Source organism: Camellia sinensis, chromosome 1 (assembly GCF_055761805.1).
Source record: "Camellia sinensis isolate YWXY chromosome 1, ASM5576180v1, whole genome shotgun sequence".
NCBI classification, from domain to species: Eukaryota; Viridiplantae; Streptophyta; class Magnoliopsida; order Ericales; family Theaceae; genus Camellia; species Camellia sinensis.
The window spans coordinates 313968-386056 of NC_138961.1; the positions used below are offsets into that span (position 1 = coordinate 313968).

The 72089-nt window shown below is 36.4% G+C and overlaps 1 protein-coding gene and 1 pseudogene across 5 annotated transcripts; both read left to right on the plus strand.

Moving 5' to 3' along the window:
- Positions 1-1971: 1971 nt before the first annotated feature.
- Positions 1972-16060, plus strand: LOC114318090 (geranylgeranyl transferase type-2 subunit beta 1-like; annotated as a pseudogene). Its single transcript, XR_014330246.1, has 4 exons — positions 1972-2274; positions 2360-2458; positions 2588-2662; positions 15836-16060. The product of XR_014330246.1 is annotated as a geranylgeranyl transferase type-2 subunit beta 1-like (transcript).
- Positions 16061-32258: 16198 nt separating this feature from the next.
- Positions 32259-55286, plus strand: SYN4 (sister chromatid cohesion 1 protein 4). 4 transcript variants are annotated; one of them, XM_028264913.2, is made up of 16 exons: positions 32259-32594; positions 32689-33119; positions 36356-36617; positions 37080-37177; positions 37300-37343; positions 41612-41670; positions 43081-43189; positions 43385-44480; positions 44573-45019; positions 45781-45922; positions 46453-46589; positions 47313-48433; positions 49363-49396; positions 49946-50054; positions 51589-51718; positions 54926-55286. In XM_028264913.2, the coding sequence occupies exons 2-16, from the start codon at positions 32996-32998 to the stop codon at positions 55022-55024; spliced, it is 4011 nt and encodes a 1336-aa protein (XP_028120714.2). In that variant the 5' UTR covers positions 32259-32594; positions 32689-32995; the 3' UTR covers positions 55025-55286. The 4 variants fall into 4 exon arrangements, with proteins under 4 accessions (XP_028120714.2, XP_028120717.2, XP_028120716.2 ...); XM_028264916.2 differs by having other exon boundaries at positions 32269-32594; positions 41630-41670; XM_028264915.2 differs by having other exon boundaries at positions 32289-32579.
- The last annotated feature ends 16803 nt before the right edge of the window (positions 55287-72089 follow it).

The following is a 72089-nucleotide window of genomic DNA, read 5'->3' on the forward strand; positions in this document are numbered from 1 at the left end:
GTAGCTTACAATGAAAACCTTGGAGGCACAAATAAGAAAATAATACGAGGAAATAACATCTAATAAAATAAGAAAGTCCTAAGGCACTAATTAAGGAGCCAAATTATAATCTAAATAAGGAAACAAATAATAGAATGATTCTAACATATATTCTAACAAGAACACCTTCTGTACTTGGTATTTTTATCCAAACTTGGGAGCCACAAAGGGACCTACAGTCTGGCAAATACTCTGCCGTACTAGATAACACAACTCTAGCAAAGACTGTAAGAAATTAGCCGCACTTATAATGTACTGATTTTGCTTCTAGATGATACTTTTTGCTATTCTTCAAATAGGCATTTTCCCAATAAGAATTTTGAGAGACAAAACTTGTTACTATGAACTACATTGGAAGCATGCAGCTGTAATTAAAACTAAAGTCTCCTGTGTAGGACTCTTAAAGGAAAGAGAATTCACAGGAAAAGATCCTTTGGGATAGGGGTGAGCAGCGGATATACCGATCCGCCAAAACCGACCGAACCGAACCGATCCGCCACATTTTGGACGGATGCATGATGATGAGCGGACGGTTGCGGATTGATTTTCTCCAATCCGCCAATTTGGCGGACGGATGGCGGATTTGAGATTTTTTGGCCGCAACCGAACCGCCAAACCGCCAAATCGCGAGCACCTGTAGTAATTTATAAGACTTTGTATTTTCAATTTGTTTAAATATTATGTTTGTGTTTTCAATTGAAAAAGAGTTTAAATATTTTGTTGAAAAAAAGTTTTCAACTTGAATATATTTTTGAATTGAAAAAAATAAACATATTATTCATCTATATTTTTTAGTTTTTAAATCTAACTATAAAAATAATAAATAAAAAATATGATATATGCTGGTTGGTTTTTGTTTTCAAAAACATATGTAGATGTAACAATATAGAGACATTCAATCTCTACTACTGCTCTGTTTATGGTTTTGGTGGTTTGAATTGTTATTATATTTTAAGAATCACAGATTGTAATACTTTATAGGGATGAATCATGCTGTAATTGTAATATGTGGATGAAGCATACAGTGATCGTGATATTCTAAAGTTTCAAACTTTCTTTCTTTGGATAAGGCATACAGTGATTGTAATACTTTTTTAAGTCATTGACTGTAATATTTTTTTTTTCTTTTTTTTTAAGGAAGTGCACAAGTTGAATTATGTTGAAAATTTATAAAATTTTAAACCGCCAAACCGATTCGCATCCATCCGCCAAACCGCCAATCCGCTCAATCCACATCCGCCGGATTGGCGGACGGATGCGGATTGATTTTCTTCAATCCGCCAATCTGGCGGACGGATGGCGGATTGGAGGTTTCGTGGCCGCAACCGACCCGCGCCCACCCCTACTTTGGGAGGCTAAATTAAGGAGCACCTTAGTACAGTAAATTGTCAAAAAGGCATTTCTTTCTTATCATAAGTAGAGGGGTAAGAGGAATAGTGGGTACCCATCGTAGTAGAGTTAGTGTCAGTGAGACATGCAAACATTCCTCACTGGAAGCCACCCTTCACATAAAAAAATTGCCTAGAGGATTTATGAGACCAATTTTTCCCTCTTGAAAAGCTACTGGTTTTGCAAGAACCACTCAAGCCGCATCGGCCAAAATCTGCAATGAAGCTAAAATAGAAAGCTCTTTTATTAGGAAAACCAGTTGGCAATCATACAAGAAATTATAAATTCTGAAAGAAGCCCACATAATCTGACTAGGGTTGGCCAACATGATATGATACTTCCCAGTGGGTTTGTTGAAACTTACGATTTGTGTGCATAGGCTTAGGCCGCCTTGTTAAGATTTGTAAAAGAGATTCTATATTTGAATTTTCATGTTTGTTACATGATCTAGCAATGATCTAAAAGGCAAATGGATTCAGATAAATTAAGTAAATATAAGGAACAAATGGACAGTAGACAAAAACGATTCCAATAAGACATGATCTATTGAGTGATTATGCAATCAGTCTCCTCAATAAAAGAGTAAACAACTCTGTAAGATGTTCATCAAGCTAATATCAATTGATATATCTTATGGTTTGTATAAATGTTTAAATCCTGAAATTAGACTAAAAAATTAATTACGCTGGTGGTATGGCCATTGTAACTGCAGTTTTCTGTTGTGTTGGTGCTCTTGCAATAACCAGTTCTCTACATCATATTGACTAGGGCCTCCTTGGGTGGTGGTTATGTGAGCAACAGGTTAAATCTGGAGGTCTAAATGGGCGTCCTGAGAAGCTCCCAGATGTAGGTTATTCTTCTTTGAACTGAAGACTTTTCTCTGAATATTTTTGTAATTTTTATTACTAAAGCTTCTACTACGTGACTTTAGGTATGCTACTCATGGTGGGTCCTTTCTAGCTTGGTCATGATTGACAGAGTACAATGGATTCACAAAGAAAAGCTTGTTAAATTTATCTTGGACTGTCAGGTTACTTGTGAATCTAATGTTCCCCCTCCACTCAGAAAAATTCCACGATGATGACGAGTTAATTTCTTCTTGTGTCACAAGTCCATATCATTTGTAGTTTTACCCTAGATAATATGTTGAAAAATGCAGGATAAGGAGAAGGGAGGTATTTCAGATAGGCCAGATGATGCTGTTGATGTCTTTCATACATTTTTGGAGTCGCTGGTATGTAACATTTGGGTTTCTTTCTTTTGATTTTTTTTTCCATTTTAATATTATATGTTTTGGGGGGTTGGGGGAGGGGGGAGGGTGTTCTTGTTCTCTTAAGTTTGTGGCACATGATGGAATTCTCCTGTAGTTATAATAGATATTAATGTCCAAAGTTTTAAAAGGCGTTATTGAGGCTCACCTTGAGATAAAATGATGTAGAACGCTATAGAGAAAGAGAAGAAGAGGACCACAACCCTAACACAATGCAAACTCTAGTATTTATAAATCAAAGAAAATCTAATCAAAATAGGAAATTGTATCCTATTATTATTTGGAAACTTAATTCTAATAAAATAAGAAACTAAATATTGCTAATAACTTAAGTAATTATAATTAAATATAGATATTAAAACATAACATGACAAAATAAATAAAATCTCCAAGTCAACTTAAAGCATGCACATTCTGCATCATTCTCTCCGACTAAGAAAAAGAATTTGACCTCAAGTTCGTTTTGAAATATTTGACTCTTCCATACCAGTGAATCAAATACTTGGGATATGCTAATTGCTTTGATCTTTGTTTTAGTCTAACATTCCATGCGATTAGGTTGTTGACAAGATCCACCAAACATGAATTGAATACATATAGGAAATCTTCAATAAAATCAATACCTTCGAACTTGAACAAGTAATGAATTGGTGGTGTATAAATGGGATCCAGCAAGTTTAGTGCAACTTGTGGTTCACTAAGCCCTTCTTTTGGTATACGCATTGTCTGCGTGGAAGTGGCTTCCTGGACTTCCGAATTTTCTTACAAAAGAATTTCACTTTCCGCAGACATTGGAATGGCTTGATCAATAATTTCCACATGAACTTCACAAGCACTTTGAGGAATGTCTGAATTATCTCCTAAAACATGGCCAACAATTTATTCAAAATTGCTTATATTCAACGCTTCTGCTCTGTCATTTGGTTATTCCGTTCTATCATTTGCTTATAACATTGAAGAGATTATTTCATTTTTATCCCATACTCTGTCACAATTTTCAATGACCCCCCAGACTACTATTTTCACGCGTACCCCCATACTATTTAAATTACTATCAATTTTTCCCTTGCCGTCAGATTTGAAACAGAAAACGTTAAAAAAATTACATTTTAGCCTCAAATTTCAAAATAAAGATGCAAACCCACCCTTTCCTACCAACAAACCACCACCAGCAACCACCACTTCAAGCCCTTCTATCTCTTTCATCATAACTCTGTTTCATCTCATTTTTACGTCGTTGGATTCAACTCACGGTCTAGTTTTCGTATCACATCTCACACATCTCGTTCTTTCTCTTTTTGCATGCTATCGGAGCTCCGAAAATTGATAAAAAAAATAAGACTTTTCTTCTTATTTTCAACTTTTCTTCGAGCAATCTTTCGGACTTAATATCTTTCTCGATTCTACTTCATTCTTTCACCATTCTCTTCACCTCACTTCCTACTTCGCCCTACACTACCTCGCTTTCTCACTTCTTCGTGTAATGAGCGGTTTTGGTATGCCAAAAGTTGTCTGAAAACTAATTTCGAAACGTTCATCTTTTTTTTTTCTCCTCCATCTTCCTCATTCTTCATTTTCTTCTTCACTTATAACATGATGTAAAGCATGGTTCTAGGGGTAGCCGACCACCCGAACCACCAACTTCATCAACTTCTCTAACATCAGCACCCGAACCACCAACTTCACCAACATCATCACCCCGAACAAAACACACCAAACGTGACTTTCAATGTACAACCCACCGAAGACTTGTCATCACAAAGATTTGTCGCAAATGAGGACCTAGTTTTTGTTGTGATTGTATTGTATGAAATTGGTATTATTGATTTAAAAGTGATATTGTAATTGAAAGTCATGTATTTGTATTCAAGCTTTGAGAAAACTAATTTCTCTCTCATCTATATATAGTTATATATATATATATTTTTTTTTTTTTTTACTGTAATTTTTTTTTTTCTAATTTTAAATGGTGGTTGGCTTGTTCATATATTTATTGACAGTAGTAGATAATTTCTAATAATAAATAATTTTTGGAGGTCTCTTGGTCCAGTTTCATGAGGTGGAACACATTCGGACTCAATCACTGGTTGTATAAGATTTGGAGCACATTTGGTATGTTGAAAATTGGAATGGAATGCCAATGCCTATTTTAGTTTTGTATTATCTTCTCATCACCACCCAAACCACCAACTTCACTACCACCATGAGCATCACCATCACCACCTCTCAACACCAAACCCACCTCTTTTACAAGCAAATTCCATTACTGCTACCTTTAAACTCCATGACCACCATGATCGCGAGCGTCGTCGCCATCGCCAGACCGCCGCCGCCACCACCACCACCACCACCACCACCACCACCATCACTAGCTCCATTACCACCTAGAACCATGTTTCACATCATGTTATAAGTGAAGAAGAAGAAGGAGAAAAAGAAAAAGAAGAATGAGGAAGATGGAGAAGAAAGAAACAAAAGATGAATGTTTTGAAATTTTCGAAATTAGTTTTCGGACAACTTTCGGCATACCAAAACTGCCCATTGCACGAAGAAGTGAGAAAGCGAAGTAATGTAGGGCGAAGTAGGAAGTGAGATGAGGAGAATCGTGAAAGAATGAAGTAGAACCGCCAAAAATCGAGAAAGATATGAAGTCCGAAAGATGGCTCGAAGAAAAGTCAAAAATGAGAAGAAAAGTCTTATTTTTTTTTTTATCAACTTTTGGAGCTCCAATAGCATGCAAAAAGGGAAAGAACGAGACATGTGAGATGTGATACGAAAACTAGACTGTGAGTTGAATCCAATGACGTAAAAATGAGGCGAAACGGAGTTATGACGAAGGAGATAGAAAGGCTTGAAGTGGTGGTTGGTGGTAGTGGTTTGCTGGTAGAAAATGGTGGGTTTGCATCTTTATTTTGAAATTTGGGGCTAAAATGTAATTTTTTTTAACGTTTTCCGTTTCAAATCTGACGGCAGGGGCAAAATTAATAATAATTTAAATAGTATGGGGGTACGCGTGAAAATAATAGTCTGGGGGGTCATTGAAAATCGTGTAAAAGTATAGGGGTAAAAATGAAATAATCTCAACATTGAATATAATTCGGAATTTTTCATCATGATGTTGAAGACAAAACAAAGGGGATAAATAAGGAAGCGGTTTGTTAAGTGCCGGTGGGTGTATTTGAAGAACAGTTGCTGAACTTAACTGGTTGCGAGTGAAACAGGTTTGGTTATTGATCTTTTGGGTTTGAGCCTAGTTTAAGTTGGTAGGTTATTGGGCTGGGTAATGGTTTGAAGCTAGGTTTGTGTTTAATTATGGGCTAAAGTATTGAGCTGGGTCTTTTTTGGCCCTTGTTTTTGGGGTTGGGTTGAGTCAGGGCTGGTTGGGCCTGATGGAGTAGTATGTGATTGGCTTAAATAAATAAATAAATAAGTAGGGTTGGGCTGAACTGGGTGTGTGGGCTGATTGGCTAAATGAATTGGCCAGTTTGGGTGTTTGGGGAACATAGCTGATTGTTTTGTTGGGTTTGGGCTGGTGTGTGTGGGTAGCAGTTTGGATTTGTGGGGTTTTTGGCTGCTGGCATTGTGCTTGAGTAATAAAGGGCTGGTTGGGTTAAAGTTGGATTTTAATAGTTTGGGTTCAGTTATAGTTAAAATTGGAGCATGAGAGTTAAAAGCGAGAGAATAGATTTGCTGGAATAGGAGACTCAAAACCTAATGAGGTTTCTTACCTTTTTAAACACATGTATTTATAATAATAAGGGAATAAGTACAATGACACTATTACCGTCAAGCACATAACTTAACACTCCCTCTCAAGTTGGTGCATAGATGTCTTTCATGTCCAACTTGCATATAATATGATAAAATACTTTACTCCCTAACCCTTTGGTAAACACATCACCTAACTGATCTTTAGATGTGACAAAAGACAAACAAATGATGCCATTATTCATTTTCTCCTTGATAAAATATCGATCAATCTCGATGTGCTTAATCCTATCATGCTGAACCAGATTATGAGTAATGTTATGGGACAATCACTCCACAATCCTAGGTCAACCAACAAAACTTGAAGCCACATCAACTCACAAATGCCATGTGCCAAGGCTCGATACTCTGCTTCTGCACCTGATTTGGCAACAACTAAATGCATCTTACTCCGCCAGGTCACCAAATTCCTTCCTACAAATGTACAATAGCATGTGGTAGACCTCATATCATCAATAGCACCAACCCAATCTGCATCGATGAAGGACTCTAACCTTAAATGACCATGATTGGAGAACAAGATGCCTTTTCCATTTACTGATTTGAGATATCTTAAGATCCAATGAACTGCATCCCAATGCCCCGTCCAACGATCATGCATGTATTGGCTAACAACTCCCAACGGCATATACAATATCTGGCCGGGTATGAGAAAGGTACATTAGTCTTTCCACAAGCCTTTGATACCTTCCTTTGTTCACATGATCTCCATCACTACTACTGAGCATGTGATTAGCCTTTATAGCAGAATCAGCTGGTCTACATCCCAGCATGCCTACTTCCTCAAGTAAGTCCAAGGTATACTTCCTTTGAGAAATAAAAATGTCCCTTTCTGATCTAGCAATCTCAATTCCAAGAAAGTACCATAAGAGACCGAGATCTTTCAAATTCTTTAGAAAGTTGAGTTTTGACTTTGGACATTTCCTCTTCATCATTACCTATCACCACAATGTCATCCACATAAACAATAAGTATAGTGATCTTATTTCCACACCGTTTGATGAACAAAGTATGATCTGCATGGTTTTGTTTGTACCCAAATCTGAGCATCGCCTTGAGTAACCTGTCGAACTAAGCCCTAGCAGATTGTTTCAACTCATACAAGGCCTTCTTTAACCGCCAAACCTTCCCTTCGGTGGCTAGAGAAGAAAAACTTGGTGAAATATCCATGTACACGTCTTCTTCTAGATCCCCATGAAGAAATGGATTCTTCACATCCAATTGCTGTAATGACCATCCCAGATTTGTTGCACGAGAAAGAAGGGCACGGATGGAATTCATCTTGGCCACTGGAGTAAAGGTCTCCTAATAGTCAATACCATAGGTCTGAGTGAACCCTTTAGCAAACATTCTCGCCTTATATCTCTCAATGATCTCATCAACTTTCTGCTTAATTGTGAACACCCATTTGCACCCCCATAGGCCTTTTCTTGGTTGGTAAAGAAACTAACTCTCAAGTGCCATTCTTACGCAGTGCTCTCATCTCCTCTAACATAGCTTCTTTCCACTTAGGATCATTAAGAGCTTCCTTCCAACCCTGCAGAATGATACAGAAGACAAAAAAGAAACAAAGGAACTGTACGATGGAGATAATAAATCATATGACACAAAATGAGATTTAAGATGTTGAGCATATGTTCTAACACCTTTCCTAATACCAATAAGAAGATCTGAGTCATCATGGACAGGAAAATTAGTAACCAATGACTCATTACCTGAAACCGGAGACGGAGATGATTGGCATGTCAGCACATCAGTCACATGTTCCCTCTGTCGCCGAGAGTAGGCCTTGAGATCTAATTTATCTAACCAACTAGACTCCCCTTGAATACAACGAATCATCTCCCCCTCTCTACATGGCTCACCCTCGTCTTTACAACCAGTGGAAGGAAAAACCATAGAGTCTGGGAAACCCCCCCCTCCCTTGAAGAATGATCTCGGGAAGGACTCAGACTTGTGAGAGTGAGGGTTATAGAATCGATAGCCTTTTTGGGTAGAGGAATAACCGAGAAATATACACCTCAGGGCCTTGGGATCAAGTTTACTGAGTGTTGGACGAGAGGAATGGACAAAGCAAACACAACCGAACACCTTAGGCGGAAGAGAAACATGGTGCACAGAAGTGCGGGGAAGAAGGTCAAGAGGCCATTGAAATTGGAGGATACTCGAAGGCATGCGGTTAATAAGATATATAGCAATAAGGACCATGCATCGTGAACATAAGTGCACAAGCAACCTCAAGAAGATGACAGCTCTTGCATTCGGCAACACCATTTTGTTCAGGGGTACCAACACAACTGATTTGATAAAGAATACCATGGGCTTCAAGATATGCCCGAAACGCAGCATCAATATATTCAGTGCCATTGTCACTCCGAAGGACTTTAATGGGGGTAGCAAATTGTGTAAGCACCATCTTATGAAATCTCTAAAAACAAGAGAAAACTTCATTTTTGGTCCAAAGTAAGTAAACCCAAGTCACACGAGAATAGCAATCAATGAAAGTGACGAACCCCCGATAACCAAATACAGGCATAACATGAGAGGGACTTCATACATCAGAATGAATAACCATAAAAGGAAAATTACTTCTTTTATTAATTGGAGGATAAAAAGAACGTCTATGCTTAGCAAACTCACAAGCATCACAATGAAAATTATTCCTATGACAATCCTTTACTAAAGTAGGAAAAAGTTTGTCTAAAACAGAAATAAAGGGAACGCCTATGCCACTGATGTAACAAAGGAAGGGCAGAAGAGGCAATCGCTTGAAGAGCCTGGTGAGAAGAGCCAAAAGAGGCAAGGCCAGCATTCAAGTACAGGCCCTCATGTGCTTTACCACTGCCAATCGTTCTCCCCGTACCTAGTTCTTGAAAAACACAATAAGAAGGATAAAAGGTTATAGAACAATTTAGCGAATTGGTAAGACGACTAACAGAGAGTAAATTAGTAGAGAACTGGGGAACATAAAGAACAGAAGAAATAGAAATAGAGGAGCAATGAACAGAGCCTGTCTTAGACATAGAAGATAAAGACCCATCGGTAACTCATACTTTGTCATTGCCAAAACAAGGAGACTAAGAGTGGAAAAGATGAAACAAACCTATCATGTGGTCAATAGCGTCGGAGTCAATGATCCAAGAATATGAAGGAGGAGGAGAAGAAGAAGAAGCACTCAAGGCACTCATAGGAGTACCTGTGGAAGTAAAGTTGGAAATAGAGGGAGAATCAAAAGCGAGGATAGAGGGAGAATCAAGCCGAGCCATCAGATGCCAGAGAATGTGCAACTTATTATGGGAAAGTGTGGCAGAATCACTTGGGGTGCTAGCAGAGGACTCAGAGAGATTGGCTTGAGAAAGAATAGCGCCACCATGTCCACTAGTACCACTACGGGCACCACCCCGGCCTCGAGGAGGACGACCATGTAACTTCCAACAATGTTCCCTATCATGCTGGTCTTTCCCACAGCAAGCACAGGTAATCTAAAACAATCAACACTAGTACCTTTGCCTCCAAACTTGAAGAAATGGCCATCCTTTGGAGCGAAAGAAACAGCTGAGCAGAAAGATCTTGGAGAGGCTAATGAACCATAGCACTACGCATGTTCCCTTCCTGCTGAACATAAGCATGTGCCTCATGCACAGTAGGAAAATGATCTCGACCAAGAATCTGAACACAAATTTGATCATACTCAATGTTAAGACTAGCAAGAAAATCATAGACCCTTTCCTTGGGCACCATTTGCTGAAAGGTAGCAGCATCTTGAGAACAAATTGCCTGGACGTTCTGATAATATTTGAGCTCTTGCCTCAAACTACTCAACTCAGCATAGTACTCAGCAAAGGGTCTATCCTTCTTATCAAACTCTCGTATTTTCTTCCACAACTCATAGGCCTAGGCATCATTACCACGCTGGGAATACATCTGAGCAGCAGCAGTCCATGTCTCATGAGCAGTATCCATCAAAACAAAGGAGCGGCTAATACTGGAATGGATAGAGTTAATGAGCCAAGTCATGACAAGAGCGTTCTCCTTAAGCCATTTCTCTTGGGCTGGTCCATCCTCCTCAGGAGCCTTGTTGACTCCCTTGATGTGACCAGAAATGCCACGAGCAGTAATGGCCAATTGAAAGGAGCGCGACCAAACCAGGTAATTGGTGCCATCCAACTTGACTGAAGAAAGCTAAAGAGGGGAATGATCACCGTAAGAGACATGGGAACCGGACCCTCACTTCGCTGATTACGGGGGTCTTACCATCATTGGCTATGGCTTAAAACGTTGCTAGCACAGCCAAACAACCAGGACAACCGCAACCAATGGAATAAACCCATCAAAAGTAAATTATTTCCCAACAAACACAGCCTAACAGCAGCAAACTAGGGCCAGAAACATACCAACACAGGAGTAGAAAGCCAAAAAAACTCAAGGAAGGAGTAACCGAACAGCTCAAAAACCAATCAAAAACCATCAAGAAGTATCAACTAAAGCCAAAGGGAGCCAGAAAGCATCTGATCGGCACCTATAAGAGGGGACCCAGGGGTTTAATTGAGCTAAACACTGCCAGAATGAAGCAATTGAAAAAATAGGCAACCAAAAACCAAAAAATTTTAAAAAAATTTCAGGAAGATCTACCCTAGTCAACAGAGGCTGACTAGGGTAGAAGATAAGCTGAGAGAATAGATTGAGATGGTTTGGTCATATACAATGGAGACCAACAAAGGCAGTAGTAAAGAGATGCGATATAGTGACGGTAGATGGTAGTGTTAGGCGAAGGGGTAAACCTAGATTGACGTGGACTATTGTTGTAAATAGAGATATGAGTCTCCTTAATTTGACTAACGAAATGGCCTTGGAGAAAAAGGATTAATGCAGCCGACCCCATTTGATGGGACTTAAGGCTTGGTTTGATTTGGTTTGGTTATCTACCCTAGTCAATCATAGTGGTAGTTTTTTTTTTTTTTTTTTTTTTACATTATAGGTCAAGAACAGGGAGGGAAAAACAAACAAATATAGGAGGAAAAAAGTAAATAAGTAAATAAAAATACAAGAACAGAAAAAAGTTTTGTGCTCTGATATCAAGTTAAAATTGGAGCATAAGAGTTGAGAGAGAGAAGATATTTGCTAGAATAGGAGGCTCAAAACCTAATTACGGTTCTTACCTCTCTAAACACATATATTTATAATAATAAAGGAACAAGTACAATAACACTATTATCCTCAAGCACATAACTTAATAGTTATAAGATGGGCTGGTTGAGTAGGCCTAGCTGAACTAGTTAGTTAGGTTCAAATAATGGGTTGGGTTTCGGATTATTTGGGTGGGTGTGTTTTTTAGGAGGTTTAAGGGTTAAGTGTAACTTCTTGTGTTGATCATCTTCTCCACTTCAATCGATTGATCAACAAGAGAACGAAAAACATTGTCCAAGTAGGCCGATAGACATGTGGATTTCGATTTTAGCAATGATGGGATTGTATTGAGTCACTAGAGATGGTGGAGTTGGTAGCTACAATACGGAGCCAAAAAAATTAGAGCTTTTAGAAAAGACAGAGATAACGGTGATAGGAGCTTAGGCTCTGTTACCAAAATGATGTAGAATGCTATACAGAGAGAGGAGAGAAGAGGGCCACAACCCTAACACAAATGGTCACAGACTCGTACTTAATATCAATAATTCCAATACTAAATAATACAATGCAAATCCTAGTATTTATAAGTCAAAAGAAAACCTAATCAAAATGGAAAATCGAAAAATAAATAAGATACTAAATATTGTCAATATCCTAATTAACTATAAATAAAAATAAATATTAAAACATAAAATTACAAAATAAACAAAATTTTCGAGCCAACTTCAAGATCACACATTCCACATCCATGGCCCCTCCAACATTGTAGTAAATTTCACTTTTATATGTATGCCCGAGCCAACTTAAGCGTCCACATTGCACGTCCAATGTGCACACATTCCACATCCATAGCCCCTCCAACATTTTAGTAAATTTCATTTTTATATGTGTGATCTTTTTGAAAAAACTTGGTGTAATGCTAGAGACCCACACATTTACCCACAAATTCACCCACAATGATGTGTAACAAATCAAAAGTCTATCCTAACATATCATTGTGGGTAGAATTGTAGAAGTTTTTTGGGAGTCTCAAACATTTTCCAAAACTTAATTCGACATTCCAAAAAAATTTTAAAATCTCACTTTGTATATAAGGGTTATTTAAAATGTCTAATAATGACCCTCAAAAAATATAATTTGAGAATATAGTCTATTTTATTGGTGTCAAATCATATTTTAAAAAATTCCTTAAATTTTACTGGAGAGAAGAATTAGGTTTCTTATGTGTATTCCTATAGTTTTTTAATTAGACCACTTATGAAACTTTATGGACCTAAGAACTTTGAATAATATGCAAATAATTACGTAAGGCCTGTTTGGTGTAGCTTCTTATAAGTTGATAATAAGATAATAGAAGCTAATAACATTCCACCCCTAGCTTTCCAATAATTAGCTTTTTTTCAACATTTTAAAATTGCTCTTATCACAAAAATTGTAAGCAAAAAGTGGCATCCAACACTCTGATTCATATTCTTTAGTTTAAAAAAAAACCCAATAAATTGCACTAAACATGAATGTAGGCTTATAAAAAGTAGATAGTATGTAAATTTAGACTAGTCCCCTATAATTTTTTATCAGGCTATTAATTTGTATTTTAATAATTATTTAATCTTTTTAAACTCAGTCCTACCCCCTGTTTGCATTTGTTTGAAATTTTTCTCATGCCTTACTTCTAGCCCCCTCGACGGAGGATTTTTGGCTTTGCCCCTACCGTATCCACATCACAAGGCTGACACAAGGCTAACACAAAGCTCATTGACGCTTTGATTTTTAAGCGATACTCCCCAAAGGCTTGAGTATCATAGTTTGAGGCGTGTGCCTCAAATGCAACTCGTATGCTTTTTTACCCATAAGCATATGCAGTCTGGAATGTTAGGATTAGTCCACCCATGTGATAAAGGTGGGTCTCGTATAGTTATTAGGTTGGTTATACATGTACTTGGGTTAGGATAGTAGAGTTCGGAATCTACTGGGAAACCTAATATGTGTAGGGTTTAGTTACTTAATTGTATGGAACTAAGATTCTCATGAGTAGACTATCATAAATAGTCATGTGGACTATAAGGTTTCTCTGAGAGAGATTGAAAGAATGGTGAGTGAAAAAATAGAGATGTAAGGGTGAGAGAAAAAAAATACCATAAGGGCACCGGGGTGAGCAATGGCTTAACTACCCTTGAGCATGGGGTTCGGGTAGTAGTGTGGGTTTTGAGGTTTTTTGCCATCTCACATGTATTCTCTATTTTTATCATAGTGGAATCTCTCTCTCTCATGGATGCAAGCAATTTAGACCGAACCGCGTAAATCTATGTGTGATTATTTTTTTTCTTTGATGTGTGTGTGTGAGTGTGCTTCTGTTCACGTAGGTGGGATGTGCTATAAATCCTAACATGGAGAGCATATCTTGGGCTATTGTTAAACTTTGTCTCATACATAGTTTAAACATTAAAAATAAAAAATAAAAAACTTTTTTGTAACTATATTCCATGGAAAAAAAAAATTGAGTAAATTACTAACCAATAAAAAACACGAAGCTATGTCTCAAGTGAGAAATTCGGTAACGGAAGCTGAGAGTGTCAATTTCACCTTTCCATGAAGGAAAGCTTCATTCTCTACAATGAAATGTTAGATGACTTGAGGAGAAAAGTAATTATACCTTTATATTTAATTTTTATATTTTTATTATTTAAAAATATTTTATTTGTTTACTATAAATAAAAAAACACAATTCGAAATGCTTACACCTCAATAAGCTTATGCCTCACCTTATGGGGGGGGGGGGGGATGATACCATGCCATCATTGACGCAATATCATCATCCAATAATGTGTTGCCATGTAATCCACCAAAGTATATGTGGCAACAAGTAAATAATTATGAAAAAGGTAGTTGTATCTTAAAAGTGTAGTTCACCCTCCATATGTAGTTTTATTGGCTAGTGTACCACATGTCGATGATGTGGCATTCTTGTGATACTTAATTTTTACTTCTCATGAGGGGTAAAACACCTCGCGTTACACATTTACCTTTTAAAACTTTGTTCATGTCTTAGTTCAAGATGGCATTACATGTTCATGTTCCCCTTCTTACATTTAGGGGGTTCTAGAGCTACTTTGCAATTGAAGATCTTTTTTAGACAGAAAATTAGATATTAGACTACGTTGTGCTGATTTCTATCTTCTATTTTGGGTGAGATTGTGGGTCTTGAATTCATAAATCAATGAATAAATTGTCATTTAAGTTTTTGGGGTTTTTTTTTTTTTTTGGTTGGTCATTTTGTTTCCTCAAGCGTGCATTTGGTTGAGTGGAAATTGAGGATGCAAATGTGTGTCCTACTCACATCCTACATGATTCTCGTGTTGGGCACATGCTATTAGTAAAAGGATTCCCATTCTTTCAAGAATGAGATACCCTTATATTATGGATATCCAACCCATGAACAGGGGTGTTATTCTAATTCCCACAGGAATCAATATTTAAATGTAGAAGTTAAAAGTTACGTATATGTTGAGCCAATAATTGACCTGTAAGTGAAGTTAATTATTCAGATGTATGAATATATACTAATAAAATTAAAATTTAGTAATACTTTAAATAAATAAAAAAACATAATAAAAAAATGAAGCTATGTTAAAGATTATTTGCTAAAAACTGATGTAAAATAGTTATTTAAGGTTATATGAAAATAATCAATGAATGCAATATATGTTATAAAAAAAATAAAAAAATAAAAAAAACATCCATACTGTTCATTGGCATTCATTCCATAATATTACTATATTGGCACTGACTTCAAATAGTTCATACATACTCCAGTATATGCTGTGGGTTTTATGTGTTTGGGCATCAAATTCATTGACATTGAGACAAGTATATTTGTTGGACATGCACTCAACAAGTATATATATGGCTAGTAGAGCTTATGATGAAGAACTTCATTAATCATTAAACAGTTCTATGTTGGTTTGCAATCAGTATTTTATTGTAAATGAAAGAAAAAGGTATTAGGAAATATGAAATTTATTTATATCCTGGTGTCCTTTAGTATGAGAATTAGATTAATCCAACACTCATGTCACATATTTGCACCCGACACTCATACCCAAGATTGTGGAATGCACCTCCTCTTTTAAAATAAATTTCTCTGGCTCCACAATTTTTTGTTGTTAAATTAAATCATGGTTTTGCTCAATTTTTTGAGAGGTCACAATTTACTACACTGTTTCCTGTTTGGTTTATTTTCAGGTCTTTTGCTTATTGGATATCCAGGATTGAAAGCCTTAGATCCTGCTTATGCTTTGCCAGTCAATGTTGTAAATATGATTTTCTTTGGCAGATAGATGACCCAGTTGACAGACTATTTATATCAATATACTGACAGCACTTTTATATTTGTGAAATCACACTATTACTCTCTTTCTTATTTGAAATATTATTGCCTCCCTTATTTTGAATTTTGAGGTAACAAAATCCTTCCTTCGGTACTAAACTGTGTGTTGGCTGATTGGATTTTATTAACGGTAACTAGAAAACAAATTTGAATGCTCACTTTACCATTCTTAATCTCTTTTCAATAAGGATATGTTATTCACTCAACCAAACATCCCCATTTTATCATTATCCTTACTCCCAATCACTAGTTCTTTTGCTTCACACCAGCATTACAGTCCCTCCATTTTTGCACCACAACCTTCAGCCATTAACTTCACGCACAAATAAAACCTCCCTTCCATTACAAATCAACACAAATACATAGATGAGGTGGTTTCAATAATAGATGGGGGTCTAATCGTGTGGGTTGAGACAAAGGAATAATCGAGACGGAGGCATTACTCATCAAGATTGCATCGATGGTAGCCGAGGGGAGGTAGAGCAACAATTGTCGACCAAAAGGTAAGAAGGGAGTCACGTTGAAGGAAGCCTAATGTCACGACCCGAACCCGTCCCTATGGGTTAAGGATGTAACCGGTCAGTAATCCTGAGATTACCTACGGCCTCAAACCAAAATAGACATAACCCAACAGAGTAAAGGGACCAAACGGAAGCAATAATCAAAAATTTTGTCCATAGAGCCGTGCTTATATGCACTTCAAAACAAACCATACTCATATACGTTAATAACCCACGTCAAAAGTACAGTACCATAAAATTTTTTACAGACAGGATCATCCAACTAAGTCAACCCATGACAGACTATTTACAAATATACATAAAGTCCTTGCCAGCAAGACAAAATATAGTTACATAACAAAATGGCAAGGATAGGTCTCGTGCGTGAGACACAAGGCTGACTTTCTCAAAACTCATGTTGGTCCTGGCAGACTTCACTGGGGTTGGGTTTGGACTTCCCTCGGCTCACCTATAAACACATAAATGAGCGTGAGCGATAGCCCAGTGAATAATATCAAATACAGAAGTCATATAAACAATATGTAGAACAACATACTCCAAACGGCCTTGGGCCCAATTCATATTCCTACTTAACATATGTACATTCATGCAAGGTTTAGATCAAGTGACTGTAGTTCCAAACATACTGGCCTTTGGCCCATTCATTTATGTCAAAACGGCCTTCGGCCTATCCATTTATGTCATAACGGCCTTCGGCCCATATATTTGTGGCAAAACGGCCTTCGATTCACTCATTCGTGTCAAAACGACCTTCAGTCCATCCATATATGTCAAAACGGCCTTCGGTCCGTTCATGTTCATCAAAACGACCTTCGGTCCAGTCATTTCTATCAAAACGACCTTCGGTCCATTCATTTCTATCAAAATGACCTCCGGTCCATTCATTACTATCAAAATGACCTTTGGTCCATTCATCTCTATCAAAACGACCTCTGGTCCATTCATTTCTATCAAAACGACCTTAGGTCCAATTATTTTCATGTCAGACTTTTGTCCACAATCCCAATCAGCAATCATAAAGCTTATAAGGGAATAAACAATTGGACATTCACAATTATTCGAATATTGATATTACTCACAGTGATCGACTTGTGGATTCGCCCGGGGGCTTGACCCTACACAATCCATGAACACAAAAGGGTCATTATCAATTCAACCCGTTCTTTACTTCACATATTCCTCTTTAGGCTTTATTCTTATCTCATTAACTCATTTACAATGCTTAACACATGCCTAAGAGTGCTTACAAGTGAAAGAGAATGGAAAACAAAACACAGAACGAGCATATAAAATTTCAGAGAACAGGGTCCCCGCTCGAGCGTCAAGTTCCCCGCTCGAGCGGACCGTTAAAGCCTGCAAAAGTACTGGTTGCATGAAAAATATGCTCGGGCATGGAATAGAGCGCTCGAGCGGAAGGCCCGTCTGCAAAACTCCCCGCTCGAGCGTGAGATATCTCGCTCAAGCGGACATCCAACTCTGCCAAAAGTGCTAGGAGCACGATTTCTCCACTCGAGCGTCCCTTCCCCCGCTCGAGCGGAAGTCAAAATTCTGGAAATTCCAGATTGAGTTCTTGAGCTTCACCTCGACTTTCAACCCACAATTTATGCATGTTATGGCTCAAAATTCACATTTACTCATGCTAACATGCTACCAATACAAAATTACAACATTAGGAAGCTCAATTTCTTATGTCCTTTACATGCATGCCTCACATTAATCCAAATTCATCACCAACATATCAAGTTTTTAACATGCAAAGCTTGCTCTTTCATGATCTACTCTTGCATGTAAGAAATACACATTATTCACAACTTATTTGGTGAAGAAGTGGTCATACCCATGGATTTCATTCAAACTTCAATATAGATTACACAAAGTAAGCTCAAACGTGGAAATCTATAACAATTCTTTACATGCATGCTTCTATTAGCTTGAAATTCAACATATACAACTCAATCCCTTCACATTCAAACTAACTCATGCTCTTGGCCATCTATTAAACTTGAATTCACAAGATGATGACTAAAAATGCATGAATTACTCACCAAGGAGTTTAATCTTCACAATCTATGGCAATTCTTGAGCTTAACCTCCAAAATTTCCAAGCTTTAAGCCAACCCTCAATCTCCTATTCTCTCTTCTTCCAATCGACCCTCTCTTCTCTTCTTTGAGTTTATAATCAGTCAAAATGAGGCTAGGGAGAGAGGGATTGAGTGTTTAAAGCTTGACAACAAAACCCACTAAGGCCAAGATTATAATAATAAAGTAGTTGGGCTCTAATTCATCAATTTAATCGGTTTAATCTAACCCGAATCAATTTTCAATTAAATTTCACCGTAGGCTCTAAAAATTATGCTAATCACAATAGCGTAATCAATTTCGGGTTCTGTGGCCGATAGGGCCCTCAATTTAATTCCCAAAGCAGTTTACTCAAACAGATATTCCTACAGTGAACAGATAGAATTGCAAAATCACATATATTCACATAATGGCACATAAAATCATGCTGAACACATAATCATATTCAAATTAAGGACCAATTTAGCATATTACGGAATAGAGGTATCACAGTCTCCCCCCCTTTAGGAAGTTTGGTCCTCCAAACTTAATTTATCTTTGTCGGGAAACAAATGTGGAGAGCTCAGTCGCATTTCCTCCTCTTTTTCCCATGTAGCATCCGTCCCATAGTGCTCTTTCCAATCCACTTTCACCGTTGGGATGGACTTGCTTCTCAACTGTTTCACTTGCCTGTCAACAATCCGTTCTGGCCATTCAACATATTCCATATTTTAATCAATAGCAACTCGGTGATAATCAATCATATGAAACGGGTCTCGAAGGTAACCCCTCAACATCGACACGTGAAACACATTATGGATTTGCTCGAATCTCGGTGGCAAGGCAACTCTATAAGCAACTGGACCAAGCCTTTCCAAAATCTGAAACGGCCTAATGTAGCGGGGCGACAACTTGCCCTTTTTCCCAAATCTGACTTGGCCTTTCATCGGAGAAACAAGGATGAACACATGGTCACCAACCTCATACTCAAGAGGTCTTCTCCGAACGTCTGCATAATTCTTTTGTCGGTCCTGAGCTGTTTTGAGCCTTTGACGAATAGTCTTGATTTTCTCAGATGTGTCTTGCACAATTTCTGGCCCAAGCAAAGCTCTATCCCCGACCTCTGTCCAACAGATAGGTGATCTATACCTCCTACCATACAAAGCCTCGTATGGTGCCATAGCGATGCTGGAGTGGAAGCTATTATTATAAGCAAATTCTGCAAGTGGCAAATAATCTTCCCAGCTTCCCTGAAAATCCAAAGCACATATGCGAAGCATATCTTCCAATGTCTGTATCGTTCGTTCTGACTGCCCATCTGTCTGTGGGTAGAATGCAGTACTGAACCTTAGTTCTATTCCCATAGCTTCCTGCAAACTCTTCCACAATCTAGATACAAATTTCGGATCTCTATCCGACACAATAGATACCGGAACTCCGTGTAAACGGACAATTTCATCAACATAAATAGTAGCCAGTCTATAAGCAGTAAATGTAGTTTTGACAGGTAGAAAATGTGTAGATTTAGTCAGTCTATCAACTATAACCCAAACAGAATCCATACCTCGAGAAGTCCGAGGTAGGCCAACGACGAAATCCATAGTCACATGTTCCCACTTCCATTCAGGAATAAGGAGAGGTTGAAGTAGACCGCATGGTTTCTGATGTTCAGCCTTAACTTGCTGACACTGAAGGCACTTGGACACATATTCTGCAATCTCTCTCTTCATTTTAGGCCACCAATAGGTTTGTTTCAAATCTCGATACATTTTATTGTTACCCGGATGCATAGCAAACACGGATCTGTGGGCTACATCTAAGATCCTCTTCTTTAGTTCCGGAATATCTGGGACACACATTCTATTCTGAAATCTCAACACTTGATTTTCGACGCTAAACTCTGCTTTCGGACTTGCCTCAAATTCCCTAATTACTTTCTTGAAAAACTCGTCCTCTTTCTGTTTCTATTTGATTTCATCAATGATCGCCGGCTCGACTGTAATAGCGGCTATCAATCCACCCTGTTCACACACTTCCACTTCAATTTTAGACTTCTCAAAGTCTTGTAAAATCTCCCTTTGTTTAGTAAGCAAACAAGCCATACCCCTTGTTGATTTTCTGCTCAAGGCATCAGCCACTGTATTAGCTTTCCCGGGATGATACTGAATCTCTAGATCGTAATCTTTTATCAGTTCCAGCCATCTTCTGTAACGCATATTCAGCTCTTTCTGCGTGAAGAAGTATATCAGGCTCTTATGATCCGTATAGACTTCACACCTTGCCCCATATAAATAGTGCCGCCAGATTTTCAAAGCAAAAACAACTGCGGCCAATTCTAGGTCATGTGTTAGATAATTCTTCTCATGTGGCCTCAACTGTCGGGAAGCGTAAGCAATAACCTTTCCGTTCTGCATTAACACACAACCCAAACCCTTATAAGATGCATCACTAAAGATTACGAAATTTTTCGTACCTGAAGGTAATGTCAAAATTGGTGTAGTAGTCAATCTTGTCTTCAATTCATGAAAGGCTGATTCCCTTTCTTCGTTCCACTCAAAAGGTTGCCCCCTGCGTGTCAGTTGGGTAAGAGGCACTGCTAATTTCGAAAAGTCCTTCACAAACCTCCTGTAGTACCCAGCCAAGCCCATGAAGCTACGAACTTCTGTAACATTAGTCGGTGTAGGCCAATTCACAATTGCCTCTATTTTCTGCGGGTCTACTGAAATTCCTTCCTTGTTGATCACATGCCCTAAGAAAACAACCTCATCCAACCAAAACTCACATTTCTTTAGTTTAGCAAACAATTTCCTTTCCCGAAGTATTTGTAAAACAGTCCTCAAGTGATGCTCATGCTCAAGTCTATCTTTAAAGTATATCAAAATATCATCCATGAAGACTACAACAAACTCATCAAGATAGGTTTTAAAAATTCTATTCATTAAGTCCATAAATGCTGCTGGAGCATTAGTCACTCCAAACGGCATAACAAGAAACTCAAAATGACCATACCTCGTTCTGAATACGGTTTTCTCAACATCCTCTGCCTTAACTTTCAGCTGATGATACTCGGATCTCAAATCAATCTTAGAAAACACCTGTGATCCCTGCAACTGGTCAAATAAGTCATCAATACGGGGTAAGGGATATTTGTTCTTTATCGTTACCTTGTTCAATTCCCGGTAATCAATGCACAGGCGCAAGGTACCATCCTTCTTCTTTACAAATAACACTGGTGCACCCCAAGGCGAAGTGCTAGGCCGGATAAACCCTTTATCAAGAAGGTCTTGCAACTGTTCCTTTAATTCTTTCATTTCAGCAGTAGCCATTCTGTAGGGAGTTTTAGAAATAGGCTGGGTGCCTGGCACCGTTTCAATGGTAAACTCGATCTCCTTGTCTACCAATTCCCCTGGTAATTCAGTCAGAAACACATCCGGAAATTCTCTAACAATAGGAATATTATTCAATTCAACATTCTCAGATTGTTCAGACAACACATAGCACAAATAACCCTGGCACCCTTTCCTGATCAGTTTACATGCTTTCATTGCAGATATCAAATAAGGCGGAGGCACTACCCCATTACCCACAAACACAATCTCTTTCTATTTTGGTAGGTTAAATACAACCCTTTTCGTCACACAGTCTATGGTGGCACAATACTTGGTCAACCAATCCATGCCCAAAATTACATCGAAATGTCTAAAGTTCAAGGGCAACAAATCTACATATAAGGTAGCATCCTTGATATGCATGTCACAAAACCGATATATATAATCACATAACACAGATTCCCCTGATGGAGCAGACACACATAACAAATATAGCAATAACTCTAGGGGTCTATTCAGTCTAGATGCAAATGTATGTGTCACAAATGAGTGCGTTGATCCAGAATCAATTAATACAAAGGCATCCTGATTACATATTGAAATGGTACCTGAGACAACGGCATTGGCGTTCCGTGTATCGCCCGGAACAAGTGCAAAAACCCTTCCCTGTCTCACTGTATCCCCAGTAATAGCAGATTTCAAGGTGTTCCCCGGCTTCGAGATCGATGCAGTGGAACTAGCTGCTAGTTTTCCACTATTCTGATTACATTCTAGGGCTATGTGCCCTTGCTTCCCACATTTGAAACAGGCTCCCGATGCACGGTAACAGACTCCACGGTGCCTTTTGCTACAAATGTTGCACATGGGAGCTGTGTCTCGGGAAGAACTCGAAGTATTTGAGGAGCCCGTGTTTTGCTTTTTCAGAAATTTCTTCTTCGAAAAGAAGCCTTGCCTTTTATTGCCCTTCCATTCTGTTGTTGGCTTAGCTTGTCTAGCTATTTTAGCCTCTGATATGATGGTCCTGTCTAGCACTCCAATGTAGGTCTCCAGCTTTAGGACATTCACCCTCTCTAGGATGTCACTGCGGAGTCCACCTTCAAAATGTCTTGCCTTCTTATAGTCTGTGTCAATTACATGTGGGGCAAACCTGGCCAATTCAGTGAATTTGGCCTTATACTCAGCTACAGTCACGTTATCTTGCTTGAGTTCCATGAATTCCGCTACTTTCCTGTCCCGGACGCATTGTGGAAAGTACTTGTCATAAAATATTTCTAGAAACTTTACCCAGTCGACATCCTTATGATTTTCTCGCATCAACATCCACCATCTTCTTGCTTCGTCTTCTAGCATAAAAGTGGCTAGAAGCACTTTCTGAGTCTCTAAACAGGGGAACACTTCAAATAATTTCTCAATGCCAAGGACCCATGCTTCGGCTTTCAACGGATCTAATCCCCCGTGGAACCGTGGTGGTTTCATTTTCTTGAATTCCTTGGTGAGAGCTATTATCTGGTCATCGTTTTGATTATTTGGCACGGGTGGTGCCGGAGGTGGAGGTGGCGGGTGTGGTTGCTGCCACTGTTGTTGCTGCTCCTGTTGCTGCCTCAAAGCCTCTGCCATTTCCTGAATCAGTCTTTCCATTCTATCCAGTCTGGTAGTAGAAGATTCCTCTATCTCATCACCTCTGGTCCTCACCATCTGATTAAACTTGCATTATATTTCACATAAAAGGTACACAAGTATGCATACACTAAGAAGCACATATTTCCAGGTGATTTGCAATGCAAGTAGTTCACAACTTACGACATCCAATTGTTCATATCAAAACATTTAGGCATATAATCAATGCTTCCAAATTCATATTTATCACATGAATGCATCCTAGATCTTATCTAGACGTTTATTGCTCTTTTGGACAAGTGTGTGAGTTATTAACTCGTGCTCTGATACCACTCTGTCACGACCCCAACCTGCCCCTATGGGTTAAGGACGTAACCGGCCAGTAATCCTGAGATTACCTACGGCCTCAAACCAAAATAGACATAACCCAACAGAGTAAAGGGGCCAAACGGAAGCAATAATCAAAAACTTTGTCCATAGAGCCGTGCTTATATGCACTTCAAAACAAACCATACTCATATACGTTAATAACCCACGTTAAAAGTACAGTACCATAAAATTCTTTACAGACAGGATCATCCAACTAAGTCAACCCATGACAGGCTATTTACAAATATACATAAAGTCCTTGCCAGCAAAACAAAATATAGTTACATAACAAAATGGCAAGGATAGGTCTCATGCGTGGGACACAAGGCTGACTTTCTCAAAACTCATGTTGGTCCTGGCAGACTTCACTGGGGCTGGGTTTGGACTTCCCTCGGCTCACCTACAAACACATGAATGAGCGTGAGCGATAGCCCAGTAAATAATATCAAATACAGAAGTCATATAAACAATATATAGAACAACATACTCCAAACGGCCTTGGGCCCAATTCATATTCCTACTTAACATATGTACATTCATGCAAGGTTTAGATCAAGTGACTGTAGTTCCAAACATACTGGCCTTTGGCCCATTCATTTATGTCAAAACGGCCTTCGGCCTATCCATTTATGTCATAACAGCCTTTGGCCCATATATTCGTGGCAAAACGGCCTTCGGCCCACTCATTCGTGTCAAAACGGCCTTCGGCCCACTCATCCATGTCAAAACGACCTTCGGTCCATCCATATATGTCAAAACGGCCTTCGGTCCGTTCATGTTCATCAAAACGACCTTCGGTCCAGTCATTTCTATCAAAACGACCTTCGGTCCATTCATTTCTATCAAAATGACCTCCGGTCCATTCATTACTATCAAAACGACCTTTGGTCCATTCATCTCTATCAAAACGACCTCTGGTCCATTCATTTCTATCAAAACGACCTTAGGTCCAATTATTTTCATGTTAGACTTTTGTCCACAATCCCAATCAGCAATCATAAAGCTTATAAGGGAATAAACAATTGGACATTCACAATTATTCGAATATCGATATTACTCACAGTGATCGGCTTGTGGATTCGCCCTGGGGCTTGACCCTACACAATCCATGAACACAAAAGGGTCATTATCAATTCAACCCGTTCTTTACTTCACATATTCCTCTTTAGGCTTTATTCTCATCTCATTAACTCATTTACAATGCTTAACACATGCCTAAGAGTGCTTACAAGTGAAAGAGAACGAAAAACAAAACACAGAACGAGCATATAAAATTTCAGAGAATAGGATCCCCGCTCGAGCGGACCGTTAAGGCCTGCAAAAGTACTGGTTGCATGAAAAATACGCTCGGGCGTGGAATAGAGCGCTCGAGCGGAAGGCCCGTCTGCAAAACTCCCCGCTCGAGCATGAGATATCCCGCTCGAGCGGGCATCCAACTCTGCCAAAAGTGCTGGGAGCACGATTTCTCCGCTCGAGCGGAAGTTAAAATTCTGGAAATTTCAGATTGAGTTCTTGAGCTTCACCTCGACTTTGAACCCACAATTTATGCATGTTATGGCTCAAAATTCATATTTACTCATGCTAACATGCTACCAATACAAAATTACAACATTAGGAAGCTCAATTTCTTATGTCATTTACATGCATGCCTCAAATTAATCCAAATTCATCACCAACATATCAAGTTTTTAACATGCAAAGCTTACTCTTTCATGATCTACTCTTGCATGTAAGAAATACACATTATTCACAACCTATTTGGTAAAGAAGTGGTCATACCCATGGATTTCATTCAAACTTCAATATAGATTACACAAAGTAAGCTCAAACGTGGAAATCTATAACAATTCTTTACATGCATGCTTCTATTAGCTTGAAATTCAACATATACAACTCAATCCCTTCACATTCAAACTAACTCATGCTCTTGGCCATCTATTAAACTTGAATTCACAAGATGATGACTAAAAATGCATGAATTACTCACCAAGGAGTTTAATCTTCACAATCTATGGCAATTCTTAAGCTTAACCTCCAAAATTTCCAAGCTTTAAGCCAACCCTCAATCTCATATTCTCTCTTCTTCCAACCGACCCTCTCTTCTCTTCTTTGAGTTTATTATCAGTCAAAATGAGGCTAGGGAGAGAGAGATTGAGTGTTTAAAGCTTGACAACAAAGCCCACTAAGGCCAAGATTATAATAATAAAGTAGTTGGGCTCTAATTCATCAATTTAATCGGTTTAATCTAACCCGAATCAATTTTCAATTAAATTTCACCGTAGGCTCTAAAAATTATGCCAATCACAATGGCGTAATCAATTTCGGGTTCTGTGGCCGATAGGGCCCTCAATTTAATTCCCAAAGCAGTTTACTCAAACAGATATTCCTACAGTGAACAGATAGAATTGCAAAATCACATATACACATAATAGCACATAAAATCATGCTGAACACATAATCATATTCAAATTAAGGACCAATTTAGCATATTACGGAACAGGGGTATCACACCTAGGGTAGTAATTGTGGGGGACGGTTGATGAAGGGGATGGTATTGAAGAAGGGTTATCATGATGGAAGGATAAGAAAGGTGGTGGTAGAAAGGAGAGAGGTAAGAGAAATAGTGGTACCCATCATAGTAGAACGTAAGAGAGGTGACAATGGACGGAGTTAGGACAGTATGAATAGTGATGGATGGGGATGGAGTTGGCTGCTACAGAGGGAGATGACAAAATCTTCTAGTATAAACATTAAGATCCCCTTCACATGGATGACAAAATATCTAACATGTTACGTGTAGGTCTTATTAAGTAGACTTATTGTTCAATAACTCCCATGATAATTAATAGCATTTTTCATCATACACGATTAAAAAAAGTTACTAATTGTTAATTTTCAGCAAAGTTTGAAGATTTTGTCACAAAAAATATCACTAATTATAAGTTTTAGCTACAGTTTGAAAAAATCGTCACAAAAAAGTAGATAATATTCAATTTTCAGCAACAGCTTGAAAAATTCGTCACAGAAAAACGTCACTAATTGAAAATTGTACTGACAATTTATAAAATTGTGATAACAAAAAGTCACTAATTGTCAATTTTCAGCAACATATGTAAAAAAATCGTCACAAATTTTTTTTTCTAATGATGATTCTGTTAGGACTTATTTTCATTAGGATTTGATGAAAATTAAGTCCAACTATTAAGACTTATTGGTAGCTTACCTTCAAATCATTATCTCCATTTTGTGGGCGAATAGCAAGGTGATGCATATCTACGGTAACCCAAATTTTTTATGAAATTGCACTGATCTCTTATGAGATTTTTTAAAAAAAATTACAATAAATTTTATAATTTTAACATAATTATATCAGTCTCTTTTACACTAAGGTTAAATAGATTGAGACTAATACAAATGATGTAAAGACAAAATTAAATAAAGTAATATATATATATATATATATATTCATTTCAGTATAAAAGGATATGATAATATTACAATTTTGGATTTTATTTGGCCAAAGGTCTTGGCACTTAATTAATTTGTCCATAAGGACAAGTTTATGTTAAATGACCAAAATGCACTCGCTATATATACGATATAAAGTATGCAAAAATCAAAACCAGTCTTCCCTTCTTCTTCTCGCTTTTCCTCTCTCTTTAGATTTTGCCTCAAATTGCCGCAACTTTGTCTCCGACGATTCCACTCAGGTCGTCGTTGCCCTGCGACCTCCTTTCTCTCATCCTCTTCTCTTTTCCCCTCTCTCTTCCTCTTCTTCTTCTCTTTCTTTCCTCTATCTTCTCACCACCGCCATCGACAACTCAGCCACCTTTAGCAGCAATCTACATCGGCGGCGATCAACATAATGGAGAAGCGCAATGACTCTGCTGAAAGACTCGCAGGAGAGAAACAAGAGAAATGTCGACAGCGGGCGAGGACACGATGGCGAAGGCAAGGGTTAGGGTTAGGGTTTCGCGCACACACTCTCTATTTTTCTCTCTCTCTCTCTCTCTCTCTCAAATTTGATATATAATTAGATTTTTGAACCTCTAATCTGATATATAATCCACTATTTCGTACTCTCAAATATTTCTCTTGTTGTCCGAAACTTTCCACAACCTTCGACGTTTCATTGTTCTCCACTCGTCGGTGAAGGTTGGAACGTGTTGTTGTAGTGGTTTAGGTAGTAATGGAGTAGCTGTGAGTCTCAAGTTTGTTTTATCTTTTTTTTTTTTTTTTTTTATAACAGATCTGGCTTAGAAAATGCCACAAATATTTTCAACAGATAGTGTTTTCAACAAATCTTTTCAACATATTACTCTTTTTTTTCTTTTTTTTTTCTTTTTTGCTAAATCCAAATCTTGATTTGATCTGCTCCTCAACATATTATTATTATCATTATTATTTTTTCTAATTGTTGATGATGATGATGACGACGACGACGACGACGACGATGATCACAATGAAATAGATTGTAAAAGATTAATTTTATTTTATTTTTACAGATAAGTAGATTTGTTCAAACAATTTTTTTGACAAGTAGTTGATTTTTGTTATTAATTTGACGGTGATGGTGGTGTTATTATTGTTATTGATGATGATGATGATAAAACAAATATAGACAAATTTTGAACAGATTAGTAAGATATGGTTCAAATTTTAAATAGCTTTAATAGTTTGTGATTTTTTGTCTAATATTTGAATGTTGGTAGTGGATAATTCTAACAGATATAAGAATTAATTTGTGAATTTCAAACATATAGGAAAATGGGTTTCCAAATTTGAGTAATAGATAAGAAATTGGTAATTTAATAGATAAGAAAAATTAAATAGAATTTAGGGGGAAAAATAGGTAGATAGATAGAATTTACAAAAAAAAAAAAAAATTGAACAAATCAATAGAATTTAGAGGAAAAAATTGAATAGATGGGGGAAAAAATTAAACAGATAGTTGAAAAATTTAAACAAATATATATAAATTTGAACAGATAAAAAAAAAATATGAATAGATAAATATAAATTTGAACATATAGTAAACAAAAAGTCAAACAGATAGAAAAACGTCAAGCGGTAAAATTGGAAATAAAATATCATTCAAGACTTTTCACCAAATTATTTCATAAAGTATGGACCTCTTACCAACAAAAAAATATCCACTGGACCTAATGCATTATACTTTTCTTAAATTGGGTTTATCACAAATTTTCTCTTTTTTAATCTATATAATTAATAAAAATAAATGAGTTAATATGTGTTCTAAGGTTAAAAATATCATTAAAAAAAGAAAAATAGGAATCCTTTAATGACGGAATGAAAATCAGGAATTGAATTCATTATAGGACTATTCTATCTTTTTTAGAAGACGACATGTTGTTTCTTGAACTCGAACCGAGATGCTCTAGCATTACTTCCTAAGAGTAGCGTGTCTACTAATTTCACCCTCTTATGTTAATCCCATGAGCCTCTTATCCATTCTTTTTCAATCACCCGGGGGGGGGGGACCAAGTCAAAATAGAAAAACTCACGTTGGGTTTAAGGATAATCAGGCTCAAACTAATGGCTTTCACTTCGTTAATGTAACACTCTACCGCTGAGTTATACCCCATTAATATAATTATATCAAATTTATTATATTTTTTTAAAATACTATTAAGAGATGTGTTGTATGAGGGACATTTGGAAGGCCGTGTACCACTCAGAACTTGAACCAAATATATGTTCCAGCCAATGTAAGGACGAAAGACTTTGGTTTGTGGCAATTGAAGGTATGTGTGTGTGTGTGTTTTTTTCTTTTTTTACTCGTACATATTACACATTGCCGATGACAATATTGGTGAAAATACCAATGGAAAAAATGTATATGTTGTTGTAATTGTCATAAGGTGAGGAAATATTTAAACCTAATAATTTGTTGTTAGGCAGTAGTATGGTTTTGTGTAAAATAAAATATATTATAAGAATTATAAGGAGCATTGTATTCTTTTGAGAGTAAGTTATGATTGATTGTGAAATCATTTTGGATAACATTAATTGATAAAGAATTAATGTCAAAATCGATGTTTTGAGGAAGGCGACTAAAATTAGCATAATTTGTATATGGAATTTGATTAGGCTATCTGCGAGTAGAATGTAAAGGTATGTCGATTGAGTGTCGATGAGGGCATTGAGGAGTTTAAGCAAGAGTATGATACCTTGTAGAAGGTGGTTGTGAAGATGTTTGTGATTGGATACGCACGGACCTAGATCGTTGGAAACATAGGACAACTGATCTATTTGGAATTTGAAGGATAGTATTTGGATTTGTTTGGGGTTGAGAAGTAATGGTCGAAACAACATTAGGAATCACCCATGTATCCTCTTCATCTTCGACATCAGCTTGTAAAACTTTTTTCCAAGTTATAACTTGAGGAACCATCACTTCAGCATTCTCTTGATAAACATGAAATAAAATGGTGGATTGCTTGGGGTTTGGAGCAATATATTTGAAGGCAGGACAAGAAGTGGTCATAGCTTTGACATAAACACGATAACAAACCATAATATTAAAAGATGGAGAGTCTATATTATAACGCTTTGTTTGGATGTTAAGTGTAAGAGTTTTGAGAATATTAGGATCTATTAAGGATACCTCAAAATTAGGAAAACATTCAAAGTAAATTGGTCAATGAGCAAGACTGGATCTGATAACACCTAATAATGAATCATCATAATCATAATGTCGCATATCTCTAAGAGTGCAAGATTTGTTAAGATGTAGGCATGTCATGGGTTTGACACCAACTTGGATCAGACCTAAATGTAAAAAATTGATTTTTTTTTTGAAATTTAAGAATGGTGTCACGATCAAGTAACTAGAAATTTTGATTGTCTTGGGTTACTGGTACAATTTGTTCAACTGTTTTGATCTTATAAGTTTGTTTAAGTTCAAATTTCTTATCATATAAATAGTTGATATCTTTGGTGGGTAATTTCTAATTTTGAAGACGTTCTTCAATCTTTTCTATTTCTAAATCACTTTGATTAATAATAACTGGTTTTGTCGAGGAACCTTCACCATAAATTAGGTTAGAAAATTATTTAAATAATCTTGCCATAATAATTGTAGCTGTCAACAGGTGGTTTTGCATAAACTCAAATGATCAATAATGGCCTCCTACCTAATGACTTAACGACTTGCAGACTTCTGTGACTTGGGTGCCACACTGGTTATATAGGAAGAGACTTAAATCAATTCTAAGCTTAATTTGGCTCCTATACCAAAAGGAAACACATGTAAGTGATAGAATTAGACCTAGATTAAAGATTGCAAATGCTTTTGGAGTCTTTTTAAAGAAGTTTGTTACTCTTTGATCTTTTTTTTGAAAGTCGAAATTTTTTGACTATAATTAATAATCAATTGACTTGATACAAGGGATAATAATAGTCTAAGATTAGACAATTCTTCTTGTAAATCAACAATGTATTGGTAACTATCATTAATCTTAATGCGTAATTCAAAAATCAAAAGTATACTAAATAAACATCACACTTGTATTATATTAAAATTAAAAACAAGAAGAAAGAAAACTTACATAGGATAACACTCTTGAAAACAGATTGCACAAAACATTCAAGATATATAAACACATTTATTAAAAGCACACTCACTTCACACTATAATTACACTCTTACAATCACACTTCCTTATCAAAATATTTATTTAATAGAATTAATTAAAAAATACAATTTTGAGCTGCTCTCATATATAATAATAAAATTACTTAAATTATATTTTTAAAAATTTTAAAAATTATTAATTAAGTTGATAATTTATTAATAAAAAATGATATTTTGATGAAATTAAAAAATTTAAGGGAAGAAATATAATTTTTAAAATATAAGAATAATTCGTATTTTAAGTAAATTTGAGGAAGTCCATTTGTAATTTATGTATTTTTTTTATAGGCAGTGGCTTTAGTTCAGTCCAAGATCGGATTGGACCGTGCTGTTGGGCCCGTGAGGGCCCACCACGGGTCCTGTTTTGATAATCCGAACCGTTCAATGTGTAGAACTCGTCGAGTGCTATACATCTTTAAAAAAATCACATTGATCGGATATCGATAGCTATGTGAACAAAACAGTTTTTTATCAACTGTTAATTTTTTTACCGTCCATTTTTTTTTATACAAAACTGATTTGATCACATAGTTATTGATATTCTATCAATGTGATTTTTTACAAACATATAGTACTTGACGAGTTCTACATATTGAACGGTTCAGATTATCAAAAAGAACCAAAAAATAGACCCTATAAACCGGATTAAATGGATCTCAACTTAAGACAAGCTGGACCCTTATTATATATATAAAAATATTATTAATATTATTACTCGTTACTCCTATATAAAATAACATAATATAATAATATATAATATATAATAGAGAAATAGGAATAGATAGTCGCATCAACCCAGATAAATCGCATCAACCCAGTTCGAGCTCGATCTCAGCATTTGAAGGTTTGTAAGTTATGTTTCTTCAGCTGAGTTTCAAGGTTCGTTGGACACGAGCGATCCCATAAGATAAAAAAAAAAAAAAAAAAATTAAGAAAAAGAAAAAAGAAAAAGATTATTAGGGTTTTAGTTCCCCAAATTTTCGAGACTTCGTCAACGGCTATCTTCTAGCAAAAGTGTTCGGTGTCTCTGAGCTTCTAATTCCGACAAGGTTTTGGCCAATTCGGTATATAATTTACTGTGATTGAATTTCCTTTTTCTCTGTTATAGTTGGATTTTATTTTTTTCCCTGAATTCTTTGGTTTTAATGGGTGTTGCAGCGAAACGAAAGGGCTGATGTGATGTCTTGGGCGGAATCTCGGCGGTTTGGTGTTACTTGAGATATTTTTCTTGGGGGTGGGTGGGTTCTACTAACATACTGAGATTTAGATGAAGTTTCGGGATGAGTTTGGGGTTTTTTGGGTGCGGATGTGGAAATTGTACAAGCGGGTTTGATAGTAGTAAGAAATTTGGGATTTCTTGTTGAGTGGAAAAGGGAAAGTTAGGGTTTTTTTTTTTTTTTGGTTTTTTTGGGAGAGGATTTTCTGAATCTGTATTAATTCACGGCTTTACTGCGGGGATAGAAAGATGTTTTACTCGCAGTTTATATTGGCAAAGAAGGGGCCGCTCGGGACCATATGGATTGCGGCACATTTGGAGCGGAAGCTGCGCAAGAATCAGGTTGCCGATACCGATATCGGTGTCTCTGTTGGTCAGTAGTTTTATTCTTCTTTTAATTTTATTTTTGTATAGCATAAACAAGCATTCTTTGTCGTTCAAAAGCTTGTATGTAGGTCCGACTGAAGCAACTTCTAGAAATTATTTATTCTAGTGGTGCAAGACTGTCTCTCTCTCTCTCTCTCTCTCTCTCTCTCTCTCTCTGTTCCGAGCTTCTAGAATAATTTATTATGGTTAAAAATTGGATCTTGCTGCTGTTCTATCATGTTTTATCTGGAGGATTCGTTTCCAGGCTTCAGTTGCACTTATATCCTATCTCAATTATGGCTCTCTATGGTCATTTCTTTGAATTATTTTTGAAATGATTGATTCAATGCACAAGGCTGCTTGCTATGTTTTCTTCTTCTTCTTCCTAGTGTTAGAATCATCCCTGCAGTATATTCTGCATACCTACTGCCGTTAACAGTCTATCTTTATTAGTTAGACAAGTTTCCGCGGCTCGATAACATTATTAATTGCCTGTTTTGCATTAATGTTTAACTTGATCAACTAGTTTTATGCATTGCTAATTCATCCATTGAGGATACAGTTACAACATGTTCATGTGCCTAGTTCAATTTGCAGACCTTCATTTCTTGGCAAATACGGAAGACAAGGTTGGGCCAGAATTTGTAACATTTAATTAATCTCCTGTTTTGAGAGAATCTGGTCATGTAGTCTGTTCACTATAATCCTCTTCAAAGCAATGGTAGAGGTTATGTATTACTTACTTCTCATGTAGTTGATGATCCAAGATAAAGAATGGTGTCTAGTTAGAGGTTTCCATGGCATGATGCAACTAAAAGTATTACGAAGCCAGCTTGAAATTCCTTTTTCCTCCCTGATGCTTCCTTGTTTAAAAGATTTTTAATTATTATTATTTTTATAGAAAAAAAATAAATGAGTGGTTATTGAAGTATTTATATTATTGAAACATTGCCTAGTTTTCAAGAAAGGGTTTTAATGGAGCCTGGCATGTCATCAACTCCAGTTACTGCACTCACTACTGCTTTAAACCTTCCCATTTCTGCTGTATGAACAAGTAACCATTGCCACTCATTGCATATGCCTCTTGTATTAGTTACATATAAAAACTATATATTTCATAACTTGAACACTAATATATCATTTACGTAACAATTACATTCTTATAAAACATGTAATACACATGTATTCATTTTATTAATGTTTCAAAACATATTTAGAGTGTAGAGAAGAATGCAACACTTAGGACGTCTTCAAAGAGTTGAAGAAGTGTCACCGAAGTCTTTGTGAAGTGTCAATAAAGTGTCCGATATTATGAATTTGATTTTTTTAATCAAGACATGTTAGAAATGTCAGACATGCATATATGAGTGTCCGAAAGTGTCAGTCATGACACGCTTCCTCTAGACAAGTGTCTGCGTTTCTTAGGTTTTAGGTTAAAGCAAATATTTCCACCCAATACTGCGGGATGTTTCTATGTTGATTAAATGATACATATTTTACTATTGAAAGAAGTAACGGGGTTGTAGCTTTCAAGTTATGTTTCATAAAGGATTGAGTCTGAATCATTCTCATTGCATATCATATATTGGGTCATAAGATACAATGTAGTTTTTCAAATAAATTAATAAGCTGGAATATATCGTGCAAATAAAGACTATCAATAAATGAGATCCATAACAAGATATTTGTTTACGTGATTGACTTGACAAAATCCACCCAGAAAAAAATGAATTTTTGTGTTTGCATAAGATATCTGCTGCAGGACAACTAACACAAAATTCACATGAAGAGGAGACTGAATTATTATGGAAATTGCTCCGGAAATAGTGCCTCTCACTCATATATTATTATAGTTAGCATAGTAGAGAGCTGCTGAGTTTAGGCAACCAAATCTTATTGTTGAAAGGAGCCACTCAAACTCAAACTATATCAACAGATTCAATCAGGATGCCGAGTTCATTGATTTCGGTTTAGTTAAGATCTAAGTTTTGTGCATGAAATACAAACTCTAGCTATTGTCGGTTGGGATTGTACAAGTTGCTGGGCAAGTAACGTATGCGACTTGGAGCTTCAGGTGTAGTAGTATGGAGGATGGTCTCGCATCATAGATTGACATGAAGTTTACTAGGTCTAATATAGGATGTAAATACTACTATAAACTTATTTATCAAAAAAAAAAAAAAAAAAAAAAAGAGTACTACTATAAACTTGACTTCTCTTAGCATCTATGTGTATCTGTTAGTCAGTCTATATTTCTCACTATGACATAGGTCACAAGAATCTTTTCATCCCTTTGGGATCCCAGCTATTAGTTGGTCTGAAGTTATATTGGGATGTAGATTTGATTGTGACTAAGAGATTGACATTTGCATGATATTAGCAATCACCTAAAGTTTTAGGGACACTTAGATGGTAAAGATATTTTAGTCTAATGAACCTAGGCATTTGAGATGGAGAGTTGTATGGGTGTTGCCAGTGAATCCAAGGGTGCGATCCATTGAAAATGATAACATACAAATATCACTCTAATTTAGTTTTCATACATTACCAGGAAAAGATTCATTACATAAAAGCAAATATAGAACTTTCTTTGACAACTATTTTTTGTTTGAAGTTTTTTAACTTATGAAGATCGATGATGGTCGTTTGCATTTGGCTTACACTGAAAATATGGAAAGATTCATGGGTATCAAAGTAAATTTACAGGATGTGGGTAAAAGAAAGAAGAAGGGGGGCTTGTTTTACAAGTATATCATTATAAGGCCATTATGATTTATGTGTATGAGAAAATTGAAAGCTGGGGCCATTCAGGGTTCCATAGATTTATAATTGGGACCAATATGGAACTGTAAAAAGCTGGAGGTGGCATTTGTTATTAGGAGTATTTGGATTTGAATTATTTTTTGTTTTGTTTGGGGGTTGATTTCAAAGAATATTTTTAAGGGACTTGAATCATTTTGTTTGGGGGTTGATCTGAATATGTCATTATCTTATTTAAATCAATTGAAGCTAGTAGAGTTTTTTTTTATTATTTGTTAAGTAAATTTTTCACCAGCCTTTATTCAGTATCTATTGTACTAAAGGAAATCAGACTGACTATTAGTACGGTATTAGGGGCTACCATTTTGTTTCAATGGCCATAGTTCCATTTCAACTTGAGTTAAGCTGCCTTGGTTATCTCCATTCTTGTTGTTAAATGCTCTATTGGACTCATCTAACTCCTGTATGCTCGTCTCTTGACAGATTCAATTCTTTTTCCTGAAGTACCAATTGCACTTCGGTTATCTAGCCATCTTCTGCTTGGTGTGGTGAGGATATATTCAAGAAAGGTGAATTACCTTTTCGACGATTGCAGTGAGGCTTTGCTCAAGATAAAGCAAGCCTTTCGTTCAACTGCTGTTGATTTACCACCTGAAGAATCTACTGCACCATATCACTCCATAACGTTGCCTGAGACTTTTGATCTTGATGATTTTGAGCTACCAGATAGTGACATGTTTCAGGGGTTGGTGCCAAATTACCCAATTCGTATTTTTAAGCAAAGCGTCACATAATCACTTGTGTCTATATGGAAAATGATGATTGGTGCTGACTGGATTATGGTTTTTTTTGGGATCTAGTATCATCTCTTGATACTTTCTTGAATATTAGTAGCTGTCTTTACCACCAAGCATTGACCTTCCCTGATATATTTTTTGATATGCCTACTGATTAAAAGAAGTGTTGAATGATGATCATCACATAATCAAGTTGATAGCATAAGTTGGAAAGTTTTGGGTACCTTTATTTGAATATAATTCTCAGTTTTGTTGTTTTTTTCTTTTTTCTTTTTATTTTCCTACTTTCAGGATTCCTAAAATTTGGATAGTAAATTGTTAGTTTCTTGAAAATGGTACATTCTGTGATTAAGATTAACACTTTTTCCCAATTTGACTTGACTTTTGCTTACTGACTGGCAATTGTGCAGTAATTTTGTTGATCATCATGTCAGTACAAGGGAGCAGATTACGCTTCAGGATACGATGGAGAGTGTGGTTTACTCCACAACCCAGTTTGGACTTGATGGTTAGTATTCACTTTTGCATGACATGGCAAGATGCTTTGGTTTTAACTTCTTTGATAGTTAGGTGTATTCTAAATCTAAGTTTAGTTTGTACTTTCCCTTGTTTTTTGTGGTTTCTTTTCAGAGCGATTTGGTGATGGTGAAACATCTGGGTTGGACCTTGATGAGGTAATATATCATAATCATAATCATAGTGCAGTTGTAAAGTAAATTCATATTTTGTGGGCTTGTTGGGTCTATTGGACTATTAAGACATTTAGTCTTGATAAATTGCTGAAGATGGAGATTATTTTTATAGGTTCTCAATGGAGAAAAGAAAAAAAAAATCCTTAATTTATGTATAGCTGTTGTCTTGACTAGTGGTCCACTACACTGAGTTCTGATTAGCATACAATTTGAGGAAGGGACATGCAGGGAAAAGACGTGAGGAAGAATAAAAAGATATGGTTCCATGCATATGACAAAACATGGTGGTTTGACCTAAAAAATATAAATATTCCTCCTTTCTTCTTTTGTTCTTCTTTTAATTCTATTTGCAAAATACTCAAGTTACTGTTCACAGAACTGGAATAACATAAATCCACCTTCTGTCGCAAAACCACATTAAACCAAACCAAGCCTTAAGTCCATCAAATGAGGTCGGTTACATGAATCCTTCTTTTCCACGCGACTTTATCAAAGGCCATTTCGTTAGTCAAATTAAGTAGATCTATATCTCTATTTACAACACTAGTCAACGTTAATCTAAACTTACCTGGTCCCCTAACACTTCCATCTATCGTCACTACACCGCATCTCTTTACTACTGCCTCTATTAGTCTCCGTTAAATATGACCAAACCATCTCAATCGATTCTCTCTCAACTTATCTTCTATCGGTGCTAATTCTACCAATTCCCAAATACACTCATTTCTAATTCTGTCTTGTCTAGTTTTGCCACACATCCACCTTAGCGTCCTCATCTTAGCAACACGCATCTTATCTACATGTTGTTTCTTGGTTGCCTAACACTTCGTCCCACACAATATCGTTGGTCTAATAGTCGTTCTATAGAACTTACCTTTTAGTTTAATGTGTATTCGTTTATTACACAGTATCCTAGACGCACTTCTCTACTTAAGCCATTTCGCCTTAATCCTATGGGCTACATCCATATCAATCTTGCCCGCCGTTGTGATAATTGATCATAAATAACGAAAATGATCACTCTTTAGACAGGTTTTGGTTCTCAATTCTTAATTCTCAATTCTCAATTCTCACTTCTCCTCTGCTTTCATTGATACTGTTACTAAATTTACACTCCATGTACTCTGTCTTAGTTATGTTTATTCAGAAACCTTCAGATTCAAGTGTTTTTCTCCAAATTTCCAACTTTGTGTCAACTCCTTTTCTAGTCTCATCCATTAACACGATATCATTTGCAAAAAGCATACACCATGACACGTCATCCTGAATATTTGTTGTCAACTCATCTATAACTAACACAAAAAGATAAGGATTTAAGATAGATCATTGGTGTAACCCTACAGTGATAGAAAATTTATTTGTCTTTCCAGCAGGCGATCTAATAGTGGTCACCACCCCTTCATACATGTTTCTAATCATATCAATGTAATCTTTTGTCGCCCTTTTCTTCTCCAACACCCACCATATTATATCCCAAGGCACTCTATCATATGCTTTCTCAAGGTTGATAAACACCATAATGTCTATTTTTTGTTACTCTCATCAACAGATAAATCGCTTCTATTGTTGACCTATCACGCATAAACCCAAATTGATTCTCTGACATCTCTGTTATATCTTGCTATCAGCGTTTCATCACCCTCTCCCACACTTTCATTGTATGACATATTAGCTTGATTCCTCTATAGTTGTTGCAATTCTGGACATTTCCTTTATTCTTATAGATTGACACTAAAATACTCTTCATCCACTCATCAGGCATGTTCCTAGTCAACAAAATTTTGCTAAATAACCTAGTCAACCAAACAATCCCTTTTTTACCCAAACACTTCCAAGCTTGAATAGGGAAATTATAGGGTCCTAAAGTCTTATTTGATTTCATCTTCTTGAGTGCAATCTCCACTTCAACGTTCCTAATCCTGAGATAGAACCTATAGTCTTGATTTATCGTATTACTAGCTATTTCTTCCCCTATTGACGTACTTTTATGTTCCTCATTTAATAGTTTCTCAAAATAGTTCTTCCATCTTTCCTTAATCTCTTCATCCTCACCAATACCTTAGAATCTTCACTGTTGATGCACTTAACTTGATTAAAATCTCTTGTTTTCTTCTCTCGTATCTTAGCAAGTTTGTATATCCTCTTCTCTCCCTCCTTACTATCTAGTCTAGTATATAGGTCATCATAAGTTTTCAACTTAGCCTCTCTCACTACTTTCTTGACCTCCCTTCTTATTAGCCAATCTGGAGCTCTTAAGGTTTTCCTCAGTTCTATCATTTTGTCACTTTTTAAAGTATTCTTTTTTTCCCTTAACTATCGCTTAAACCTCTTCATTCTACCACCAAGTTTCCCTAAAGCTGGGTCCCGTTCCTTTCGACTCTCCAAACATTTCCCTTGAGATTCTCCTCATACAATTGGCAATCGAGTTCCACATAGTGTTAGCATCATCTTCCAAGTCCCAAGCAGCTTCCTTATCCATTCTATTCTTAAATATTTCTAGTTTATCCCCTTTTAAGTCCCATCATCTTGTCCTACGACACCCATCATCCTTCCTAGCTTGGTATTGCCCTTTAAAATATAAATCTAGTACCAAAATCCTATGTTGAGAGGCCACACTCTTTCCAAGAATCACCTTACAATCACTACATTTTAGGTGGTCCACTTTTCTCATTAAAAAGTAATCTATTTGGTTTTTAACTGACCCACCCTTAAAGGTTATCAAATGCTCATCCATTTTCTTATACATAGTATTGGCAACCACCAGGTCAAAAGCCAATGCAAAATCTAAGATACTCTCTCCAGTCTCATTTTTATCACCAAAACCGTATCCATTATGCACCATTTCATAGCCTAGTTTATCTATGCCTTCATGGCCATTGAACCTTCTGTCGCAAAACCTACCTTTAATTAACTCTAGTTCTTTCCCTTAATTTTTCGCTGTTGGTTTTAACTCCTAAATACCTTTAAATTAGTTGATGTCTTGAGCATATGGTACACTGTCCTGAAAACTCAATCCTATTTGTGACACAACCTTGAATTCTTCCTTTACCTTATTAAACCTGAAAGCTTCAACTTTTCCTCACCCTAAACCCATCACAAGGTTCTTCAAGCTGATTTTTTTTTTCAGTTTGGAATTGAAGTTTCAAGATCCTATTTTGTTTCCTACAAACGTTGAAGTAAATACTAGTTTTGTGTGTTATGAAAAGATTTTTAAGATACCAAGGAAGATGTTGCACAATGGAAGTGTGAGAAATATAAATGCATTAGATTATTGAGAACATTGGAGAACTGATTAAAAACATATGAGCAAAGGATTTAAGTTAGATATATTGAATTTTACGAGCTCTGGAAGCATAAAACAAATTTTACGAGCTCCACAATAATTAAGAAATTCTTTTGGTTCTAAGGAAAGTGTCATGGTAGTGTTTAGATCGTAGTTTATGTTTGTTCAAAGGTTGCTTCTTGTTGGTTGGTTTTATTTTGTTTTCTTATGTCTAGAAGTCAAGGCTATTGTAGTTATTGTTAATTTTGCTGGAAGTGGATTTTATTTTTGGTCCATTGTATTATGGGTGAAGATTGGGTGTGTTATATGTTGTCTACCACCAATCGAAAAAATAAGTCTTCTACTTAAGATCTAAAAGTAGACCTATTAGTCTTTAGATATGTATAATTTTTCTTTTCGATAAGTATTGAGTTTTATAGGAGTTTGTTATTGTGTTTGTGTCATTTTGCTTAGCCCTTGCACGGTTAACCTGCCTTGTTTTTCTCTATCATTTTCTCTTCCCAAAGAACCCTAGTTTTGTTGTGCTATTGTGCATGATCTGATAGCAACCTCTCTTTCTACAATGCCCTACAATCTTTTCTAATTGACCCTGACACCTCTGTTTAGCTATTGGCCATTGATTTAACTCCTAAGCACTTAAATTAGATCTTGTCCAGAACTTTCAGCATACTCTTTCTTGGAAATCCAACCTGTTCCTTTTGGAAACTAAACCAAATTTGTTCCCTTTTTGCGTACGAATCTTAGAATCCTTCTTCCATCTTGTTAACCCTAAATCCTACAATGTTTCAACCATAAGTAAAAAATCCAATTGCAGGCAGTTTATCACAAGGTCCTAATGTGTCCTACATCAATGTACTGTTTGTGGATTTATGTCATGATATGATGTAACATTCTATTTATGCATTGGAGAATCCTACTTTCTTTCATTAGAAGTTTATTGTCGATTGCTACAAATGACTACAAACAGGAATTGTTTTCGAACAAGGTTATCGCTACTGGACATGCTGGAGTTATGCTGGATTCAGGGTATGCTCTTTCCTTTAATGGGACTATAAACTACTTTGTCTTTCTTTTGTGTTATTAGGGATCTCATTTTTTAACTGCTTGGTCATAACAAACTTTTCTTAAACTTTATTAGTGGATGGTGACACACTGCATGCTGTAGTCATTTATTAGTTTAGTTATCCATCATTGGAAACTAACTTTAGAGAGAGAAAGACATGATTCTGACTTTTAAACTGCCCTGCAGTTGAGGAACATTTTCAGTTTCATATGCACAATATATTTCTTATGTTTTAGGACTTGGGTACTTGCGTGGAGTATGGGTTTGTTTCTAGATTGGTCTCTTCTCCAAATCCAATGAGATTGACGTGTATCTAAATATTCGTACATGTTTTTGTATTCTTGTGTAATATAGAGGATTTATTATGGGCACGTCACTCATTCTCAACCATCTATCTAAGGAACACAATAAATTATATAGTACACATAGCTAATTGGATATGCTTGCTGGGTGCATCACCTAGTAGGCATGCCTGATGCCGCATTATATCGTGCACTTGTTGGGAGAATGAGTTGTATAACAGTGCACATGGGAAGCAACAATATGGGGAGCACAAACCGAGCAATATGGGGAACACCTAAGAAGTATAGATGCTTCTAAGAAGATTGTGTGTTTATGTTGGACACCAAAACATACTGGACACTTCCCAACACATGTTGGACACTTGGCCAAACGTGTCCTGTTATTTTTTTAGACTCGGACATGCTTTGGACATTTGAGAGGCACACATGTTCATTGCTTAGACTTTTATGAAACATGATTTAAGTTTGAACAAAATAACTTGGAATACAATTATAAAAGAAAACAATTTAGATTTTAAATTTATGCATATTAATCCCTCATGTAAACTTTAGGAATTAGTATTATGTTACATTTTTTAATATCTTTAGGTGAAATATTCATATATATGACATGTACTAAATATATGAAATTATATATTTTGCTTGTCCTCCACGTTGTCATGTTCTGCACATTACTCATTTGATTTACTCCTTTTTTTAACCATTCCCCGTATGTAATTTTCTGTCTTAATACTATGGTGGATCTAAACTCTATTGCAAATCCTTAAACAAGTTTTTTTTCAGAGTATAAAGTTCGATAAGTAATGACTAACGACATAGGCATTTGTGCCACTTGTGCTTCCTCCGCAAAAGTTTGTGAGGACAGGCATTGTTGGCTTGCCTAGTAATGTTTTTGCTACATTATTATATGGATGTGCAGATTCATTTTTTCCAAAAGCATGCATCCTCGTGTTAGAAGTTGTTGTCTTCTTGTGTTTGTAATTGGTGGTTTACTCTCATGGACTGATCTGTATTAATCACCCAAAAGATTACAAATTTCTGATTGACTCCATTCATCTTCTCTGATTTCAGTGCTGAGCCTGCATCTGTTCAACCAATGGTACATCTTGAGCAAGACAAAACTGATGAAGGAATTAATGGAAACTCAGAGGTGTTGCTGACTACTGGCAGAGTAAATCAGGTTAATTTTCAGTTCTAAGATCAAGTAATAGCTGATGATTTTTTTACTATTATTATTTTCCATATTTTGTGGTTTTGCTCCCTAAAACTTTTGGTCAATTTTGTCCTATTTCAGGTAGAAGTGAGTCTAGCGTCTTGTCATGGTATTTTTAAGTAGCCACCTTGGTTTAATGACTTTGTTTTCCTTTGTGAGCAGCTTGAAGGTCTTGCTGGGAATACTGATTTCATTGAGTATGCTCAGGCCCCATGTACTCCTGGATTGATGGAAGAGCCAAATTTGTCTAAAGTTCAAGAGGCTTCAGCATGTGATGATCACCTGGAATTAGGGGAAGAGTCAAATTTGTCCAATATTCAGGAGGCTTCAGCAAGTGATGATCATCTGGAATCTGAAGATCATAATTTAATAAAATTTGCGGCTAAAGAGAACCTGACAAACATGTCCAGCAAATCAGATCTTCATTGTGGTAATGAAAATGCAGTGAGTTTGTCTTTGCCGAATGATATGAACCCTGTAACTGTTTTGGGTGACCAGGAGATTAACCAACTAAAGTCATGGGAAGATTCGCCATCTAGTGCGGGGAATCTCCTTTCAGCTGAACCAGTTGAAGCCATTACTCCAGTATCAGAATTTCCAGATGAAAACTTCACTGCATTTGATAAGGAAAATGAGGTGGAAGATTTGCAGAAAGAAGTTGTCAGCAATAATGTGCCCATTACTCAAACTATTGATGTGGCCAATGCAGATGGTATAGAACCCCAAGGAATTAGGTTGGGCGGAACTGTGTCAAGTCCTAATTTTTCTGACAAAGCGCCTGTTTTGGAGGATCCTTTTGGCAACTCCTGTACTGCTATTAAAAATATTTCTGAGAAGTCAAGCTTATCTAGCACCTGCCAGACGGCCTCAGAATGTATTTTACAGATCAATCAAGCATCGCTTATGCCAGAACTATCAAATAGTGTGGAGAATGCAGGAAATATGGAAAAATCATGTCCCTCTATCAATGCAGTGGCATCACATACTGAAGCCCCCAGTAGAGAAGATCTCGAGAACCCTGAAACTCAGGCTTTACTGGATCCAAAGGATTCCAATATTTTGAACCATGTTGTTTGTGAAAAAATGGCAGCTGGTGACATGCATATTCTTCAGCCATGCAAGCAGCTGAACCAACCAAGTATGTTAAATGCTGGAGGTGACGTGTCAGGTTCTCCTCATTTGCCATCTGGAGTTACTGAGCTATGCTCATTGGAGATATCTGGAAGAAAGGTGGCAACCCATGCTACTGAGGTGCAAGGTTTGTTTGAAAAGCTCACGAAACATAATTTATGTAGAAATATGGTTATAAATTTCACTTGTATCTCTGATTTTATGGGTCTCATTTTCCAGGTGAAGGGTTTCATGCTGACTTTATGAAACCAGTCTTGGAGGAAAACCACACAACAGATCCTGCTTCCTGTGAAGATATTCAGGCGGACTTCAGCAAATTGGATGATCAAGTGCACAGCATTAATTCGAGAGATACTGAATTAGAAAAATTAGACGACTCTGCGAATTCTGAATTGCCTGTACCAGAAAAGTTGCTTTCTGTACCAGAAGGGCTTGCTGATCTACAGGATAATTTGTTGATGGAGTCCACACCAGACAAAACACACTTAGCAACTGGTGACGAAAGTGATGCTGGGATCAACAACATTGCGGGAAAAAAACGCAGTTTCACTGAAAGTACAATGACTCTGCAGAGTTTAAATTCAGTTGAATCATTGGGCATGGCCCATTCCAAAAGAACAAAGGAGTCTGTTCCTGATGACAATGATTTGTTGTCTTCCATTTTAGGTATTGAAATTTTTTATGGAATTCATGCATGCTAGTTTGGTCCCAAAACTAATTAGAGAAGTGAAATTTCCATCTCGTCATACACTGACGTGTATATGTTTATTCTAGAAGTTTTAGCTTCTGGAATCTAGTTGGATTGTGAGTCCGGATTTGTTAAAGTCGTGTGTATGTTTATTCTAGAAGTTTTAGCTTCTGGAATCTAGTTGGATTGTGAGTCCGGATTTGTTAAAGTTGTGTGTATGTTTATTCTAGAAGTTCTAGCTTCTGGAATCTAGTTGGATTGTGAGTCCGGATTTGTTAAAGTCAAAGATCTCAACTTCACCGTAAAGTTGACCCATGATCGGATCAATTTGGACTTACTTCGATGATCTAAACTGTTCATATTATACAACTAACTAAGAAAATTATCCATGTAAAAAATTAAGTTGATCCAACGTCGATTGTTATACTATTAGATCATTTTTATCTATATTGCCTACATGTTTGTAAGAATAGACCGTCTATTTGTTATAATATATATGTCAGTTGATCATGTGATTACTTATGTCTGCTATCTAATTTTTTGCATGCATGTTCTTCTCAACTTGTCATATGAGATGAACAATTCAGATTATTAACCTGGGTACAGATTAGTCCCATAATGTGCCAACTTCACCTATGAAGTTGAGATCTTTGACTTTAGCAAATCCGAACTCTTGGATTGTATGTTATTCTTTCATTATTATGTAGTTTTTGATTAAACTGGTTATATTATTCTTCAGTTGGTAGAAGATCTTCAGTTTTGAAAATGAAGCCCACACCTCCACCTGCAATGACATGTATGAAACGCCCTCGGATTACACCCCGGGTTTATGCTTCAAAGAGGAAGCTTCTTATGGACGATACCATGGTTTTGCATGGCGAGTATGTTCTGTTTTTTATGTTTATTACTTTGTTTATATTGCCGTATAAGCTATCTATGTTTTAATTATTTTATTTTTATGTTTCTATTGCAAGTGACCTGTCAAAAAATAAAATAAAATAAAGATGTTTGTTTTGCAAATTAGGTATATATATATATATATTCTAAATTAGGAACGAACAAGGAAAATTGTGTTTATCCTACTATGCTTCTTACATGTGCTGTTACTGGTCTAAAGGAGAAACTCCTTCAGTCTTTACTCTTGCCATTCCTGTCCTCAAAACAGATTTTAGTTATGATTTAGCTTATTGGTTTATTCTCCTGTTGTATGTATGTGTCAAATAGGCTATATTTTATAAAATGTGTATCAGGTAGCCAAGGTGCATTTGACTGAATAGTGTTTTTTGTTTAGTTGCCAGATATTATTTTTTAGTTCTTTACATGTACCATTCATCATGATGTTCTTAGTTTTTAACGTTGTTACATCTTATCTGGTGCTATGCTTACAATGCTGCAATCTTTTCCACCCAAGTGTAATACGACAGCAGTTGACTAGTACTGAGGACATACGTCGCATACGGAAGAAGGCTCCTTGCACTCACCCTGAAATTTGGATGATTCAGAAAGGGTTCTTGGAAGATGAAATTTTTAGTGAACCCATATTTACAGGTGAGCTCATGGTCCAGATGACTCAGCATTTCTGTGGGCTTTATTTATTTCTTGTTCTGTGCCCCATCTGAAAGAGTAATGCTACGCATCATGAAATAAATATCATAAAAAGTTTCATGAAACTAATCCAAGGGTGATTATATAACATACAATAACACTACGAACACTATAAACTAATCCAAGGTGGAGAATCTTCATGAAGACTTTTCATGATACTTCTTTCATGATACCTAGCATTATTGCATCTGAAATGATGTATTTGCAGTTGCAATTTTTAATGACATTAGAACTTGATCTGTAGAACTTGGATTTATTTTGAACACTCTGGTTTGTGATGCTTATTATGTACTATTTTTTTAGATGCATGGTGATAGCGTATTTTGTTTGTAATTCCTAGTCAGAATGTCTCAAGCCTAACCAGTTCTGCTTGTGTCACATGTAAGCTTATGCACCATTGTTTATGTGGCTTCTCTCTGCCCATTTGCATTAGTCATCTTTCTCAAAACTTTTGGCCATTTAGTCACACGAAGGTTGTGTATGTGTAGAATGCTGTCCTTGCAATGCCACAGTAGTTATGAGGCTATAATTCATTTATATTCTGGATTGTGCATCCTTGTTTTATATTGTTATTTGTTCTACAAGAAACACATGACACTGTGTCTGGGAGACTTTGGACATGCATTCTTATGAGTTAACTGAGTTAATTTTGATACATTTTTGCAGGTTTATCAACAGAATTGGCTTTATTGAATAGTCAAACATATGACCTGAGTGAAATCAGGGTGACCCAAAATGATGTGCATGATGCTTTTCTGGAAACTGCAGCAGATCTAATTTTGGTTTCAAAAAAGGTTGAAAATAATCCTACTGAAGCAGCAAATGATATGGAGTTCTCCATGGAGCCGGATGTGAACCAAAAAACTGGGAAGGGAGGGATCAATGAGTCTATGGTAGTCAGAAATAATGGGGAAGCAGAATCTTCTGAAAACCAGCTTGTTGAAGAGCATGTCTTGCAGTCCCAGGGTCATGACACACAAGTGCAGATGGAGGCTATATATGATGTGTTGGAAGCTCCGAGTTTAATAAGCAAACATTCTAAGGAGATAGGTGAAATAGAAATCGATGGAGCAAGCGTCTGTGTTGCTGATGTATTACATCTTGCCACTAGTCTTGGGGTTGAGTCAGCTTCCTCAACCCACCAGTGTCCTGTTTTAGGTGATGAAAATAATATTTCAGCTGGCTTTATGGTCCCGTCAGCTTCGTTGGATAAAGAAAGTGGTGGTAATGATTCTCTGCAAATGGATGCGTCAGGTGTGTCAACAGATCAGAAATTGGATATTCAGTCTGTTGAGATGGATGTTTCTATAGTTTATTTAAGCAGCGGCAAGGGAATTGATGCTATCAAAGCAGCAGAGGAAAATGATGACAGAGCTGCTGTAGGCGGAACTGAATCTAGAGCAGGGGATGAGTGTTTGTTCGAAGAAACTGAAGCTGATATGCAGATTCCTTGTTTTGCACATACCGAGAATGAAAATCCTTCTCTTGTAATTTCTCCTGAGAATGATAGGTTCAGTAACCAGGTTGTTGTAACTATTGACCAAGACATGGAGGAAATCAGGGAACACAATCAAGGGGTTGTAAATGAGGATGTGGTACTTGCTGAAGAATTGGACTACCATGGCAAGGACTTGATGTCTTATGGATCCAGTGAAGAACCTAAATTAGCTTCTTCATATTCACCCTTAAATAATGTTGAATATCCAGGTTGGCAGGAAGCTGTTCCACAGTGCACAATAGATGCTGATATTGCTACCATTAGCCATACTGGCACTGAAGATTGTGATGTAAGTTGTATACTTAATATACATGGTGTTTGCAATTTCTGCTGGGATAACCAGTTTGGCCTTGTAATATGTTCTATCATATTACAAAATCCTTGGATCCATGTTATAACCCAATTCCAGCAAATTCAAAAACCTGCGATGAGCCACACTGAGCAGGTGAGTTCAGTGGAGCCTAGGTGGGGGAGAAACATGGAGCCATCGTGAGGTGCCTAGGCAAGTGATGTGCCAGGCAAGGCTCATGCATTATGAACTTATGCTGTGTTGTCACCTCCTCTAGTGGTGACGTAGTTTGTCTCATAGGACATAGATACCTATAAACACCTTACGCCCTAAGCACATTTAATAATTCATTTTATAACTTGACCGAGAACAAAATCCTTGGATCCATGTTATAACCCAATTCCAGCAAATTCAAAAACCTAAGAGCCACTGAGGAAGTGAGGTGAGTGGTGCCTAGGCGGGGGAGTGATACGAAGACATCACGAGGTGCCTAGGCAATTCATGTGCCGAGGCAAGGCTCATGTGCTATGAACTTATGGTGTGGTGGGGGTTCACCTCCCCTAGTGGTGTAGTTTGTCTCATAGGACACAGATGCCTATAAACACCTAAAGCCCTAAGTACTTGATATCCATAAATAAGAAAATAGTTTTCTAATGTTGCTGCAACATGCCAGTTCTGCCATAGCAATTGGTGTCTTCAGGTACAAAATGGGTTACCTAATACATGATATCATCTTGATTCCCTGTTAGGTAGTTGGCCTGCCAAAACCACATTTTCTCTAGAATGAGACAATGTTCAAATTTCATTTGTCTTAACAGTTTCAAGATTGCTGTGCTCTGGCGTTATTGCTTGCCTTCTATGTAGAAATAGATGGTTCTTCTTTCTCCTTGTGAGGTATGTCTAAACACACTCTTTTGCCTTACATGCAGGATTTTGATTACACAATAGATGGGCACGATACAGGTTTGTTTCCTTATATATTCTTCAATGTAACTCTGTTACTTGTATGATGGATGCTTTTGGAGTTATTTGTCCTTCGTCAAAATCGCATGACATCTTTTTGCTAAACTAAAATAAGCAAATTTATATTTTTAGGGGGAACTACATGCAGGTGGGAGAAGGGGAAAAAAATTACCAACACATGGGGGTGCAAGTGTGTTTATAGTGGGGTGCAAATAAAAGGCTGTGGGGGTGCAAGTCATGTGTTGGTTATTTTTTTCCCCTTCTCCCACATGCATGTAGTTCCCTTATATTTTTAATTTGAAAACTGAGACATGCCCAGCAAATTTTACGTGATGGTTTTCAATGTCTTATGGTTTATGCTATTCTGAACGCATTTGAAACTATTTAAGATACTGTTCTCATTTTGTTGTTTGTTTTTATTCTATTTTTATCTTGTGAATCACCTGTAAATCTCTATCGAGTCATGCCCTTAATTTGCTGTTCTATAATTGTTTATGGTTCTTATGCTTAACTTTTTCTTCTTTTTTTTTTTTTCCCATGGATTTTCAGGATTTTTGAATGTGGATGATGATGATGCTGCCGAAGAAGATGATCATGATGTCCCAAGTGCTGAGCAAACTAGCTTCCTTGAGAATAGTGGATGGTCTTCCCGCACCAGGTGTGTTTCTTTCACATGGTTCTTCAAACAGGGGCTGCAATATGGTTTTCCTCAGAATTATGAAGAGGCTATCTTTTGAATATTGCGTTCTCAATTATTTTTACGAAACCGAAAATAAATAACCTGGTCGCGTAGGTGGTTAGACCATGTCTGTCAATTTAACAATTAACAGAAGAGGTTTTAAGTTCTTGTGATTTGATTGCAGTGGAAGATATGAGGCTATTTTTTTCTGTTAGCTCTCTCTCTCTCTCTCTCTCTCTCACACACACACACACTCACACATTCAGTTCTAATCTTCTATCAAGGCCACATTTGATTTGCGGATAGGTATTGGGGAGGTGGATTAGATGCCTTGAACCATCTAATTCTGGAACCATTTTATGCTTTCATTTGGCCCTATCTAGTGTTTGGTTGGAGCTTTTTAGGGGTTTGGATAAAGTGGGGCTCACACGTGTCAACTATTTTTCTTGTGCCAAGCCTTATCTATTGTCAATTACACCAGAGAGAAACAATGTGGGTTCACCAGATGACCCCCCTCCCTCTCAACAGTACAAACATAGGATGGAATAGGTGGGTCCGTGGGATTCTCAATGCAATCCCACCCATTTTATCCCCAAAACAAATGCAGCCAAGGGCTTTTAGAAACTTGTATATTTAATATGCTATGCACAGTGGCATTCTAGGAATTTTTGTAGATGGGGTCACTCCACATGTTTAAGTTCCACAAATTCTGTAAGAATTTTTTTTAAAAAAAAGATTAAACGACATTCACTCTGTTTTTAAAAGCAATTCAAGTTTTTAAATTTTCATGTTTTGTGGTCTTCAGGATTTTTTTTTTTTCATATTTTAGTCAAATTTTATTTTTTATTTTTTAGATGCACATAAACTAGATCTACCTAAAAAGTAAATATTTGTAAAAAAAAAATCTAAAAAAATTCAATATATACACAAAAAAAAGAAAAAAGAAAATGTGATGAATTTTTATTTATATATTCTTAGATTTTTTCACAAATATTTTGCTTTTTAAATGTATTTAAATTAAGAGGATCTAAAAAATAAAAATAAAATTTGTTTAAAATATTTTAAAAGTTCACTTAAAAAAAAAAAAAAAAAAAAAAACTATTAACCAAACAAAGTGATTTAAACTTCTTAAATAGTAGGTGTTTAATGGGTGTGGATCCCTATGTGATGGGCTCCCTTAGTTTTTTTAATGGGATTAAACTATACTAAATAAAATATTAGCAATATAAATGATTTTTTTTAAAAAGAATTTTTGATAGCTTGATGGATCTCCAGTGGTGGTATAGTTTCCATAATCCCTCATTTTGGCTACATGTATATGAGGATTCGTGAATATGGATGTGTTAGTTTCATATTATATCTTTTACAGACGACTTGTTTACTCTATTTCAGTGTTGAGCCTTTCTTTACTCTTACAAACCTTTAAATATCTTCTTAAATTTCATATTTTTTATTTTTTTATTTTTCCGTAAGTGCTGGTCTGTAAAAGTTTCTGATTCTATTTTTCTTGTAGAGCGGTTGCCAAGTACCTTCAAGTATTGTTTGACAAGGAAGCAGAGCATGGCAGGAAGGTTCTTTCCATGGACAACCTGTTAGTTGGTAAAACTCGTAAGGAGGCATCAAGGATGTTTTTTGAAGCACTGGTATGTTTAGCTCAAGTTTTCCAGTTTAAAGTAACAATCGTAAATTATAGTTTTGTCTTGTGGTGCTGAGCCGCATGCTAGCCCCTGTTGCCACAAATTACCCCAAATTGGGATTAGGTAATGACCAGCCAGTAGTCATAGACTACCAAAGGCGTACTTGGTAGCACTCATATTTATTTTGTGTATAACCTGCCTTTTTAGCTGTAGAACACATTCGTTCAACCTAATACACTCACAACATCCATTCAGAGCAAGTGCATAAATTAATGAAACGAAACTTTAACACTTTTTATTACATTCTCAATCCAGGGTCTTCCTACACAAGGAGTTCCTATTTACACACAAGAAAGTGCAACTTGAACATTCAAACCAAATTTGTACATTGATGTCAAACACCAAAGCTCTTCCTTGCCAAGGGCTAGAGTATACAGTCTTTACATCTGATTTACATATACACACAGCTTGATTCACATAGCTGTCAAGCACCTTCATCTCCTACATAAATATAGGGCAGATGGATGAGTGATAGACCAATGAATAGTATAATCACTTGAGATTGAGACACTCTTAATCCATTGAGGTGTGTGATGACTTCTAACAAACTAATCATATAATTAACTCTAACGATCAAGGTTAGCACTAATTAAGCAAGGTTAACTCTCTAATATTGCTTAGTCTAATTAATCATGATTAGACTCAATTAATCTCAATTAAGTTTACTAATTATACATAATTACCATGATGTAAACTGTCAACAAACTTTATTTATAAAATACGATAACAGAACTTATAACAAGAAGTAGAATTGAGAACTTATGAAGTTCAGCTCAAAACAACAGTTTCTTTAAAAGAAAATTCGAATCTGAACAGCAAAGAAATGGTGCCTGGTTGCTGACCTCTCGCTGGGATATGCAATGGTGGAGGGATCGAAAGTAGCCACGGGTTCAACTCCTCAAAACCCAATCCTCTAATGCTTGAAACCCTAACCGGGGGTGGAGCTATATTAAGCTCTGTTCTGGAAATTATCTCTCTAAAAAGATTGACTTCTCACTTCCTTTTAAGAGGCTTTTTTATAAAACTAAAAAAGTGTTATTCAAAGTGTTCCTTAAATGCTCAACACGAGTCCTAGAGAATTACTGAACCTGAGCTTATTCAACGGCCCAGAATAAACTTTCCAGCTTCCTCATTTAGTGTGTAAAATAATTGCTGGCAGCCAAAACAATTTACTATGAACAGCAGGCTGCATCATTCCACTAATTCCGATTAGGTTTTTCACACAACACATGAAAATGTCAAGCACATTAGACTGACAATTAAGTACCTTGATTAGAGAATCGACGCATACATGAACATAGCATTGCAATGCTCCCTAACTCGTGTTTCTAAATCTTTATATAATGCATATCAAGTGAGCATGCAAATTAAGTCATTCAAAGAAGCATCTTTATACCATGTCTCAAAGGGTTAACAATTATGCTTTCAAACATTTCATATAACAAAGGAATGAAATTAACACTAAGCATTCAAGCATTAAAAATGAGAGATATGCTCATGTCAAGCAAATGGTACACTTAATCTATTGCATGACTAGATAAGTGAAGTAGGTTTTGGAAGCCTAGAAGTGAAGGCTATGGGTTCCATGATCATCAAGAAGTTTTTTTGGTTCAAGAGAATTGTCCATGATAGTGTTTATGGTCTTTTACATTTATTATAAGTTAATATGCTGCTGGAGCTGGACAAGCATATTCTTCTCCTCTTAAGCTTTATGAACGATTTTCATTTCGTAGTTTCTGAAAGTAACTGTTTCACCTTAACAGACCATTTGGATTGGGTGATTTGGAAAGAAAAGAAAAGAAATGCATTTCTCTCACTTGTTTGGATTAGTAAAGAAGAGAGGAATGGGTTGAAACGGGAAGAAATTGAGAAACCCATTTCTCTTATAACCCTCATCTCTCCAAAAGTAGAGAGATTGGGTGAGAAAAGAAACTAACAAATTACTAGTTTTTATATTACCAAAATTGCCCTTTTAAATATAGATGACATAAAAAACTGACACCCATAAAAGGTTATTTTGGTAATAACATAATATATATATATATATATTTCTTTTATTTAGTTTAACCAAACAAGATAAGAGAAATCATTATATTTTCTCTTATTTACTCTCCTGTTTATCTAAACAAAATCCTCACTTTTAGTACATGTAACTTTATTAAAGTTTGTCTTCTTTCTATCAATTTGGCAAGTTTGTAAAAGGCCTCGTTTGTTAATGCTTATATTTTATAGTTTTTTGTTTATATTTTCAAAAAAATTAAAAAATTGTAAATAAAAATTCGTTTGTTGTTTGAAAAAATTGTAAACTCATTTACAAAATTTACAAAGTCCTTGTAACAAAAAAAGGTTAGTTTCACTTGTTTAGAAAATAAATGTCTATTCTTTCCTCTCTTCCATCACCTATCGCTCATTACCTATTGGCCACCACCACCTTTGTCGACAATCTCCTTCAGCTATCATCACTGGCTATCGGTAGTCACCACTTTTGGCCAAAAACCATCTTCGGCTGGCCACCATCTTCGACTTTCAACATTCACTTTCGGACACTACTTCCTGCCTACAGCCACCATCTTCGACTTTCAACAATCACTTTCGGACACTACTTCCTGCCAACGGCCACCTCGGGCTACTCCCTCTCACTTATTTTCAAAATAAGTGGGTACCAAATAAGACGTGCGTACTGAACAAGTTTTTTTATTTTTACCAAAAATAAACATAAACATGTCCAATATTTTCTATAAGTGAAAAATAGCAACGGTGTTTTCTCCATCTTTACTTGTAATCTAGTATAAGGATAGTTGTAGTCTTTCAACTTAACATGTCTAATTGTCCTTAGTCTCCTCATTAGCCAATTAATGTATCTTAAAATTTCTTCATTTTATATCTTTTTTAAAGCAGTCATTTTTTTGCTTTTACTAGTTCTTGTATCTTAATATTCCACCACCAAGCACCTTTATAGATGAAGGCTATTCATTGAAAATGTTATATAAATAGGCTTGCAACATGGTGTCCTTGGAAATTGTGGAATGGTTGATTTTGGCTTACATTGTTATTCTGTTTTTCCATTTTTCTGTTTGTTTTCTATTGATTTTGTTGTATCATATTGGAATACTAAAGCAATTTGTTGTGCGTGTTAATATTACCACTTGGCAGGTTCTCAAAACAAGGGACTACATTCATGTAGAGCAGGGGGCTTCCTTTGATGACATCAATATAAAGCCTCGAGTAAAGCTCATGAAATCAGACTTCTGATCCCTAACTTAGGAAAGACAAAATACACAGTTGCATAGAAACATATGTGTACTACTTCTATTCTAGTTAGCAGAAAACCAGCTCAGCTCAGCTTGGGGGGTTATTCTTCCTTCTATCCTCCATTCTTTTCTAAGTTATGTTTTTTATGTTATAGTTCATGTAATTTGTAGTCTTTCTTAGCACATGTATTATTATAGTGAATGTAGAAACTGCTGTAATTTGGATTATATTTTATGCATATATAACCTGCCATTTGCTAAAATTATTTGTTTCAATATTTGAATAAAGTGCTGTACTATGTATATTTTGTTCTGTTGTAAGCACTGAGTACAGCCTTTTTGTTATTAGGTATTTGTTATTTGTTATCATTATTATTATTTTCTTGTGATATGAGTTTCCTTCATGCGTTTGGATCCTCTAGAGTGGTAATGGTGGAGTGCCAGGGGTCCCCTTTTTGAAGTGAATGTTGAGATTAGTCTTCATCAAAACGACGTCGTTTTGGTAAGGGAAAAAAAAAAACTGTTTGTTTCAGCTCAGAGAGAGAGAGAGAGAGAGAGAGAGAGGTGGGGCCGAGTAAGAAGCTCCCTCCTTGCTGGCGCCGGCAGAAACATTTCCGGCCAGCTGAGCTCCTCCTCTTCAATACTCAAACCCAATTTATCTAACTCAATCTCAATCACTCAAACTCAGTTTATGCAACTCAAACTCAATTCCTCCTCTTTGATCTTCAATTTATAGAACCCCATCCAACCATAACTCCCAAATCAAGAAAAACTTATTAATATAAAAATTAAAAAATCCAAATCCAAATCCAAATCCAAACACAACAATAATTTTCAACCTATACAAACCCACAGGAAAATAATCCCAAAGAAAAAACAAAGCTAACCATACCCAAAAAACACATAGTGCACAAAAATTCTTAATTCTCAAATTCCTATTTCAAAGAAAATAAATTTAAACGGTCCCTATACACCTTAAGACGACAATGGGCGAGCGAGAGAGAGAGCGATGTTGAGAGTTTGAGTGAGCTTGACTAGGGCAAATATAAATAAAAGAAAATAGAAGAAATAAAGCACATAGATAAATTAGAACTTAGAAAATGCTATCGCAAATATATTTTTTGCTATGGTTAAACAAATAGTCGTAAAAAAAATAGACACAAAAGTCAATTTTCTAATAGTGCTACCAAAATTTGTCGATTTCCCAAGATCTATAGATTGTGTTGTTCGTGGGCGACACCAGACTTGATCTCGACAACGTAGGAGGGGATTGATTGGAGTAGAGAACATAGTTGTCCGCAACAACATTGATCGTCTCCGTGAAGTTTCCAGTGGTGAAGGCAGCATTGCCTTTGGCCTTCTTCCTCAGCCCCTCCTTTCTTTCTCCTTTTCCCTCTCTTTGAGTCATTGAACTGAAACAAACAAACATTTTTTTTTTCTTCATCAAAACGATCTCAGCCATTCACTTCTAAAATGGGACACATGGCGCTCCACAATTACTACTCTAGAGGATCCGAACGCCTCAAATTTAAGAGTTAAAATCTTAATTTGGAGGTACAAATATTTTTTCTTAAATACGTTGTACAAGTACTTTTTTCTTGAATGCATTTTAAGGATTTATACAATTAAATGAGATTTTTGAATTGTTTGACTCTTTGGTCAAAAAAAAAAAAAAAAAAACTATACTGATATGATTTGTGTAAACATTAATTTTGATTTGTGTAATCATAATTATTTTGAATTTCTATTTCATTTCTAGTACCTGAAAAGTAATAAGTAAAAAATGTTATATTCTGATTTATATAAGAATTGTAGGGGTGTATTGATATTTTTGTGTGATAATATCTTAACAAGGAAATTAATTTTTCTTAGAGTATTTAAAATATGGGGGTGCTTGGAGAATTTTACCAAAGTAACGGTTTCGATAGTAGGTCCATAAAGAATATCAATTCTTTGATTAGGAAAAATTGAAGTAGAAGTAAAAATGGCTTCATTAACTTCTAAGGAACACCTATGTCTATAATGTGAATTAAAAAAAATGAGAGTGACATAAAAATGGTAAGTCTTGATGTAGTCAAAGACCTAATATTGTAAGATATTTGCTCTTAGATGTGAGTATTGTTTGAGAACAGTATAGTGGATCCGCTAACTACTCAATGATATATAAAAAAGAAAATCAAACGAAAAATAGCGACCGCTAAACAAAAAGTTTGACTAGAGAGCAAATGATGAAAAGTTCATCGAGGGGAATGTGATTAAAATCTATTAATTTTGAGTTGCCATAATGGCAACCCAACCTAGTTAACTGGAGATCCCAAGATTTAGGTTCAAAGGGACAACCGAATTATGGATGACTCACTAGAAATCACTAAGAGAGTTTATCTCTTATCAATTCTTATGATGAGAGTGATATCTGTAACATGTGTTGTCTGTAAGGGTCTTAGGATAAGCTATGTTTTTAATGATTACTTAAATTTTGAAAAATCTAAAAGGGTATATCGAAATAAGAATCACCTATACGAATGTGAAGGGGCCATTTTTATGAGAAATTGATAAGGCGAAATTTTCTAAAGCACTCATGAAACCAGGAATTGCCCAAGGCCAAAATGGGCATAATGAAAGAACCAAGTTGTGTTCAGAGATTTTTTGTGTGAATCCTATTGTCTTGACTTATATAAACGGTTGAACAGTTCAAGGCATCACGTCCACTAATTAGTTAGTAAGTCCAATAGTCTTTCACTAAGGAAGGTTCAAGGCCAAAGCTACCTATCTTGATGCATGATATTTTCATTTTGTACTCTCTTTGTCAGTGTTTGCATTTCATTTGTATTGTGTCATCAATTTCATTCATATAGGGGATTGTTGGAAAGTTTTAGAAGTGAATGAGAATTGACTCCATTTGAATGAAAGGATGCAATCCTTCTTGGTGTCTATTCATATGAAAGGGTATGAACCCAACAGGCATGACCATTCTAAAGGTTATGAGTACTTCTATAAATACCATCTCATCCTATGGTATTGATGCATAAATTAAGGTTTGTTTTATGATTCATACATTACGTCTAGTCAAGTATATAAGAGAGAGTGCATTGCACAAATTAGCTCGGTGTACACATAGAAAGTTGTGTAATTTTTGTGTGGGGTGATCGTTGTATCCTAGAGATAGGACGTCTATTAATTGCAAACACCAAAGGTAAGGGCGAAATTCTATCTTAAAGACATAGTGTTCAAACACTGGCTTTGGTCACAATCTGTATTAAATTTACAGAATTTCTGTAAGAAATTTCTTGTGTTTTATTTTATTATTTATTTGCATTAAATTAATTTTACTGAAAAATATTTTTCCTACAATTGGTACAAGGGGAATTGGGCAGTTGGTTCCCAACACTCCTTGCTATGAATTATTCCTTTGCTAGATCCCATTCTAAAAAATATAAAAATTCCCGAGATATTGATTTGTAATTATGTTTGAATTTTTAAACAATAAATAATAATTCCAATTAAACAATCAAAGACAAATCGACACAGTAATTTAACGTGAAAAAACCACAATTGGAGCATATTGAATTGTGATAAAAAAATCACGGGCCAAAGCTACAAAACAATCCACTAAGAAGACAAAAAGAAATTACACAAGTGTACTTTCAATTACTTAGCGAATCTACGCCCGAATTGAACAGACCCCAATGTGCCTCTTCCACCACCGTCTTCACCTCAGAATGGTCTTGTCCAACATTAAATCCACAACGTTGATATCGAATCCACGACTATGAGTCACTCTGAAATCCACCAAAGTTTTAGGCCCAAGTTCTCCGGAATCTACTAAAGAACAACTTTATCTTTTGTGAATAAAAGAAAATAAATAAACTTCTTGATGATGTTGATGTAAAGTTCATGAATCCATTGATCACTCTTAAATCATCAAAGAAACACTCATAAAGCACCCTCCAATATAAAACACTTTGTTTTTTCTTCCTCTCTGAAAATCTGGACGGCACAAACCCTAGAAATAGCAAGCTGTGCACTTTATAGTAAACAGGATCGTGAAGACCATTCGAGCGCACATTTCACCGCTCAAGTGGTGTGAGTAAAGGTGGTACAAAACATATAAGCTGACCGCTCGAGCGCAACTTTCACCGCTTGAGTGGTAAAACTTTCATCCTAGAAGATCAGACGCTCTGCAAAAGTACTGGATGATCATTTTCTTTGCTCGAGTGGTCAAACAACTTTGACTGTATTTTTGCTTTTTACTTTGGGGACGTTGCCTCGGACCCGCCATGAGGTGCTGCCCCTTGGACCCTTGCGAGCTAACCGGATAACTCGATTTTTGTACTTAGTCAGTGAAGTGACAAACATGAAAGAATTAAGATTACAAACTCCTTTGCATAGGCACAATTCAGGTTAAATTCGCATCTAAATACTCCTAGCTGCACTGAAATAAAAGATCGAATAAAATTATAACTGAAAGAAATTTTGTCAAACGAGATTGCCAATGACAAAAACTTAATACTTTCCAGTGGAGAAGAAAAGGCTTGTCCAGGTTGTTGAACACGTTCATCATGATGTTATTGTTGGTTGTGCATTTGAGCCTTGGTCCAGGAAACTTGCCATTGATGAGAACGACATGCTGTGGGACATCTATTGGGAAAAGAGTCCCGTAGCTCACTTTCCACTCGTAAAACATATATGGGTTTTCTTCCTAGACCAACCTCATTGCCAACTGACATGATAACAACAATATTAATATAACTATTGGAAATTGGACCGGGTATTGGACTTGGATTTGGACGCCCATGTGCATGACCCTTGACCTATATCAGATCATCTAAATAATTTGAATTTGAATTTAAATTATTTTCTATCTAGATAACCTACTATCTATTATCTATATCTATCATATCTTATCAAGAGATATGGATAGATAGATAAAATCAACCTGTATATCAGATACGTTATATATGGGATGCGGGATGATTAGAATCATGAATGATTTGTTTTTCCCAGACTCTCTCTCTAACTCTCTTCTATCTGTAAAATGATCAAGCCTCTACACTGTGACTAGTGTGGGTGATACTCATACTATAGTATCACTTCATTGTTAGGTGTTCATAATTTGTGGTTGTCAAGCACGTGATTTACCCACAAGATTCTTCGTGAATCCTTTACACAAGGTTCTTCGTGATTTACCAACAAGGTTCTTTTACACAAGGTATGCTTTGAATCCTTTTACCCGCTGTGTTATCTATATCTCACATTGGTATCAGAGCCATAATGGGTATTTTCGTGCTTATTTTTTATGCATTAAAAAAATGTATATAATTATATATATATACACATGATATATGCATAAAAATTAATATTTTTTCAAACTTTCTCCGATCAACCTTGAATTTATGTTGTAGTACATTTCATGTAGAATATATCTGCAAAGTTTCATGAAAATCCAACTGTTAGATTGCAAGAAAAATGAAGACCCATTCTATATTCTCAAAGCTTTGTTTGAGTGATGATTTTACATGCTTTAGTTTTAGTTTATAAATCTTATATATTTAGAATCCTTGTTTCGAGACCTTCGAAACCATATATTATTTGTTAGATTTGGACTTATGGTTGATGAGAAAAATCAAACCCTAATTTGCGTTCGTTTTGATTTTTGGGTGACTTAAGGAAGAAGATGAAGTGCAGAGTTTCTGCACTTTCACTCTCATTGGAGGGAGAGTGTGATACACTCTATTATTTTTGTTTGTTAAATGTTATTTTTGAGACCATCAATGTTTTTATTTTGGAAAATAGAGTCCGACAATAACAAAATTGGACTAGAAAACACCCTGGAAGGCGACACGTGAGCCACACGTGCCAGATGACGCCGTCAGCAACGACTACACATCATTACGTGCCAGGTGTGCTTTCCACGCGCTGCCACGCGTCATTATGAGCCAGGTGCACTTCCTACGCGCCATCATGTGCCAGGTGTGCTTGTCACGTGTGCATCATCCGCGCTGTCCACCTGCGGGCTGGGCTGAACCGAGCTGAGCCGAGCCGAGCCGCGCCGTTTTCTGCGCCGACTTGGTTGCTTGGTGCTAAGGCGTTGTTTGTTTTTTTTTGAATCCATAATTGCTTTCATAAGTAATTCGTTATAGCTTTGTTTTAAGTGTGGTTGGTACTGTTGGACTTAAAATTAAATTTTTTTATCTACTATAAAATTTTCAAAATTTTATGAAAATAAAAAATATTTTTCTTGAGATAATAATTCATTATTTATGCTTTAAAATGCTTCTAGTGTTGCATGACTAAGTTTCTGAAACTGAAATTTTTACTGTAGACTACTGTAATGGTTTACTATTTATTGGTATGATTGTTACAGTTTACCAGATTCTGAAATATTTATTTCTGATTTTATGTGTGTTTATAAGTATTTAAAATTTCAAAAAATTTCAGAATGACGTACTTTCTGTTATGGCATAATCTGAATATTAAACACAGCATATTGTTGTTTTTTTCTTAGAGTTTGTAATATGTTATAATTAGAGAAGCATGATTAGTTTTTTTATTTTTATTTATTTAATTCCATTATTAAATGAATATAGCATGAGTTAATTGTAAATTTACATTAAGATGCTATTGTATGGAATTAAACTAATTATCATGCTTTGTACATGCCATAAGTAGTGGGAGGTTGCTGTTTTTGCACATGGAATTAAATTAAGTTTTGATAATTGTCACTAGAGGCGCATGAAATGATTACGAGCATAGCAAATTTTCGATCTTGAGACTTGTGTAATGTTATCAATATTTAATTTAGATTCTTTTGCTGCAAAATAATTTTTTGTTGCTATCATTAATATTCCTTGCGTATTTGTTCTTCCTTTATCTTTGTATGTAGAAATGGTAACTAAGACAGTGGTGACAGACTTAACTAAGGGAGAGAAATTGGATGGCGATAATTATGACATATGGTGCTGTAAGATCCAATACCTCCTTAATGAGCAAGAAGTTTTGAACACACTTGAACAAATGATGGTTGAGCCTAAGCAGGGCAATGCAGTTCAACATTGTCGTGATCTTGAAGTCTATTAGACTTGGAGTAACAAAGATCGGTGTGCACGCTTTACCATGTTGAGCAGTAGGCACAACGACTTGATTAGTGAGTTTGAGCATTACCCGATTGCATTTGAGATGTGGGAAGCACTCAAGCAAAAGTTTGGTGTCACCTCTTTGGCAAAGCTACGTGGGTTGACTATGAAGTTTGACTCTCATCACTCGATGAAGCAACATTTAAGGGTCATGTTATCCATGATACGTGAGCTTGCGGCTGTTGGGCACAATTTGACTCAAGAGAAACAAGTACAAGCTGTGGTTCGATCTCTGCAAAATTCTTGGGAGCAGATGAAACAGAACATGATGCATAATGGGAGTGTGAAAACATTCGAAGACATATCGTGCCATTTAGAGTTAGAAGTTGAGTGCCTAGAGACGGCTAAGTCTGATGGTTCTGCTATGGTGATTGAGTCAAGCTCACGTAGGACTTCTCAGTTCAAGTGTGGAAAAGCAAAAGGTGCTCCTAATAATCAAGCAGTAGCTGCGTTAAAGCCCAATGGCGCTAGAAATTTCAAACGTAGGGACAAGAGAGGTGGCAAAAAGGTAAAGGCTAAATTGACATGCTTTAATTGTAACAAAGAAAGACACTTCGCTTGGGATTGCCTTGAGTGGAAGAAGGTACTCCCTTACTTAATTTTTCGCATTCAATGCTTTGTTTCAAGTCAAGTATTAATTGCTCATTCTCCTCATTTTTGGGTTATAGACCCAGGAGCAACAGACCACATTGCGAGGAACAAAGTAGGGTTCGTTGAGTATCACCGAGTACCTGCTGGGAGCAGAAAAGTTTACATGGGGAACGAGTCTAATGTGGAGGTGCTTGGCATTGGCACATACAAGTTGGAAACGTGGCAAGGGCGCACCTTGTATCTTCATGATGTTCTTTATGCTTCGGATATTCGACGAAACATAGTTTCAGTTATTAGCATGATGAGCCTTGGTTTTAGCTTTTGTTTTGAGAATAATGGTGTTAGCATTTATTTGGGAACAATTTTTTATGATTTTGGTTATCTTTTAGAAGGTTTCTTAGTTTTGGATGTAAATGATTCTAGTTTTAATAAAAATGCCAATGGTTCTGTTTCTTATATTGCATCTATTTGTGATAATGATTCTATGAGATGACATGCTAGATTAGGCCACATAGGAAAAATAGGATGACTAGATTGGCTAGAGAAGGCCTTTTAGGCCCACTCGCTAGAGTCATTTTGCCTACTTGTGAGCATTGTCTTGCTAGAAAGGCAACAAGGAAACCATTTGGGAAAGCCAAAAGGGCATCTATCCCATTATAGCTTATTCATTATGATGTATGTGGACCAATGAATGTGAGGGCAAGGCATGGAGCCCCTTATTTTATCACATTTATAGATGACTGCATGCGTTTTGGCCATGTTTATTTGATTTCTCACATGTCAGAAGCATTGGATTGCTTTAGGTGGTATGTTAATGAGGTGGAGAATCAAATAGACAAGAGCATTAAGGCTCTAAGAACTGACCGGGGACGTGAATATCTATCTGAGCAATTTAAAATGCTCTGTGAGGAAAAAGGAATTACCAGAATTAACAATTCTTGGGACTCCGCAGCAAAATGGTGTAGTGGAGAGAAGGAATCGCACATTGCTGGACATGGTTAGATCCATGATGGCACAAGCTAGTCTTTATATTTCTTATTGGGGAGATGCTTTGTTGACTGCTGTCTACATCCTTAACCGTGTGCCCTCTAAATCATTTCCTTTCACCCCATATGAGATGTGGACTGGCAAAAAGCCTGTAATGGGCAATTTGCGGCGATGGGGTTCAGCAGCTTACATACATAATGCTTCTCATAAGTTTGGGAAGTTGGGCCCTAGAGAAAAGAATTGTATCTTCATTCGCTATAGTGAGCATTCTAAGGGCTATGTGTTTATTGGGAGAGCATCCGGATGGAAGTGTAACTGAAATTGAGTCACGAGATATGGATTTCCTATAGGAGGATTTCTCTAGCAGAGGTGAGATAACTAGAGATGTAGAACTCTATGAGATAGAGGATCTACATGAAGGTAGGGCTGCAAATGAACCGAGCTATTCATGAACAGCTCGAGCTCGGCTCGTTAACAGCTCATTCTAGCTCGGTTCGATTAGTTAATAAATAAGCTCAAGCTACCTTTCTAGGCTCATTTGTTAAACGAGCCGAGCTTGAGCTAACTAAGGCTCGGCTCATTAAGGCTCGCGAGCCATAGTATATAAGTAAAAAAAATTAGAGTTCCTCGGTGTATCAAATTCATACGCAGCTCCTGCTTGCTACTCTTTGTAACCTATACATTCCTATCCTATTACTGCTGCAAAACACTAACAATCTAGATCTAGCCAACACTTGAATCAATCGCACAAACTCATCAACTCTCAAACACTCAAACATCGACGACGGTATAGTGTCGTTGCTCTGGTGAAGATCTGAGACTGGGAGATTATTCTTTTCTCTTGAATCCATTATGGTAAGTTAATTCTCTTCTCTCTCACTCTCTCTCTCTCTCAGCCATGGTGTCTCACATGCTCATATGCATACATTACACTTATTTCACCATTAACCCTTTCTCTCTCCTCTCCCTTCAGTCTCAAATTTACAGAATTAGGTATTTCTCACTACCCCTTCTAATACACACACTATTATATACATTTTGTTTGTCTTCTTTGCTGGAGTGAAACTTTAATCATGTATATATTTGTTCCCTATTTTTTTTTTTGATTGGTTTTTGGTCCCTGTTTTGAACATATAAATTGGGGAAAAATTACAATATATATATATATATATATATCTCTCCCTCTCTCTTATTTTTTATGATTGTATGTCATAGTTTTGATATTTGTTCAGTCTATGAAGATGATTTTTGAGTTGCATAATGAGTGCATGCATATATACATACATATATATATATATATATATATGCGTGTGTGTGTGTGTGCGTGTGTGTATATATCCATATTCAAATTTGGTGTTGGTTACATTTGTCAATAAAGATGATTTACTAATTTTATGGTCTAATAGTTCAATTTTTGGATGCTTTGTTTTGGATAATTTTCTCTCTCATTTCACTTATTTGATTCAATGGTGGTTCAATTATCAGTCCATATCTTGTCCCCTGTTTTTTTAGTTGCATAATGAGTGCTCACATTTTGACGCACAAAATTACAATTTATTTTGTAAAATTGAATGGCAATGAGCATCCTTGAACAAAACCCCAAAACCAGAATTTGCTCTGCAATTTTGAACATGAATATGCATTTTAGTTTTGTATGTGATTTTAGTGCTTCAATAATATTGTAGTTTATGGTGCTATTATTAGTTTAAATATATACTATTATTATATATATTATATATATATATATATATCCAATGGTTGGTTTAAATTTCAATTTCTTAATGTATTATTATTATAGTTTAATTTTATATTGATTGTTAATTTATTAGTGTATTAATTTATTTCTTGCATTATTGTTATTTTTCTTAGATATGTCAAATAGATAAATTAATTTCTCTTCTCCAGAGCAAGATTCTTGTACATCGTTTTCGTCATTTGAGGAGTCACCCACTAGTCCACTAATGGACACAGTTAATGAAGATGCAAATGATGTGGATAATTTAATTGAACTAGAGGAAAATACAAGAGAAAATGGAGTTCCCGAAAACAACAATCCATTCCAAAAGAAGACTAGGAAACGAACATCAAAAGTTTGGAATGAAATTAAAGAAGTGGTTTTTCCAGATGGTACCAAGAAGGCTGAATGCATGCATTGCAAAACAAGATTTGCCATTTCTCCAACGGGTGCTACAACTCAACTTCTCAGGCACTTGAACAATTGTGCTAGAAGACAACTTGCTGACAAAAAGCAAAGGTTTCTATCACTTGAGACAACTGGGCTTGACAGGTAACCAATGTGGCAGCCTTCAAGTATGACCAAACAAAGGTAAGGGAAACTGCTTCTCATATGATACTTTATCATGAGTATCCTTTTATGCAAATAGAGCATGCTTTATTTAACAAGTTCATGAAAACTGCTACTCCACATTGGCAAAAGATAACTCGTACCACCACAAAAAATGATTGTGTGTCGACTTATGATATAGAAAAGAAGAAGTTGAAAACATTATTGAAGAGTGTTAATAGGATTAGCATTACAACCGACCTATGGTGTCATGACCCGAACCCGCCCCCGTGGGTTAAGGACATAACCGGCTAGTAATCATAAGATTACCTACGACCTCAAACCAAAACAACGTATCTTAACAGAGTTAATGGGGGCCAAACGGAAGCAATTTAAAACTTTGTCCTTAGAGTTGTGCTTACATGGCACATTAAAACAAACCATACACATATACATTAATAACTCACAATAGATACCCAGTACCATGAAGTTCTGTACAGACAGGATCATCCAGAACTAAGTCAACCCATGAAAACTATATACAGGAATATTCAAATACTTCGCCAACATAACAACTTAGAGCAAAATGGCAAAAGGCGAAGGTGAGTCTCATGCGTGAGGCACATAGGCTAACTTTCCAAAACTCGGTTGTCCCATACAGGCTTCACTGGGGCTGGGTCTGGACCTCTCTTGGCTTACCTACAAACACATGAATGGGTGTGAGCAAAAGCCCAGTGAATGATATCAAATAAAGAAAATACATTGGAACATTATACATCAGACGGCCTTGGGCCCAATTCATTCATGTCAAACTGGCCTTTGGCCTTTTCGAACGTTTATATTAGACTGGCCTTTTGGCCTTATCAAACTTTCGTATCAGACTGGCCTTTCAGCCCTTCCAAACTTGTCATATCAAACTAGCATTTAAGCCTTTCAAACTTGTCATATCAAACTGACATTTAAGCCTTTCAGACTTTCATTTCAAACTGGCATTTAAGCCTTTCAGACTTGTCATATCAAACTGGCATTTAAGCCTTTCAAACTTTCATTTCAAACTGGGATTTAAGCCTTTCAGACTTGTCATATCAAACTGGCATTTAAGCTTTTCAAACTTTCATTTCAAACTGGCATTTAAGCCTTTCAAACTTGTCATATCAAACTTTGTCCACCATTCAACATTAATGAACTTTACAAAACTTACGTAGAAGTAAGCAATTGGACAATAACATATTTCAGATATTACTTACAGTGATCGACTTGTGGATTTGCCCTGGAGCTTGACCCTACACATCACATAACACATACGGGTCACAATTAATTCAATCCGTTCTAAATTCACATTTTCCTCTTTAGGCTTTATTCTTATCTCTTTAACTCATTTACAATGTTTAACACATGCCTAAGAGTGCTTGCAAGTGAAAGAGAACGGAAAACGAAACACAGAATGCGAAAACAAAATTTCAGAAAACAGGGTCCCCGCTCGAGCGTGGACTTCCCTGCTCGAGCGTACCCCTGAGGCCTGCAAAAGTACTGGGTAGGTGAAATTTATGCTCGAGCGTTAATTCTAGAGCTCGAGCGGAAGGCCTCTCTACATAGCTCCCCACTCGAGCGTGAGCTTCCCTGCTCGAGCAGACACCATGTCTGCAAAAAGTGCTGGATGTATCATTTTTACGCTCGAGCGTTAACTTAAACGCTCGAGCGGAAGTTCATTCCACAAAGCTCCCTGCTCGAGCGTGAACTTCCCCGCTCGAGCGGACATCATGGTCTACAGAAAATACTGGGAGCACGACATTTACGCTCGAGCGGCGGTTTCCCCGCTCGAGCGACATCAAATTTCTGGGTTTTCCCACATTGTGTTCTTGAGCTCAAATTCGACATTTCAACCACATTTCTTGCATATTATGGCTCCAATTTCATATATACTTGTACTAACATGATATAAACACCAAAACATATCATCATGGAGCTCAATTTCTTGTATTACTTACATGCATGTCTCAAATTAATCCAAATTTATCACCAACACATCAAATTCAATATGCAAAGCTTACACTTTCATGATCTATTCTTGTATGTGAGAAATACACATTATTCACAACTCATTTGGTGAAGAAATGGTCATACACATGGATTTCAATCAAACTTCAACATAGATTACACAAATTAAGCTCAAACATGGAAATCCATAGCAACTCTCTACATGCATGTGTTCTATGACTTCAAATTCAACAAATTCAACTCAATTTCCTCATAACCAAACTAATTCATGTTCTTGGCCATTAATCAAACTTGAATCTACAATTTACAAACAAAAATCCATGAGTTTACTTACCTAAGAGTTCAATCTGCCAAACTATAACAAACTCTTGAGTAAACTTCCAAAATCTCCAAGTTTCTTGACCAAACCTTCAATCTCCCACACACTCTCTCTCTCTCTAATGACCCTCTCTTCTCTTCTTAGAGTTTATCAACAGCCAAAATGAGGTAAAGGAGGGAAATTGAGTGTATAAAGGCCCACCACTCATATATTATTTTATTATAAACAATTGAGCACTTAATTCATTAATTTAATCTAATTAATTCGATCCAAATCAGTTTTTAATTAAATTTCACCATAGGCTCTAAAAATTATCCCAATTATAATGGCGTAATCATTTTTGGTTTTGGTGGCCGATAAGGCCTTCAATTTAATTTCCAAAGCAGATAATCAAACAGATATTCCTACGGTGAACAGACAGAAATTCAAAACCACATATTTTCACATAATGGCACACAAAATCATATTAACACATAATCCTACTCATATTAAGGACCAATTAACATATTACGGAACAGGGATATCACATATGAAAGTTAGGGCAAAAAATTCAATATATGGTTGTCACAGGTCATTTTATTGATATTGATTAGAAGTTGCAAAAGTTTGTTCTTAACTTTTGCAATGTACCACCTCCGCACACTAGGTTATCATTGCCTATGCTCTTCATAAGTGTCTAGTTGAATGGGGCATTGAAAATAAGGTGTGTACTATAACAGTGGATAATGCTTCATACAATGATGTTTGCTTGAGAATTTTGAAAGAAACCTTTGCAATGAAAAAGAAGTTGCTTTTGGTGGAAAATTTTTTCATGTATGTTGTTGTGCGCACATAGTGAATATCATGGTGCATGATGGGCTTGGCCAAATAGGAGATATTGTTAATGGTGTTCGAGATGGGGTCAAGTACTTGAGTGCATCAGAAGCGCATCTTAATCAATTTAGTGAGATTGTTAAGCAATTGCAGTTGCCTTCAAACAAATTGATTTTAGATTGTCTAACCCGGTGGAATGCAACTTATATGATATTGTCTGCTACTTTGGAGTTTAAAGATGTCTTCCCTAGATATCAAGAAAGGGATCCAAGTTTTGTTTACATGCCTTATAGCGATCCCGATTTTCCTCCATTATTTATTGTATTCCAGACTCGGTTCCGTGGGTGGATGTTGTTGTTTATATCTCTTTTTTGTCTTTTATTTTTTTGTATTTGAGTTGTGGGATGTGTTGGGTAATTTTGGAACAGATTGGTTGAGTGTTGGAACAGATTGGTTGAGTGTTGGAACAAATGGTTGCTGACTAGAATTTGGCATCTTCGCTCGAGCTAGCTTTGGGTTTTTGTTTCTTCACTCAAGCGAAGGTTCTTGCGCTCGAGCGAGCTTTCTGTGATGTGTCTCTTCGCTCGAGCGAGCACTCTTGTGCTTGAGCGTGCGTTGCGTCTAGTTTGGACCAGAAGGTTAGTATTCTTCGCTCGAGCGAGATTTCTTACGCACGAGCGAGCAAGCTCTATGTTTTGTGTTTCTTCGCTCGAGCGAGAACTCTTGAGCTCGAGCGTGCTTCTACATTGCAAACCTGAAGCTTTGCATTGTTCGCTCGAGTGACGTTTCCTGTGCTCGAGCGAGGTTCTTTTGTGTCTGGTCGCCGAGCGACCACTCCTTTACTCGAGCGAGCCTCGAGTATATCAGTTGGCAGCAGCGTGTTTTTAAACACTTTTTCACTCCAAACCCTAGATCCGACTCTCTCTCTCTCTCTCTCTCTATAAATACATCTTGTTGTAGTGGTTTTTTACCCTAGTCTCTTTGTAAGAAAGGTAGAGCATTGCGTGGGCTTCATTTTGATCCGAAAATAATCAAGTTTGGAGCATCTTGGGTTTCTCTCTTCATCTCCTTTGAGTCTTTCCACTTTAGGTAGGGATAATCTACTCCTTTCTATGAGTTTTAACATAAATGTTGGGCATTTGTATAAATGTAGAGATGTTTGGAAGTTTTGGAAAGTTAGGGTTTGATTTGAGATTATAAAAGAGGGGTTTCTTGGTTTTGGACTCTATTGTGAATGTGAGGTTTTGAAATGGGATTATGGGTGTATAATTGATGAAATTGAACCTTAGAAGTGTCATTGAGAAAGAGGGAAAAATGCCCTAATTGGGATTAGATGAATTAGTTGCCAAAACAATGAAATTAATTATGGGAATACATAATTGAGTTGGAAATGATGAAATTGGGGGAGAATGTAATTAAGTGGTATAGTTGGATTGAAAATCGCTTACCTATGGAAATGTATTAATTTATCTGTTTGATAAATTTAATTATCTGTTTAGATATAACTATTTTGGGCTATCGGTGGAGGATAGCCATGATTGTTGTAGAAAAGCATGATGATTAGGTGAATTGAAACTAATCAATTGAAATATGTCATTGAATACGACGATGGGGATTAACGCATTGAATATGTGCTTGAATTAATTATTGCATATGATAAAGTGTTTATATACATTGTATATATATCTTGCTTAGGAGGAGATAAGGGATGTACTCCATTGTTTGGGAGAAGATAAGGGATGTACTCCATATGTGATTATATGTTTTAATACATTATATATGTATCTTGCTTGGGAGGAGATAGGGGATGTACTCCATTGTTTGGGAGAAAATAGGGGATGTACTCCATATGTGATTATATGGTTTAATACATTGTATATGTATCTTGTTTGGGAGGAGATAGGGGATGTACTCCATTGTTTGGGAGAAGATAGGAAATGTACTCCATATGTGATTATATGCTTTAATAAATTGTATATGTATCTTGCTTGCGAGGAGATAGGGGATGTACTCCATTAATAATTAAGTTGGTCGGAGTGTCCAGGGTGAAAGTCCCGAAACCTTATAAATGGAAGTGTATGAATAAAGTTGACAATTGAAGTGTTAATAATATGAGTTGTAGTCTCATTTTGAATTGTGGATAATGGAAGTGTTAATAAGATGAGTGGTAGGCTCATTTAAATTGTTTGGTTAGATAATGAACCATGTCTATGATTTGAATTGGATAAATAAGGAGAAGTGGTTTGAAACATAGATGTAATTGTTGTTGGGCTATGGAAATGGTGTGAGTTGGTTTACAAGTGTTAACCATTTGTTGAATGCTAATGTTTTAGTTATTTCCTATATTTGGTTTAGCATATCTCTACTGGGCTTTGACTCACCCTACTTGGGACACCATTTTTCAAGTACATGTGTCATGCCGCCTCCAAGATCTTTGCTTGGGAGGTTTAGGAGTTGAAGACTCTGCTTTGTTATTTGTTTTGTTGATTACATATAAATGCAAGCCAAGGGCTTTACTTGTAAAAGAGTTAGCACTCTACTGTTTGTAACCAAGTAGCAACTTGGGAAGATATAAGCCCGCAGGGCATTCTGTTATGTTGTAAACATTTAGAACCTATATGAAATATTCTTTTGTAATATTAACTCTGATGTATGTATGGAAATGTGATTTACCTATCATGTATATACGACTGTTAGATGATGGGATTATATATTATTTTAAGGGCGTTACAACTTGGTATCAGAGCGTACCGGGTTTGAATTCTTGGGGTACGTGGGAAGTGGTTAGTACTACAATGGGTTTGTATCGCTTGTTAGAGACTTATGTATGATGTTATGTGTTTGTGTGATAACATGTTTATGTGACTATATGGGTATGAGATTTAGTTTCTAGGATGTTGATTAGATCCTTGGTTTCTGGAAGTCCTGTTGGAAAGGCACT

Excerpts from the sequence above, each read along its gene's own strand:
- SYN4 (XM_028264913.2), top strand. The coding sequence starts at position 32,996 with ATGTTTTACTCGCAGTTTATATTGGCAAAGAAGGGGCCGCTCGGGACC. Across the intron at positions 45,020-45,780 it reads TTTGTTGTCTTCCATTTTAG|TTGGTAGAAGATCTTCAGTT; the intron begins GTATTGAAATTT and ends ATTATTCTTCAG. Across the intron at positions 50,055-51,588 it reads GGATGGTCTTCCCGCACCAG|AGCGGTTGCCAAGTACCTTC; the intron begins GTGTGTTTCTTT and ends TTTTTCTTGTAG.